General features: G+C 34.2%; 7 protein-coding genes and 2 long non-coding RNA genes across 12 annotated transcripts; 6 read left to right on the forward strand and 3 right to left on the reverse strand.

The window, feature by feature from the left end:
- The first annotated feature begins 10,733 nt into the window (after positions 1–10,733).
- Positions 10,734–14,654, forward strand: LOC129875107 (G-type lectin S-receptor-like serine/threonine-protein kinase At1g11410). Of its 2 annotated transcripts, XM_055950540.1 has the most exons (7): positions 10,745–12,123; positions 12,228–12,356; positions 12,537–12,694; positions 12,852–13,062; positions 13,214–13,451; positions 13,551–13,701; positions 13,962–14,654. In XM_055950540.1, the coding sequence occupies exons 1-7, from the start codon at positions 10,845–10,847 to the stop codon at positions 14,268–14,270; spliced, it is 2,475 nt and encodes an 824-aa protein (XP_055806515.1). In that variant the 5' UTR covers positions 10,745–10,844; the 3' UTR covers positions 14,271–14,654. The 2 variants fall into 2 exon arrangements, with proteins under 2 accessions (XP_055806516.1, XP_055806515.1); XM_055950541.1 differs by lacking the exon at positions 13,962–14,654 and having other exon boundaries at positions 10,734–12,123; positions 13,214–13,455; positions 13,551–13,635.
- Positions 14,655–14,773: 119 nt separating this feature from the next.
- On the reverse strand, positions 14,774–18,497 carry LOC129875108 (G-type lectin S-receptor-like serine/threonine-protein kinase B120). The gene is made up of 7 exons (XM_055950542.1): positions 17,136–18,497; positions 16,942–17,049; positions 16,474–16,682; positions 16,080–16,290; positions 15,758–15,995; positions 15,518–15,665; positions 14,774–15,438 (listed from the first exon to the last, which is right to left on the reverse strand). The coding sequence occupies exons 1-7, from the start codon at positions 17,320–17,322 to the stop codon at positions 15,148–15,150; spliced, it is 1,392 nt and encodes a 463-aa protein (XP_055806517.1). The 5' UTR covers positions 17,323–18,497; the 3' UTR covers positions 14,774–15,147.
- Positions 17,327–18,385, reverse strand: LOC129872685 (G-type lectin S-receptor-like serine/threonine-protein kinase At2g19130). Its single transcript, XM_055947613.1, has one exon. It carries the CDS (start codon positions 18,383–18,385, stop codon positions 17,327–17,329), a length of 1,059 nt encoding a protein of 352 aa, XP_055803588.1.
- A 7,897-nt stretch (positions 18,498–26,394) lies between the features above and the next one.
- Positions 26,395–28,117, reverse strand: LOC129875110 (uncharacterized). Of its 3 annotated transcripts, none has more exons than XR_008763075.1 (4): positions 27,858–28,117; positions 27,564–27,773; positions 27,018–27,472; positions 26,395–26,937 (listed from the first exon to the last, which is right to left on the reverse strand). It is a non-coding gene; the product is annotated as an uncharacterized LOC129875110 (long non-coding RNA). The 3 variants fall into 3 exon arrangements; XR_008763076.1 differs by having other exon boundaries at positions 27,018–27,174; positions 27,245–27,773; XR_008763074.1 differs by having other exon boundaries at positions 27,018–27,773.
- A 5,533-nt stretch (positions 28,118–33,650) lies between these two features.
- Positions 33,651–34,316, forward strand: LOC129874269 (uncharacterized). The gene is made up of 2 exons (XR_008762861.1): positions 33,651–33,883; positions 34,007–34,316. It is a non-coding gene; the product is annotated as an uncharacterized LOC129874269 (long non-coding RNA).
- A 6,511-nt stretch (positions 34,317–40,827) lies between these two features.
- LOC129874268 (calcium-binding protein PBP1-like) lies at positions 40,828–41,238 on the forward strand. Its single transcript, XM_055949530.1, has one exon. It carries the CDS (start codon positions 40,852–40,854, stop codon positions 41,215–41,217), a length of 366 nt encoding a protein of 121 aa, XP_055805505.1. The 5' UTR covers positions 40,828–40,851; the 3' UTR covers positions 41,218–41,238.
- Positions 41,239–47,364: 6,126 nt separating this feature from the next.
- LOC129874974 (thioredoxin-like fold domain-containing protein MRL7 homolog, chloroplastic) lies at positions 47,365–49,968 on the forward strand. Its single transcript, XM_055950384.1, has 6 exons — positions 47,365–47,558; positions 48,138–48,905; positions 49,008–49,092; positions 49,176–49,287; positions 49,374–49,486; positions 49,573–49,968. The coding sequence occupies exons 2-5, from the start codon at positions 48,160–48,162 to the stop codon at positions 49,475–49,477; spliced, it is 1,047 nt and encodes a 348-aa protein (XP_055806359.1). The 5' UTR covers positions 47,365–47,558; positions 48,138–48,159; the 3' UTR covers positions 49,478–49,486; positions 49,573–49,968.
- A 6,022-nt stretch (positions 49,969–55,990) lies between these two features.
- On the forward strand, positions 55,991–57,494 carry LOC129874735 (U-box domain-containing protein 8). Its single transcript, XM_055950077.1, has one exon. It carries the CDS (start codon positions 56,134–56,136, stop codon positions 57,247–57,249), a length of 1,116 nt encoding a protein of 371 aa, XP_055806052.1. The 5' UTR covers positions 55,991–56,133; the 3' UTR covers positions 57,250–57,494.
- Positions 57,495–66,923: 9,429 nt separating this feature from the next.
- Positions 66,924–69,521, forward strand: LOC129874731 (probable NAD(P)H dehydrogenase (quinone) FQR1-like 1). The gene is made up of 4 exons (XM_055950074.1): positions 66,924–67,044; positions 68,174–68,267; positions 68,705–68,967; positions 69,066–69,521. Exons 1-4 carry the CDS (start codon positions 67,022–67,024, stop codon positions 69,295–69,297), a joined length of 612 nt encoding a protein of 203 aa, XP_055806049.1. The 5' UTR covers positions 66,924–67,021; the 3' UTR covers positions 69,298–69,521.
- Positions 69,522–71,668: the final 2,147 nt, after the last annotated feature.

Genomic DNA, 71,668 nt, shown 5'->3' on the forward strand with positions numbered 1-71,668 from the left:
TAGCAATTCACGAAGCAAGTAGAGAATGTGTGTGTTTGAGATCGATAATACAGTTCATCAAAGAAAGATGTGGCCTGAAAAGTGATGTCAAAGTACCCACTGTTATATTCGAACACAATGTCGCGTGCATAGCTCAATTGAAAGGTGGCTTCATAAAAGGAGACAGAACGAAACATATTTCACCAAAATTATTCTTCACATATGATCTACAGAAGAATGGTGATATAGATGTACAACAAGTTCGTTCAAGTGATAATCTTACAGATTTATTCACAAAGGCATTACCAACATCAACTTTTGAGAAATTAAGATATAAGGTTGGAATGCGCCGTCTCCAAAATATCAAATGAAGTTTTCATGAGGGGGAGTAAAATACGCGCTGCACTCTTTTTCCCTTAACCAAGGTTTTTGTCCCACTGGATTTTCCTGGCAAGGTTTTTTAATGAGGCAGCACTCAAAGCGTATTACCAGAAGTTGTGTACTGTTTTTCCTTCACTAAGTTTTTTCCCACTGAATTTTTTCTAGTAAGATTTTAACGAGACACAATATTTATGAATGTTTACAATAAATATGTATATTATTATTTCTTATAAAGTTTTTATAGAGACACATTATACATAGACATCCAAGGGGGAATATTATGTATTGGATGTTGATTTTCAAGTGGACATGTTAGGTATTGAATGTGGATGTCCCTATCCTAGTAACACCCACCCACTTGGACAATTGTAGAAATTGCCTGCAAAATTTGAGTTTTGTGTGCCTATATAAGTTGCGCTCATTTGTGCAACTTCAATAAGAGAAGAACACATATGTACAATACTTTTTTTCTCTCTCTATATATTTTCTTATTCTGTTTTTGTTAAAAAATCTTGAAGTTAGTTAATTTATAACAGTTAGCTTGATTATATAAATAATAGGAGTAATTATTTTGGACTAATTATTTTTGATAATCATGACAAATAAAATGAATCGGAGGGAGTAGTTTGTTAAATGTAAATTCTGCTAAAACAATTTTTACGTTTTGTATGGTTTTTATGTTGCAGTTTCTAAAATTTCATGGGACGTTTCTAATAATTTTGATTAATTTTTCCACCCACGGTTCCTATCAAATCAAGCAGACAAAATTCGTTAAATATTCAATGAAAATCAAAAGTGTCAACTTTAAGGATTAAATTTGTTCAAAGCATACTTTAGGCACTATTTAAAACCTATTTCAAAACGTGAGAGACCATTTTCATCATTTTCTCCTTCAAACAACATAAAATACTGATAATAAAACTTAATTTTTCAAAATATAATTAATATAATAAATTTGATAAATCTCTAATAAATATAACCAGTCATTTTATATCATAGGTAAATATGAGTCAAATTTGTTTTCAAAAAGGAAAAAACCTCAATTATGTCATCGAACTTTGAGAAAAGATTCATTTATGCCATCCGTTAAAACTTTGGCTCATCTATGCCCATTGTCGTTTGAGAAAAGACTCATCTATGTCATTATTTTTAACCCCGATTTTGCAAAACCACCTCAACAACTTTTACCACTTTTCTATTGAAATTTTGAATCAAATATACTTTTTTGCTTCTTTTTCTTCAAGAATACCCAAAACACATGAAGAACACCCAAAATCTAAATTTCCAAATTCTTCAATATTTTATGAAATCACCTCAAATTTCAATAGTAGCATCCATCCGAGCTAGATATCAAAACTCAATATCTTTTAAGCTCGAATTCAACTTAACCCAACAAGACATACTTAAAATTTCTTCAAAATTTTAAAACTTTAACCTCTTTTGATGGTAGAATTTTCTTCACAACTCCAAATCACTTGAAATTTTAAACATAGACATAGTGAACTTTAAAATAGTGTTTTTTGGGTCTACGTTCAAAATTTCAAGTAATTTGGAATTGTGGCGAAAATTCCACCATTAAATGAGGTTAAAATTTTTAAACTTTGAAGAAATTTCAAGTGTGTCTTTTGGATTAGGTTGAAATCAAGCTTAAAAGATATTGAGTTTTGATATCTAGCTCAGAGGGATGCTACTATTGAAATTTGAGGTGATTTCGTAAAAAATTGAAGAAGTTGAAAATTTGGATTTTTGATGTTCTTCATGTGTTCTTGAAGAAAAAAAAGTACATTTGATTCAAAACTCCAATAGAAAAATGTTAAAAATTGTTTAGGTGGCTTTGCAAAATTGGAGTTAAAAAATAATGGCATAGATGAGCCTTTTTTTAAACGACAATGGCATAGATGAGCCAAACTTTTAACGGATGTCATAAATAAATCTTTTATCAAGGTTCAATGACATATTTGAGCATTTTTCCTTTGAAAAATAATCTGATGTTGGGTTAAGGGTCTCTGGGTCATTTACACTTTTGCCCCTCGTGAAGTGAAACTGCGAAGAATGAGATTCACTTAATCAGTTCATTAAATAGGACACGAAAAATATTGTACTAATCTGATTATATTACGTAAAAGAAAGTTGACCAAATACCCCGATATATTCACTTTAATTAATCAGTTCCATTTCATGTGGGTTTCAAATACTTTCTAGAAGAAAAGGAAAAAACTTTCTCAAAGAAATATAACAAAACAAGATCCAGTCTTTTATTTTATTTATTCATTAGTTAAATTACTTGCGCTTCGCGCGATATAAAAACACCAATAAATTTAAAACACAGTATATTTTATAAAACTTTTAGACGAGTTAAAATTTTCAATAAAGATATATTAATTAAATGACAAATATGAATATTTTTTGGAAAAAAAATTGAAGCGGAGACTTTGCTTCTGCTTTTATCTTAGATAGTTAATATGAGTAAAAAAATAATTCACATTAAATAAATATAAAGTAGAAGAATTCAGATTCCAAATGAATAAATTCAAACTTGAAAAGGATCTTCCTTATTCAAGAAATAAATAAAAATTTCAGTAGTAATAAACTAATTGATTTTGAAACTATTAATTTTTACCCAATGACCTAAGAAAATATCAGTCTTATTTTAGAATTTATTCTTTGATATCTATCTTTTACCTTAACCACATTAAAGAAGAATTGAATTTCTTCTAATTTTTGATAACTCTAACTCATTTGATGTCTATATGCATGTGTCAGATGAAGTTTAATATGTAATTATATAAATAATTATTGCATTTTCCCCCGTAAGATAGAAGAATAAATATTTTGTTTTTAAAACCTTTTCTATTCAAATAACAAAAACATGGAACCAAATTAAATATTTCAAAAATTAAAAAAGAAAATGAAATAAGAGGCAATGCCAACATTTGTATCTATTGTGTTTTGTTATGTATTTATTTTCCCTTTTCCCCTTTTATTTCTCTTTTTCCAGTCTTTTTTTCTAGTCAATCTCGTTCTCATGTCTCAAGCCTTTTCCTTTATATAGTAGGAGAGTGATAATACCAATCTTGATATGAGAGCAAGATAATATTCAACTATATACCAACTAACTTTTTACTATAATTTTCTAATTTCATAAATCCTTTTTTATAATTATGTTCTCAATAAGCTATAGCTATGTCATGTCATGTTTGCTCATAATTTGAATGAATTCTTGTATTATGTTTTAGTATATATATTCTAATATATATATAAAAATTAGAAAACCTGTTAGGATTATTTTTGTTCCTCAAGTAATATTTTTGTTTGTACAGGTATATAAAACTTTGTAGAGAGTGGCTCGGCTGCACTAAAAATATATGCTCCAATAGCTATTAATACATGTTAGAGTTACTAATATGCGTCTTTATAAATTTTAGTGCCTGAAGTGTGATTTAGTTTATTTCTTATTATTATGATTCATTCTCCATTAATAATAGGATTGAAAAATATATATTCAAGTACATGTAGAAAAAAATCAGTCAACATCACAATGTTTGTCCGATGAAAGCAAAAAAGCATTCCATTAATCTCTTTATTCTCTTTTAATTATTTTATCATTTCTTTTTCTTGTTAATATTTTAATGTCTTTTATTTTTTAAAAATAAATTCTTTTAAAAGAAATTTCACATAAGTTAATAACTGAAAAAGAAGATCAATACTCGTACAGTTGTACTTTGTAGTATAAATATATAATAAAAAAATTATAGTAATTACTTCTAAATACCTATCATATTCATCCGATTATTATAATTATTAATAATAAGGGAAATCAATTTAATAGATAAAATATAGCTAATGATTGTCATGTGTCTGCACATGAGTCTTAGCCTTTTATTTTTCATGGTTAATGGAAAATTAATCATAATATAATAGAGAATAAATTAAATTAAACTAAATTAAATTTCATCCCTTTAAATTTTATGTGTTTACATATTACTAATCTAAAAATGTATTGAAAATTTAGTGGCACAAGTCGTAAGTCGTTCTTCTCTTATAAAGGGTTGGATGTGTTTATACACAAGTACCCACATCTAATGATATATATTTACTTCTATGTACATATTAAAGTTGAGTGAAAATAAATATTTATTTTGGTATAGAAGATTCAATGCCAAATGATGAAAAGTTAAAAGACATAAAAGTCTACAAATGTTCAGTTATGGCCGATAGTGACTTTCAACTTCATTGTGAATTGTGATTTGACGGAGTGTAAGAATATTCTAATTTTGGAAAATAGTAAAAATAATTAATTTTACAAATGTTATCTGGGTTTTTGTTGGTGCGTTTGGAAGTTTTAAATTGGAAGTTTTACAAATGTACGTATGTTCAATGGTTGAGCAGAGTTGATTTTAATGGTTGAAGTTCAAGTTTTTTTTAAAAAAAAAAAAAAGAAGAAGCCACCTGTTTGTTAGAAACAAACACAAAAACGTTTCCAAGGCATCCCTTAGTGAGTGGACACAACTTTTCGGGAGCCCCTTTTTTTGCATTTTTTTGTAAATTTTAAATTTTAAATGGAGGAGAAGGGTGAAAATATAAATATGTATTCCAACCTTAGAGAGTGCCACGTAGGCGGCGGGCTAAGGATTTTCTTATATATATATAAAGATTTTTTATGTTTTCATTTGTCTTGAAAGACCCATAATATTTTTTGGTGAAAATTTCAAAATACCTTATTTTTCAAGTACACTATATAATACTAGATTAACCCAGTTAAAATCTTTGTCCAATCCATTTTTGACCCGCATAAAATATGAATAGGTTGGATTTTGACTTATTTTGTTTGACCCTCCAAATTCGTTCCAATCTAGCCATTTGACATCACTAATTGAAGCTTGGGATATAATTTTTATAGCTAGTACTATTTAATAGAACTCCAATTCTATTTACTAATAAAATACGATAGCCTGACTAAATTGTACATATAGTATACTTGCTAAGTGAAGAGACTGAAAATATCACACGTTAATATTATTAAACGTAAGAAAATTGAAATTTTGATGGTTTTATATCTATGAATATAAAATTTAGAGAAGATAGGCTTAAAGCAAACTTATTATATACCATGACGGATTTAAAATTTTACCAAAGGAGTTCGAAAAGGTTCAAAAAATAGAGTTTGAAATTTAAACTCAAAATTTCTAGGTGACTTTTAAACTTCCTAAATCACTAAATCAATCTTTACTCTTGTGCTTTGGAGACTCAAATATATATATATATATATAATATAGTAATTTTTTGAGTAGATTCAGATAAACATCCTTGCAGCCTCCTAGATCTGCCCCTGTTAAAACAAATCCTTTTAACTTTTTCATTTATAAATATAGTTCAAGTAGGAGCAGATCAACATGTTGAGTGTGAGTACACACAAATTTAGCAGTTTTTGCTTAAATCTTAAATATATAATTAAAGTATTTACTAATTAAATATATTTAAATATTTGATCGTGAACTCAATTATTATCGTATGTTCATTTAAAGTCGTGGTAAAAATCATAAATTTCAAATCATTAATCCGCCTCTGAGTTCAAGTATATTTAGATAGTAATTGCACAGGAAAAGATCGTTACTCTCTCTGTCCCAATTATATGTGGCATAATTTGTATCTCGAGAGTCAAACTTTTGATTTTGACCGTGAATTTGAATATAGAATCTCTAAGTTTTTAAAAATAAAATTTATATATTCTAAAAAGTACTATAAGTCATAATAATTAATAATTTGAAATATTAAATGTTACACCCGGTAAAATTATTAAAATACCCCTAGACGAAAGAACACTCACACAACACATCATCATTAACTTTTTTCCGGCCAATCCAGGGCCGGAATATCGATCAGGGGAAAAATCATGTGAGAAAGTGATCTCGATTGAATTTTAGGCCAATCGGATCAAAAAATAATTTTTCGGGCAAAAATTTACAATTTCAGAAAATTACGCGACAGGTCCACGTCGCGGACCTGCCCCGCCATAGTTCATTTTATCCTTTATTCATAAAACGCATTCGTTAAATGCGATTTACGTTTTTCTTCATAAAATACATTCGTGAATTGCGATTAATGTGTATTTTTCGTACGTTTTTCAGTTTTAGTGAGGGACATTCTGGTCTCTTCCTCCACCCCTCCTATACTTAATCCATGATTGATATAGGCCATTTTCGACCTTAAAAGGGTTTCTAAATCCATTCCTTAGATTTTTAATGCATTCAAGCAAAAGAAACTGGCTAAGGAGAAGAGAAAGGGTTAGGGTTCAATGATTTCAAGCCAGAATCTTGCCAGTTTGATTGTCCAATCTTCATCCCATGTACTAAACTAAAGCATGGACCTTATTTTTCCACGTGTTTCATGATTGTGATAAGTTGATTTGTGAATAAATTGAGTCCCCATGATTGTGTTTCTTGAGAATTTTTCTTAAACTTAACATATTTTTACATAATATTGCATAATTGATGTTTTCTATCAACTTGTTTCTTGAACAAATGATTTTTGACTATTTCGTTCGTAAACCCTCATGATATTTTGACTAATATTGGATGTCCATGACTAAGGATTGAGTCTAAAGCCTTGAACTTGTGAATGTATAATTGTGATTGGGATGTGAGCATGATGATAGTCTGGATGAAACTAGATAGTTCTTTATATCTTCATAATTGAACCCAACCGAATGGTCTCAACTAAATGTTGTCACAAATGATTGTCTCAACTACTCTTAAATGATTGGTTGAAAGGATTGATTGGAGAGAACTGACGAACTGGTAAGAGTTCATATGAGACTTGTTGATTGGTTGATTGGAATTGATTGTCTTATGAGCATTGAGTCTTGGGAGGAGTATCGAGCACTGAATTGGGTAAGAGTAAATAATAACTCAAACTCAATAACTACGTAGCCAATGTAAGGGAGGATTGAACCGTTAAAGTCGGATATTTTTTTTTATTTTTATTGTCCTGAAAAGATAGGATTTGATTGATTGATTGGATCCTTGACTGGATGATTTGTCCTTTACCCTGGCAAAGTACTGGACGGTTGTGGCAACGTCAACGGACATGTTGTACGGTCACTGGCTTATAAGTGATTATTGTCGGATAAGAAAAACTCTCATATAGGTCTTGATGGTACTCTGATTTGATTGGATTAGATCGAATTGGATTAGATTGGATTGTATATGATTGGTCTCTGTCTAAATCTTACTCTTGCTTTAGACTTATGATATCCTAATTGAGTTCCTTACTCGTGATTGAGTTCCTTGAATTGATGTTATTCTACCTTATGCATGTTTCATTCTGCCATATTACATACTGGTACATTCTACTTACTGACGTCCATTTGGACCTGCATCGTTTAATGATGCAGAGACAGGTTTAAGAGACTATCAACAGGCGCACCGTTGAGGATCTGTTCACACTCAGCTTATTGATGAGTCCTCCCCTAGATTCAGAGGATACCACTTATGTTATTCTTGCATTGAGTTTAGTTTTTTCATTCTGATTTGAGGTAGCCATGGATTTGTCATCGGTACCAATTAGATAGTATGATAGAGGCTTCATAGACTAGATAGTGATGTGTTGACTGAGTACTTTTCTTTCCTTGAATTGTTCTTGTCAGACTATTTTCATGACAGATTGGAGTTTGATTTAATGGCCCATGGCCTTACTTCCATGGGCTAGATTGTTTGATTGGGATTGTCCACCTAATTGTCTTTTTGTTTTAAGACTTCTACTGATTGAATAAATGAACGGATGTGTGATCAGGCCAAGTGGTTCGCTTGAGAGCCACTAATGATTTTTGAGTACCGACCACGTCTAGAATATCTTTTCGGAGTGTGACATTAAATATATATGAAAAAATCACAGTCAAAAAATATATATCTAACTTTCAAAATTCAAAACACGCCACATAAATTAAGACATACACGAGGATATTAAACAACATATTTGTAGTAGTAGACTAGTAAGTAGACTGATAGAGATGTGGCTCAAACAACCGTTACTAGGGCTGTACAGGACAAATCGATAAACCGCACCAAACCGACAAACCGAACCAAACCGGAAAAAAAAACCGACTAGTGGTTTGGTTTGACTTGGTTTGGTGTTTGAAAAAAAAACCCGACCATTATAGGGTTGGTTTGGTTTTAACTAAAAAAAGTCAAACCGAACCCAAACCGACCCGATTATAGATATACTACTTTTAAATTATGTTATACATAAAAATATTTATTAAAATGTAATTTATAAATATTTTTAAATTTTTTTTCATAACTTTTGTTTTCTTTCTTACATTTAGATTTGGACTTGAGTAGCCCATCTAAATAATATACAAAAAAAACTTATCTTATAAAGTTATATTATAAAGTTAAAACTTTAAACAGTGTTTTGCCTCCATCTTATATGTTGATATTTTGTACTAAAACTCTTTTTAAGAAGCACTGCTCTGTGCTTTTTATTAGATACTATGAGAAACCCGAAAAAATCCGGAAAAACCCAAAAAACCCGAGAAACCCGAAAAACCCGAAAAAACCCGAAAAACCCGAGAAAAATTGATATCGAAAAACCCGACTTTTATTGGTTTGGTTTGGTTTATAGATTTAATAACCCGACACAAATAGTTTGATTTGGTTTGTAAAAAATCCGACCAACCCGGTCCATGTACACCCCTAACCGTTACTTCCTAATTTATGCAAGGATTAAATTAGTCGAAAGAGTTGAACTTTCAGTTTTATAAGCTCCACGACGCATAATCACTCATTCAATTCGTGTCTTCATCTCATACTTTAATTAATGACAATTTTGTTAGTTCAGAAAATAATGCTTGTAAAAACGAAGACCACATAAATATTGATACGATTAATATCACAGAAACTGATATAAATACTATCTAATTATGTTTGGTAGGTCAATATAATTATCCTTCATATACGTACTCCTAAGACCTAAGCAACTTGGTCTTTAAGTTTGTCAAAAATGAGTATTTTTTATCTCCCGTCAAATAATTGATAAATTTTAATTATTAATTAAATTTAGAGATAATGGTCAAAATATATTACTATCACTTTTTTTCGAGTTTCATACTGTTACTTGCTAAAAGGGCAGTCCGGTGCACTAAAGCTTCCGCTATGCGCGGGCCTGGTGAAGGGCCCGACCACAAGGGTCTATTGTACGCAGTCTTATCTTACATTTCTGCCAGAGGCTGTTTCCAAGGCTTGCATACTGTTACTTGCTAATTCGTTGTAAATTGAATTCCTAGAAAATGTTTTCTTAAAAAACAAGTGAATTTCTTATTTATTTTCTAGTGTTTAGTATATAAACAAAAAAATATTTTCCTAAAAAATGTTTTCTTAAAAAACAAGTGAATTTCTTACTTATTTTCTAGTGTTTGGTATATAAACAAAAAAATATTATCTCGAGAACATTTATATGTAATCTAGGAAAACAATATTAACCTGGAATGTTACTTATGCAACTTGTTTTTCCTATTTCTATTAGGAAAGTCATTTTCCTAAAGAAAATATTTTAACCAACTAAATATGAAAATTAAAAAATATTTTTCAGAAATTATTTCCATCCGCACCAAACACACTCTAAATGGACACTATTGTGTGGCTACATATGTGGTGGGAAATATATTTCTTCCATTTCTTACTGTGTATTAATCTAAGTAGCACCTGTGATATCACAATTTCTGGAGTCAAATTTCTTAATTTTGATCATGTATTTGAATATAATTTTTAATATATATATATATTCAGAACTACATAAAAAGCATTAAGTAATAAAAATTTAAAATATTAAAAGGCATATGGAAAAATCACAATCAAAAAAAAAATTATTTGACTTTTGAAAGATGTCACATAAATTGAGACGGTGAAAAATGGCTCTAACAACACTCACTTTCACACTAACCTCCTAGTTAATGCAATAATTGAATTAGTCAAAAGATTTGAACTTTCTATTTCACAAGCTTCACGACACATAACCACCGAGTCAATTCACGTCTTGAATCAAATTATAACTACTCTCTTAAGTTCACTTTCTTACTAACTTGTTGGACTTTGTTTGTGTATAATTAATTGCTAACGTGGGAGATTTGTGTCCAAGTGGACATATTGCACGGTTTCAGAATGTTTGAAGTATAATCAAGGGAAAATAATGAGTTTTGATCCCCGTCTTATCACATTATTTTAGTTTTGTTTGTGTATAATTTATTTAATCCGCTCAAATTCACTTCAATGCGCCCATTTGATAATTGATACTCTCTGTACGCAAAGAAAGTCCAACAAGTTAGTACGAAAGTGAACTCTAGAGAGTAGTTATAATTTTGATTTTAAGTATATGGGGTCCCTGTTCACCTAACTATTTGTGGGCAAAATTAATGTCTTTCATTTTAGTTCAGAGTTTAAAGTTTGAAGAACTTAACAGAGAAGATTACCTGTTAGAAAGCATCAGTTATGTGTCAGAAGAAAGAGTTGTTGATAGTATTTGTTTCACTTCTCGTCCCATTTTGCACTTCCATAGATACTATTTCCTTTAACCAATCTCTCAAAGATGGTGATTTATTAATCTCTTCTGGGAAATCCTTTGTTTTGGGTTTCTTTGGGAATTCCCCTGGAAAACGTTACGTTGGAATTTGGTACAACAATGTTCCTGAACTAACTGTTGTTTGGGTTGCCAACAGAGACAACCCCATCAATGGAACATCTGGGATACTCACCATCGACTCAACTGGAAATCTTGTTATACTTGACGCGAAAACACAAACTTCAGCGTGGAGAACAAATGTTTCTTCAGCTAGGAAACGAGCAGACTCGTATACGGCTAAGCTGGAGGATTCAGGGAATTTTGTATTGTTTCAAGACTCAAAAATAGATGTTATTGAATGGCAGAGCTTTGATTTTCCTACCAATACTCTGCTTCCTTCAATGAAATATGGGATAGACAAGAAAACGGGTTTAAACCGGTTCCTAACATCCTGGAAATCACTGAACGATCCAGGCACCGGAGAGTATCGTTATACAATGGAGCTCAATGGGACACCTCAAGTTTTCTTGTACAAAAACTCTAGCAGGATATGGCGGACAGGATCCTGGACCGGTCATGGTTGGAGTGGTGTAGCAGAAATGAGCCCGCGGTTCATCTTCAGCCTCAGTTATGTGGACAATGATACTGAGGTTTCCTTGACATATGGCATACATGACACTTCAATAATCTCAAGAATGGTCCTGAATGAATCCGGGATCGTGAGCCGGTTAACTTGGCAAGAGAGTGAGCAGAAGTGGGTGCAATTCTGGTCTGCCCCTAAGGATCCTTGTGACAGTTATGAACATTGTGGAGCGTTTAGCAACTGCAATCTGTTCAATTTGGCTGAATTTGAATGCAGTTGTCTTCCAGGGTACAAGCCAAAGCTAAGCCGACAATGGTTCTTGAGAGATGGTTCTCATGGATGTTTGAGGAAGAAAAATGAAAAAGTGTGCAACAGTGGTGAAGGGTTTGTCACATTAAGTCATGTGAAGGTCCCCGACACGGGTGCAGCATGGATGAACAAGAACATGGAATTGAAGGAATGTGAAGAGTTGTGTCTGAAGAATTGCTCCTGCACAGCCTATGCAAGTGCTAATATTAGTGCAGGAGGAAGTGGATGCATCACTTGGTATGGTCAGTTGATAGACATAAAGCAATTTACAGATGGGGCCCAAGATTTATATGTCAGAGTCTCTGCATCCGATTTAGGTAAGGAGTTAATATATTGTGAAGAAAATTGCAAGCTGATCATTTTTGGTTAGTAGTAGTACACAGTATCTAACCCTGGAAGTTCTCATTTTTTGTTTGTTCAGCACAATTCTCGAAGAATTCAAAAGGCCATAATAGGAAAAGAATGATAGGGATTCTAGTAGGGTCTGCTGCAGCAATAATTCTTGCACTCTCATCGGCATGTTGTTTGGTGATCAATATAAGGAGAAATTGTAAGGATATTTTTCTTTATCATGCTTTAGATTAATATTTTCAGTATCTGGACAGCAGCAATAGTGGTGAAGTACCTATAGCAACATAGATCTCTCTACTATCTTTCTATATCGCACAGAAAAAACTATGACATAACTGCAAATTCCATTTTATCCTAATCGGTGTTTGCTGATGTACAGATAAGGAGAGAAGTGAAAGTTTAGCATCCTATGAGGGCATGGATGAAAGTAAACATGCAGAAATCTCAATCTTTGATCTAAGTACAATAAGTAATGCCACTGATAAGTTCTCCGATGCTAACAAACTTGGTGAAGGAGGATTTGGAAGCGTATACAAGGTAACAATTCCCAAAAAGGATTGAATTCCTTGCGATAAACATTATCTTTATAGGAGGCTGCAAATAGGCTTAATAATAATTGTTATACCAAGCTGTTCACCCAAAACAAAAAAGAAGAAACTAAGTTTACCAAATAATAATCTGGATTCAATATCAGGGACACTTGACAGATGGACAAGTAATAGCTGTCAAAAGACTTTCAGTAACTTCAGGGCAAGGGACAGAGGAGTTCAAGAATGAAGTCACACTAATTGCAAGACTTCAGCACAGAAATTTGGTGAGGCTTTTAGGATGTTGCGTCCAACGAGGAGAGAAGATGTTAGTTTATGAATATATGCCAAACAAATCCTTGGACAGTTTTATTTTTGGTAAGGAACATCTCCAAGACAGGAATTTCTTTCATGACCTTGGAGTCTTTACATGCTTTTACATGCTTACTGATTATTAATGGTTACTGCTTTAACGCGTGTGTGTGTCCCTAAAAGATTTCTTATGCACAATTTTCAAACTGTGATCCAGATAAAACAAAAGGGTCTATGTTGGATTGGGGAAAACGGTTTGAAATCATCCATGGGATTGCACGAGGAATATTATACCTTCACCAAGACTCTAGATTAAGAATTATTCATAGGGATCTAAAAGCAAGCAATGTTTTACTCGATGCCTCCATGCAACCAAAAATATCAGACTTTGGAATGGCCAGAATATTTGGAGGTGACCAAATTGAAGCAAACACAAATCGAGTTGTTGGAACATAGTAAGTATGTCAGGTTGTGTTTAAACATATATGAGTTATGTTAGATATGTGCATGTGATCTTTAAAATGATAAATCTTGATATTGCTTATCTATTGCAGTGGTTATATGTCACCCGAATATGCAATGGTAGGACACTTCTCAGCAAAGTCTGATGTTTTCAGTTTCGGGGTTTTGTGTTTGGAGATTATCAGTGGCAGAAAGAACAACAGTCATAATGATCAGGAGAAATCCCAACATTTAGTTGGATATGTAAGTACAAACATATATATGCTGTTATAATCGAGAAATCACCTTTATTACCTTACAGTTGTCTTAGACATAAGCCTGTCTGACGGATGGAAGTACTGCAAATAATAATTTTAAAGCAATTCCCTTTTTGGTTCTTCAAGTGCTGAATAGACCGAAGATTTTGTAATTCAGAATTTTGGTTTTTGTTGTTATAATTTCTCTTATAGAGCAGGAATTGCTGGAAAAGTTGATTTTGGTGCATTGTGGTGTTTCTGTTTCAGGTTTGGGATTCTTGGAAGGATGAAAAGGCTTTAGATGTTGTTGATCCATTATTAGGTGGCTCATATGAAGCTTGTGATGTTTTGAGATGCATCCACATTGGGCTTTTGTGTGTACAATCATTTGCAAACGACAGACCGAGTATGTCAGAAGTGGTCTTCATGCTGTGCAACGAAACAAATCTTCCTTTCCCTAAAGAACCTGGCCTTGTATTCAGATCAGAGAATCATAGTTCAGTTAAAGATTCTTCATCAGCAAGTATAGGAGCATCCGTTAACGACATGTCTATCTCAACAGTTCATGGTCGCTAGAGCTTATGCTAACTATCTAACTATTCAATAACTATTTTGAAAGAAATACAGTATTCCTTTTTCTCTGTACTTCTCTTTTCTTTTTGAGTTTCATATTTACAGTTACCAGAGATTCATTGGTGGGTTACACACAACAAATAACATGCTAGTCCATTCTTGATTGAGACTAGTGGGGTTGGGCCCTAATAGCACTGGACCCAAAACTTTGACTTCTGATTCCCCATGGCCCATGTTACTGACTTACAGACTTAAAGATAGGTGGGTGACAAAGGATTGGTAGGAAAGAAGCATAAACACAGAGGGTTTCTACTTCATCTGTGAATTAAATGGTGTCCTTTGTCAGTTGTGTTAGGGAAGTTAATGGAAGCTCATTCACATTCAGAAGTGTTTGATATTTGCCACAGTTCATATTTTCTTTAACAGTCTACTCTTTGTTCATGGAAGCTCTAAAAAGCAACAAAGGCTAATCCTGCTACCACAACAAACAATTTTTTTTAATTGATTTAGAGGATAGTAATTTGGTTGTGGAATTTTGTCAATTAATGAGGTGTTTAACTATTATAAGTGGGTTATGTTTTTCCTCAAAAAAATACAAACATGTAAGTAGTCTTTTGAGAGATTTCAAATTTTGTTTCATAATTAGATCACGAGATAGACATGTATCAAATACAACAATAATATTATGATCATGAGTAAGAGCACTGTTGATTAAATCTTTCTGTGATGAGTATCTGTCAAAGTAAGATCAACCAGTCTATTCAAATCTATTAGAATTTAATGCATTGAATCATAGAAGACCACCTCATACTTTGGGAAGTAATGACAACTAGATACATTTAATCAACAGATAACAGAAATGCATAAAACCATCAGACAACTAACGAACATAAGGTGCTGTAATTGTCACCTCATTGATCGAAGATGATGCTGTTTCTGTAGTAATCAAGTCTGAGTTAGGGGTAATGAAAGGCTGCTTTGGGGAGGGAACCGTTGCTTCAATACTTAGCATGGACAGAATTGTTGACATGGTTGGTCTGTCTGCTGCGTTGAATTGCAAACACAATAGTCCAACTAGAATGCAGCGTAGTGCTTCCTCACTGGGACAAGAATCAACTATTGTTGGATCTACCAGCTCAAACGCCTTACCATCACTCCACAAATCCCAGGCCTGAAGCAGCAGTTCATTTAACAAATAAATTTGATTACTAAATCAAAGATAGATTCATTGTTTGTATCTTAAAACTTACCTGCCGTATCAAATTTGAAGGGGAATCACTATAAGAGACCGTGTTCTTTTTGCCACTAATGACCTCCAATAATATAACACCAAAGCTAAAGACATCAGATTTTACTGAGAAGAGACCAGTTCGAGCATATTCAGGTGACATATAGGCACTGCAAAGGGAAGGGGCAATAATGAGTACGCAAAGTTTTGGTAAATAGTAAGGATGCGAGGGAAAAATCCCTTTTAGTATTTGCTTGCTTACTATGTTCCGACAACTCGAAGAGTCTTAGCTTCATTTTGGTTTCCACTAAATATTCTAGCAGCACCAAAATCTGATATCTTGGGGTTCATATCTTCATCTAAAAGAATGTTGCTGGCTTTCAGATCACGGTGTATTATTCTTAATCTTGAGTCCTGATGAAGATAGAGTATCCCTCTAGCTATTCCAATAATGATTTCATACCGCTTTTTCCAATCAAGCAAAGACTTTCTGCTCTCGTCTAAGTTGTTCATATAAAATTTATCCAGTAAGCAGTATTTAGGAGGAAGAGGTTAACACAACATCAGATAATAAGTTATCTTACCGAATATGAAATAGTCTAGACTTTTGTTTGGCATATATTCGTAGATCAGCATTTTCTCCTCGTCTTCTACACAGCAGCCAAGGAACCTCACAAGATTTCTGTGTTGAAGTTTAGCAATGAGAAGGGCCTCAGTTTTGAATTCATTAATACCTTGCTGTGATTGAGTTGATAGCCTTTTAACAGCTATTTTCTCCCCATCTGGCAATTGACCCTAGAAATTGCAATGCAATTAATCACACCATTAAAACACGAGTATGGAAAAGATTTTAATTAAAACCAGTACGCTACCTGCTCACCTCAAGAAAAACTTCTTCCCATTTTCTTTGGGCGTGAGCAGATTTTAGAATTGCAGTTATTCAGGTTGTCAATATATTTTCTTATGTAGTAACAATACCTTGAAAACAGGCCCAAAACCTCCTTCTCCAAGCTTATTGTCAGGGGAAAAATTGCCTGTCACAGCTTTCAACTCACGCAATTCAAAGACCTTCAGTTCGATGGCACATCTCTTTTCTTGTCCCTTATTACATGAAGTTCCAGGTTTTGACAAGTTAATTGCTGACTCAGAAAGTAACATTGCCCTGAACTTTTTCTTTCCCAAAATCCCTGAAGTAAAGCATTGTATACTGGAAGTTTATAGGTGAGTTTAGAAGAAGCTGAACATGGGCAACTTTAACTTTTATCTAGGCATGATTCGGAGAATATAGTTTTCTTTCCACGACTAATTAAATTCAAAAGGTTACATTTTGATTCACCTCTTTCAGTCATGCCAGGTAGAAGTGAAACTTAAGTTATTCAACCTGCTATAGCATGAATTAGAATCTGACACAGGTTCCAGCAGAAAATTAATGAATCAAGAATGTACCTTTTTCCTTGAGCTTTATTCTCCATAGAAAGTAACAGCATGTACCACAGACAAAAATTGCAGAAGTGATGGATACTGCTAGTGCTACCAGTAGTAGTTTCTTCTTTCCTAAACAATAAGAAAGATCAAGAAAGGAGGAAATAACATATTTTCGGTTGAAAAGGAGCATAAGATGCAGCTTGGAAGCACCTAACCTTTGTTCGAGGTCTCAAAAAGCTTAATGTTGAACTCTACATGACTTGAATTATTAGGTAATCTTGATAGATCGATCAGATCCCCATCCCATAATAAGCACTCTCCACTATTGCTGTAAGCATAAGCATTGCATGAGCAATTGGATGAACATATATATTCACAGCTCTGAGAATTTCCTACTTGCATTGTTTCAGATGACAGGAAGTTTTACATTTTGCATACGGACAAAACCTTTGTTATTGCTGCCACACTGCAGCGGAATTTTTCTCACACACCCACCCGAATAGTTTCTAATATCCCAATCTAATTTAAACTGAGGTTCATAACCTTGTAAACATTCACAAGGTGGATTGGCATTCATGTCAAAAATTCCAAAAGCACCACAGAAATTTATTCGGTCACAATTATCAGTAGGTCCAGACCACACTAACTGCCAACTCTGATGGTCTTTAGACCAGAACCATTGCTTCATCAACCCATTAAATTCTAGGACAATTCTAGATATGCTAGATTCACCAAAGACATTGTAAGTAATATTTTTACTATATTCAGTTGGAATATAACTGAAGTTGAATAAATCCTTAGAATAAATTTGTTGTGCTAGAATAGCAAACGCTCCTTCATTCCAAGGCCCAGATCTCCATTGTTCCTGGAAATTACGTTGAACAACCAACTCACCATTTTGATTCGTACCTAATTGCAAAGAGTAACTTCCTGAAGCTGGATCATTCAGATTCCTCCAAGAAGTAAGTTTCTGGAGTGTGTTCTTGGTCTTATCAAATCCAATCATCGCACCAGGCAGCCACGTATCTGTAGGATAATCAAAGCTCTGCCATTGTCTGTCAATGCCATTTGTCAAAACGAGATTTCCAGAGTCAAAAAGTACTGCCTTATTGGCATATGCTGAAGCTGTGGGTAAATTAGAGTCCCAAACTCTTTGTTTACGTGCATCTAAGAGTTGTAGATTTCCATCAGACAGTTCTAGATGAGAATTATTGAACGGGGGGCGAATGGGGCTGTCCCTATTTGCTATCCAAACGACGGTTTTGGGCTTTATGTTTGTATACCATATACCAATAAAAAGCTTTTCACAATTACCTGGACAGAAAAATCCAAGTTCAAACGTCCCTTGTTTGGATACTAAAGTATCTCCTGCAGAAAAGGAAAAGGACTGGCCAGGCAACAAGGTATCTGAACGAATGTTATTGCAGCTAACTAAATGAAAGTAAGAAAGCAAGAGAACCAACATTATCTTCATTCTCACTACTATGTAAAAACGAAAGAGGAGAATTAAGAAAGTTCCTAGGTGATGGGCAATGATACTTTGGTGTAAGTCTGATAGAAGACTAACAATAATAACCAGTAAATACGACCAAATTAAACTTCACCCTTAATCATATATCCTATTTCAAATCTTTGAAATTTCTAAGAAAGGAAAATATCCAATTGATGAAAAGACATCAAATTGCAATTTTTCCACTAAAAGATAAAACACGTAACTTTGACCAACTAATAATTCCAGGCACTCCCACTGGATGTAATTGCTTCAACAAAAGTTCAAAAGGTGGCCGGTAACGAATTTCTTCTAACCTTGCGAATTGCCAATGAACACTTTTCCCAGTGAATGAAATGGAATATAGTCCTGAATTTTACTGATTCTTAAATTGAAAGATGTCTAGCTACTTCAGTGTTTAAAATTTTTCAAGATTAAACATCAGTGGGATATTGTTAGGATATATACTATTAACCGTGCATTTAGATATTGTATATTATACAATTATGATGGTTAAAAGTCTTAAGTGAGAGATTTTTGGGATATATACTATTAACCATGAAATATATACTGTTAATCATGAGTTTAGATATAGTATTTATTATAGAACAATTGTTTATTCAAATTTAATAAAAGTTTTAATAGATCATATATTCGTTTATGTGTCCATTTACTTATATAGTAGATGATTTAGTGTATAGAGTTTTAGCTTATACGCAGAGGATTAAATCATCGGTTCTTCTAGGTATAAAGTATTTTTTTCACAATCTAAGATGAAAATTATACAAGCCATCGTTATGAATGTAGCACAAGATTATATATAATTTATCTTGATTATGGGAGCGGTGTAGTTTCAACTTCTTGTACTAGTGCATTTTGTATGTATTGAACGGGACTGAGTAGAGATAGTTGTTTTAGACTGACTGACAAAAAAAAACATATTTTCTAAATTCTTAAATATACTTATATTCTCAATCTTGATATAACTATTATGATTTGTATATATTAATTATCGTTTTGTTATTAAAAGGTGAGATTCTGAGATGGGTCAATATGTCTGGTAGATTGGATGGTAATAATATATACTGGTGAAATAATAAGTTAGTTGATGGAATTCATGTCTCGATATAGAGATTGATGATATGCCTTTTTGAGAAGCTTATAAGTTTTCATTGTGTCAAACCTTGCACATGGATTTATGAATCCGACACATGAAATAAGTTAAGCATCGCTCTAAAGAAAATTAATCATTAAATTAAATTCATCAATAATTACATTATTGATTAGTATCTGTAATCTTAACATGGGGAATGACATAAGTGTTTAATGGGGAACTTTGAAATATAAATAGAGGAGTGCAATTACGAATTTCTAGTGAAATGATTTGTAATTTATTATAGTAAGAATAATTCAAATTAATTATTTGAAATTATTTCCATAATAGAAAGCCTCAACAATTAATTTTGTGGTCCCTACCGTACTCATATTTAACTAGAACTCAGAATCCTATTTTCTAAGAGAAAGGAGAAAGCAGCGTGTGTTTTCTTGTTTAAGAAAAGACGGCATGTTTTTCTTCTCCTTTTTGTATTAGGAAGAAATCTCTATAAGTAGAGTTCTTCTAACTTAGAACGAATAAGTTTTCTATACGTGTCACGCCCTGGGAGGATATTCTAGACGTGATCGGCACTCAAAAATCATTATTGGCTCCCAAGCGAACCACTTGACTTGATCACACATCCGTTCATTTATTTAATCAACGGAAGACTTAAGATAAAGAGATAATTAGGTGGACAATTCCAATCAACAATCTAGCTCAAGGAAGAAAGGTCATGAGCCGACAAATCAAACTCCAATCTATGTCGTTAAATAGTCTGACAAGAACAATTCAAGAAAATAAAATATTCAATCGACCCATCACTATCTAGTCTATGAAGCCTCTATCACTACTATCTAATTAGTGCCAATGACAGGTTCATGGCTACCTCAAATCAGAATGAAAAGACTAAACTCAACGCATGAATAACATAAGTGGTATCCTCCGAATGTAGGGGAGGACTCATCAATAACTAAGTGTGAACAGATCCTCAATGGTGCACCTATTGATGATCTCTTAAACCTGTCTTTGCATAATGAAACGATGCAGGTCCAAATAGACGTCAGTACGTGGAATGTACGAGTATGTAATATGGCAGAATGAAATATACATCAAGGTAGAATAATATCAGTTCAGATATCTCAAATCAGAAGATAAGAGAGACTCAATCAAAGTGTCATAAGTCTAAAGTAAGAATACGGTTAGAATACTTCCAATGCAAACATGTTTTTCGGGAAGCAAATTTTCCAGCTGATACATTATCTAAGTACAACCATACACTTGATAATACACAACACTTCTACAACCTTCAACAACTTCCACAAGAAACCAAGGGCTACATAAAGCTAGACAAGATAGGAATGGCAAGCTTCAGGAGAAGAAGATTAAAAAGGATAAAACAACCTTCTTGAATATTTTTTTTTATCTCTAATTTTCCTAACTTGGCTACGATTGGTGTTGCTGCAACTTTCCTTGGACTTACTTGGTACGACATGTCTAAAAAGAGCAAAGATGAAAAGAATTTCCCCAACCCATGCGAGATAGAAGGTTCGTATACTTGTTCTTGAATAGGACTAGTGTAGGCTACTTTCTTGTATTCTCATGGAAGGGGAGAGTCTCCCTCATTTATGCTTTCTTAGTTGATTTATACCGAGAGGAGTCCTCTCACAGGTTTAATGCTTTCTAGTTATAGTTAGTCTCTTTTTTGTATCGGGGATGAGTTAGCCGACCTTAATAGGTTAGCCGACTTATGAACCACCATAGGATCGGAGGTAAGGTTTATGTCCCCCTCCTTGTATTTTATTTTGATTATTTATGTTAAGGCTTGGGGGTGCTGCTCAACCCCTGACTGTGCACGAGAGGTGGGAGCCTCGTGTAGGGTCTGTTCCCATAAAAAAAAAAAAAAGAATACGGTTTAGACAGAGACCAATCATATACAATCCAATCCAATCAAATCATTTACAATTCGATCCAATCCAATCATATATAATTCGATCTAGTCCAATCATATACAATTCGATCCAATCCAATCATATATAATTCGATCCAATCCAATCATATACAATCCGATCTAATCCAATCATATACAATCCGATCCAATCCAATCATATACAAACCAATTCAATCCAATCATATACAATCCGATTCAATCCATTCATATACAATCCAATTCAATCCAATCACATACCATCCAATTCAATCATATATAATTCGATCCAATCCAATCATATACAATCCGATTCAATCCAATCATATACCATCCAATCCAATTCAAGCATATGCAATCTGATTCAATCCAATCACATACCATCTAATCCAATCTAATCACATATAATCCAATCATGTACAATTCAATTCAATCCAATCATTCATAATTCGATCCAATCTAATCGTATTTAATCCGATCCAATCCAATTCATATACAATTTGATCCAATCCAATTCATATACAATTTGATCCAATCCAATTCATATACAATTTGATCCAATCCAATCATATACAATCCGATCCAATCCAATCATATACAATCAACTCAACAATAAAGTCAAAGGACTTAACTCAATAGATATGCAAATTAGAATTTAGCAATATTTTACAATTTGACTCAAGCATCTACAATCACAATCAAACCAATCATATCATGCATAATCCACTCAATTTGGGAGTTTCTCTAACTGAAAAACATCACTTATGAGCTAATGATGTACAACAAGACGATGTTGTTGCCACGTCCATCCATACTTTTCCAGGGTATAAACGAATCAACCAATCATGGATCCAATAATCAATCAAGTCCTATCATTTTAGGATAATAAAATAGGGAAACATCGAACTTTAACGGTCCAATCCCTTCCTACATTGGCTACGTAGTTCATGGGATTCAAGTATGGACTATACTCATACCCAATTCGGTGCTCAATACTCCTCTCAAGACTCAATATGCATATATTTATCAAGTGAGTAAAATACTCAAAATACTCATTTAGTCTCTTTTGGACGTAGTTCAAATCAACTCATTTAGTCTCATTGGACTTTTTTCAAAACTCAATCAATCTGGTCTCATTAGACCTTCTTTCAAAACTCAATTAATCTGGTCTCATTGGACCTTCTTTCAAAACTCAATCAATTTCAATCATCATTTCATTCAATTAGGCAATCCTTTCAAGACTCATTCATGACTCATCAGGACTTTAAGTCAACTATCATTATCATTAAACTCTTTTTTTAAAATTTGATACAATCTCAACTCAATGAATCCAATAAATATTAGATGCATTTAAAACATAATTTTCACTCCTCAACTCAATTCAAAATAGATGTTTTAATATAAAAATGCTCAACTCGTTTATATTCACAATACTCATGCTCAAAATAATAATTAAGAGATTTCTCAAACTCAAATCATGTTTAAACTCTTTCTAAATCAAAGATGAAAATAATCATTCTTTAAACTCAAAATGGTGCATAAATAATTTATGCAAAAACGTTCGCAAATCATTTTTTTTAAAACTCCTTCTCAAACAATCATTCATACTCAAAATCCTCATATGACTCCAATCAAATCAAATTATGCAAATCATATCATGTAGTCACATTAGACTCCAATCCACTCCATCTCAAAACATCATCATCAACATTACATCTTCATTAATCATTTTACTAAAGAAAATAAATATCATTTTTATCATCATCAAACATCTTGCTCCAAAATCTTCATTTAACTCTATGTTCAATTTCATCAAACTCATTAAAATATGCATCATCTCACTTTGAAAGCAATATTTACATGAAAACCATCAATCTCAACCTCAAGACAAATTATGACAAAAATGAAATCTCATCTTGGATTCATGTGAATAAATACATGAATCCATACTCTCAACAAAATTCAACTCAAGAACATCATTAATACATATGAATTTATATACAAAAAATCAATAGAAATTATAGATAAACCAAGATCTCAACTCATGAAACCTCAAAACTCAACTCAACTCGAATCAATGAAGATGTAGGGAACGTGGATGAAATCAATCCAACGTTGTGAGTAGCCTTACATACCTGGAATGAAGATTATCTCACCAAAAACCAAAGCCGTGGCTTGAAGATCTTGAACCCTAACTCTTCTTCTCCTTTCTAGTCTCTTCTCTCAAATCTCCTAAGGTGAAGGAGAGGAAAACCTCCTTGGATATTATGAGGGAACTGATTTTCAGTCCCAAAACGGCTAGGGTTATACTTGGGATAGGTGGGGGAAAAGTCCAAAATGCCCATTCCAAAAAGATATGCAAACTTGCAGAAGTTGAAGCAAAATTGGGCAAGTCCGCGCCAGGTCCGCGCCAGGTCCGCGTCGCGAACTTTTCACATACCTCTCTGGTTGAAAAAAACAAAATCCGGAAAAAGTGGCCAAGTCCGCGACAAGTCCGCATCGCGGACGTGTCGCACACCTCTTTGGTCAACTGCCCCCTAACTTTTTACTTCTAACTCCAAAAAATACAATCTTGGTGGAGTTGAAAATAAGACTCAAAGACCTTTAATTTGATAGGTCATAGGCCACTTAATTCATTATATTCTAGGAGATATGGTCGTTTGAAGTTGACCCTTATACTAACTCATACGAAAACTTAGCCGATAGAAATTCTTTGGAATCGGCTTGGTATTAGAGATCCCTTATGACCCTAAAACACATCTAATACACTTCAAATACTTAGGAATTGATCCTAACTCATGTATACAATTAGAAGTCATTCAGTTCGATTCTATGCGCATATGAAGAATGGTTCGAGTCTTCACGAAAAAAAAAATTGGGGTGTTACAATACGATACTTGCCCACCCAAGAATTGAGAGATTTCAATTGTGAACTTGGGATCACTGTAGAAGACCGCAGAACTGCAGTCTAACTTGTGGATTCGCTTGAAGGTATCTGCTCATGCTTCAAGAGGTATTTATCGAATTTTAGCAAGTTTATGTGTTCTAGCATAATTGTATTTGTTCTAGCATAAACTTATGTGTAATCTATTATTCATGTAAGCAGAATGATTCTAGCATGCTTCCGCTGTGCTTATAGTTTTCCAACATCTACCTCGTGGAAGTGGAGAGGCAGTTTCTGAAGGACCCTCGGCACAAATATATTGGATCTCAAAATTTCATTTTCCTGCTTATTTCAATGTGATCAATCAATTTAATTGGAAATAGAGTTATACCGATTCTTTGTAATGTTCATAAGGTACATCATAATGAGAGCTAAATATGTTTAGTTGACTATCAATCTATTGCAGTCATCTTCCTTTCCACATACATGCATCAAACCAATTATGTTTCACGAAATTACTATGTCAGTGCTGACAAAGTGGAAAAGGGAAAAAAAAGAAACACAGCAACTGTAGATGAAATTTTACAATGAGAAAAACATTGAGGGACCAGTTCCTTCAATGTGACAATCTGGATAACTGATTATTGGAGTTTGACTTTCCGAATACATCCATTGACGCTCTCACAAAGGAGACGTGTTTTTCCTTTTAATTAAAAGAAAACAAAGTTGTTTCAAAGTTCAACCGCTTATTTTGAAAGGGAGCCGTACTATCCCCCTGTGTGAACGGTGTACAGGAATGAGGACAATAATGGGGATAAAATTTCAGTTACACTCAATAAGAAAACAAGAAGAAAGTTCCTAATTATGTTGATGGGAAAGCAAGAACCCCAGCAATTCTCAAATTATTTCTTGACTTGTGGCCTGTGGGTACTATGTATTGTATCTTGACTTGTGGCCTGTGGGTACTATGTATTGTATTGTGATATGGCACGTCTTTTTAAGATACACGTGCCTCACACGTTAGCAATTAAATATACCACAAACAAAATTTAGTGAATTGGTATGGACAGTGAAAGATCGTGACAATTTATCCTAGTCTAAACATAAATTGTTTTTAGATTAGATGATCACATATTAGAGTGATAAAATGGATAAAATTTAAGCTATCCGTTTGATTAATCAAATTTTAAATGGATTGGTTATTCAATCATTTAAAAATGGGTCAAAGATGAATCAATCCATATTATTTATCATCAAATATGAATAACCTATGGGTATCGCCAATTTCATTCTCATTAAAGTATGTAAGGATATACGAACCTCTAAAAAGTACACTTATTAAATGTGTGTTTATATGAAAAAAATTAAAATATTTTTCAATTTATTCATGTTTGATTGGCTTAAATATTTTGAAAAATATTTTCTTTCAGACCAAACACACTTTAAAAGAAGAAAAGAATAAGAAAAAAATCTTATAATCTGAAATACTTATTTCTTTACATTATAAGAAGCAATAAATAATATGAATACCCCTATTATCCATAGGGTTTACCCATTTTTATCCATATCAAATATGGGTTAGGTCAAATAGTTTATTCATTTTTCACCTGACTCATTTTCGACCAATCCATATTCTTGGACCCGCTCATTTGCCATCCCTAATCACATACTTCAACACGATTCTTCTAGATAGAGGCGGGGCTACGGTGGTGCCAGGGTGTCCAATTAGACACCATGCGTCGACACTTTATATTGGTATATATAGTATTTTGGACACCCTTAAAAAATAAAAGAAAGCCTGCAATGCAGTGGCTTGGGCGGTCATGAAACAACAAAGCGCCCAGGTTCAATTCTTGGTTGAAGTTGCTATCTAAGTTCGAGTCCCACTAAGTGGGTTTCTGTGATTTTCCTATTTTTATTTCAAATTAAGCTTTAATTTCGTTAAATATTGCTTAGTTTGATCATTTCTTTTGGTACATTAAATCATCCATTTTCTTTTTAAAAAAAAAGTTATTATCCAAAGTTTGGACACCCTTCATGAAATTTCTGGCTAGGCCACTGCTTCTGGGAAATTCTTGTTATACTCGTTCTGGAAAACAAATATTTCTTAATTCAGCTATGCAAGGAGCAGATTCGTACACCGCTAAGCTGTGGGATTCAGAGTATTTTGTGGTGTTTCAACGACACTTAATACAGTCCTGTACTAATCTCAAGGCTTGTTCTTTTATAATTTATTGCATTCAATCATAGAAGATGGAATTAGTGACAACTTGATACATTTGGTCAACAGACAATAGAAATACATAAACACATCATCAGTCATCAGCTGACTAACGACCAACCGGTGCTGTAATAGTCACCTCATTGATAGAAGATGGTGTTGTTTCTGTAGTACTCGAGTCAGAGTTGGGAGGTAATCAATGGCTGCTTCGGGGAGGGAACCATTGCTTCATTGCTTAGCATGAACAGAACGGATGACATGGTTGGTCTGTCCCCTGCATTCACTTGCAAACACAATAGTCCTACTTGAATACAGAGTAGTGCTACCTCACTGGGACAAGAATCAACTATTGTTGGATCTATCAGCTCGAAGGCCTTGCCATCGTTCCCCACAGCTCCCAGGCCTGAAGCAGCAGTTCATTGAAATGAATAAATTTGATTCTTAATCAAAGAAAGATTCAAATGTTCGCATTTTACAACTTACCTGTCGTATCAAATTTGGAGGGGAATCATTATTATAATTATAAGAGACTCTGTTCTTTCTTCCACTAATGACCTCCGATAATATGATATCAAAGCTAAAGACATCAGATTTTACTATGAAGAGACCAGCTAGAGCATATTCAGGTGACATATGGCCACTGCATAAAAAAGGAGCTATAATGAGTAGGCAAAGTATTTGTAAGTAGTGAGAACATGATGGGAAAAGACCTATCGGTATTTTCTTGCTTCTATGTGCCAACTATTCGAAGAGTATTTGCTTCATCTTGGTTTCCGCTAAATATTCTTGTTGCACCAAAATCTGAATGTTGCTGGCTTTCAGATCACGGTGGATTACTCTTAATCTCGAGTCCTGATGCAGATGGAGTATCCCTCAAGCTATACCAATAATGATTTCATGCCGCTTTTTCCAATCAAGCAATGATCTCCTGCTCTCGTCTAAGTTGTACATATCAAATTTATCCAGTAAGCACACATTAGACAGGAGGAAAGGGTTTACACAAAAACAGATAGTAATAAGTTATCATACAGAATATGAAATAGTCTAGACTTTTGTTTGGCATATATTCATATATTAACATTTTCTCCTCATCTTTTACACAGCAGCCAAGGAACCTAACAAGATTTCTGTGTTGGAGTTTTGCAATGAGAAGGCTTCAGTTTTGAATTCACTTATGCCTTTCCTTGATTGAGTTGATAGCCTTTTCACAGCTATTTGCTGCCCATCTGGCAATTGACCCTAGAAATTTCAAACTACTAATCATCACACCTTCAAAACACAAGTACAGCTAGCAAAGATATTAACTAAAATCAGGATACATACTATCTGGCTAGTTCCAGAGTAATTTCTTTCCATTTTCTTTTGGTGTGAGCTCATATTTGTGTTGCAGACTTGCAGGTATTCAGGTTGTCAATATAATTTCTCATGTAATTACAATACCTTAAAAACAGGTCCAAAACCTCCGTCTCCAAGCTTATTATCAGGGGAAAAATTATCACAATGATTAACAATCTTCTCAATAAAATCAATTCATAAATAAGAAAATATAGTGCTAAAACTTTGGAATGTAAAGAAAGAGTAAACAAAAGTTGCAGGCTGATCATTCTACATTATGATTACTTAGGAAAAACATATATAGTAGAAAACTTGGTTGACTGAAATGTCAACTATATTGTCCACATATAATAAAAACCAAGTAGACAACAGAGAATGCTAATTTTTTTTAATTTTTTCAAGAATTCCGCTACTGACCATTCTGGAAGGAGACATCCAATTAAAAAGTGTTGGTGAAATTACAAGATTACAAATTACAATTGAAAAATAAAATGAAGAAAATAAATTCTCTTTTTGGCTGAGGAGTGGATATCTCGCTCTCTTTAACGAGATTCAAGCCCACTGCAGCAAATCTTTTCACCGGTCCACCAGTAGTCCTCTTGACTTGTCCCCTCCAGGATACAACAGCCTTATCACAAAATATAACTCAACAAACTCTGGACAAGAGTTGAGTTTAAAGCTCCACAAAAAAGAACACCTCAACTCTCTTTTTTGACAAACTTAATACACTCAATGTTTTATTTCATTTCAAAACAAAGAAGACCTCTCTGTTTATAGGAGAGGAAATCATTCAAAGATGAAAAAATAATTGAATGTCATCATTATCATTTAGTGCACCATTATAATTTAGTGCACCACTTATTAGTGATCATTATCATCATTATGATTTAGTGCACCATTATTATTTAGTGCACCACTTATTAAAGATAATTAGGTTAAAAAATACATAATGGAATGAATAATTTTGCACTAACTAAAGATGATAATGAAAGACATTTTTATGCACTAAAGAAAAATAGAATAAAGATGACATTAAATGTCACCAATGAACAATTGCTAAAATTGCAATTTAATAAAATATTAAAATGTCACACTAACAAAAAGCTTCCTGCATGAAAAAACTACTACACAACTTCCATCATGTGTTATAGCTCGAACTGTAGAAGTCTCATACTCCTGTGTGTAATGAAGTTGTTCTTCGTTTGTTTTCCACCTGCGCTCAACTTTTCTTTTGCTTTCTTCCTGCTCCTTTTCTCTCAACTTGGAATTTGATGAAAGGTAATTTCCTAATTTATAGCAGTGAGTAATAACTTTTCTAATGTAATTTGAAATTATCAAGATGAATTTGGCCTGATTCTAATTAAGAAAATCATTGAATGTGATTTTTCAAATTCCTTGCCTTTTGAGAGTAATAACAACTGACTGCATCATCCCTAACCTCCTCCCTTTAATTCGTTCCCCATTAGTATTGGTTTGGTAGATGAATGGTTTTGTAAACTGATGGAATCAAAAGTAATCATTATTCATGGAATCTAAAACAAAAAACAATTAAAGCTGCTTAATTAAGATAATTAAACCCACAATTGATGGAACAGAAGTAATTACTTAATTATTTAATGGGGGTAATTTTATTGTTAGGAGAGGATAAATTGGTCATTTAATATTTAAAAAGGGTATTTTCGTAATTCAACTTTTAACTTTGGATGTTCCCACTTGTAGTATAGTATGATATGATGATGATGATCTAGAAGAACTAGGTTCGTTTACTGGCATCCCACATATGTTCATTGTTAAGAAAATGTCAAGCTCAAAAGCTAGTCCATGAAATGAGGATTGTCAAGACCATATAAGAAGACAAGAGCCTAACCCTCAGGGCCCCAACCAATGTAGGCCACATTAACATTCATAAAGCGCTGGCATAGCAATTGGAATCTTTTCTTTTAAAGAAGTACCTTTTTTTCTTGAGCTTTCTTCTCCAGAGAAAGTAACAACATGCAGCACAGACAAATATTGCTGAAGTGATGGATGCTAGCGCTACATACAATGACTTTTTATTCTCTGAGCAATAAGATAGATGGGGAGAGGAGAAAAAGAACATAATGTCAGTTTAAAATAAGCACAATTAGAACTTGAAGCAGTTTAGAAGCACCTAACCTTTGTTTGAACGCTCAAAAACTTTTATGTTTAACTCTGCTTGACGTGAATTATTAGGTAATCTTCTCGGATTGATCAGATCATCATTCCATAATAAGCACACTCCACTATTGCAGTAAGATTAAGCATTGTATGAGAAATTGGATGAACATATATAGTCACAGATCTCATCATTCCCCACTTGCATTGATTCAAGGAGTTTTACATTTTACATACGGACAAAACCTTTGTTATTGCTGCCACACTGCAGCGGGGTTTTTCTCACACACCCACCAGAATAGTCATTAATATCCAAACTAATTTAAACTTCGGTTCAAAACCTTGTAAACATTCACAGGGTGGATTGGCATTTATGTCACAAATTTCAAAAGCACCACTTAAATCCGTTCTGTCACAAATATCAGCAGGTACAGACCATACTAACTGCCAATTCTGGTGGTCTTTAGACCAGAACCATTGGTTCATAAACCCGCTGTCATCAACGACAATTCGAGAAATGACAGATTCACCAAAGACATTGTAAGTAATAAATTCAATTTGTTCAGTTGGATTATAACTGAAGCCATGTATCTGTAGGATAATCAAAGCTCTTCCACTGTATTTCAATGCCATTTGTCAAAATGGGATTTCCAGAATCAAGAAGTGCTTCCCTATTAACATCTGCTGCAGCTGTGGATAAATTAGAGTCCCAAACTCTTAGTTTACGGCATCCAAGAGTCCTAGATTTCCATCAGACAGCAGCTCTTATTGAACGGAGGGCGAATGGGGTTGTACCAATATGCTATCCAAACCACGGATATGTTTGAATACCATATACCGATAAAAAGCTTTTCACAATGACCTGGACAGAAGAAACTGTTGAGAATGAACATATTAATTAGTGTTAGTTAGGATTAGTTAGTTAGATTAAGTTATTAGATTTGACAGTTGTCAAACAGTTGTACATCATCAGAAATTAGTTAGTTAGTTGGTTTTCTATATAAACTAGTCTAAGCTTGTATTTTGTTGCTTAATTTTTTTTCCTTTCAAAGAAATAGAAGTTTTCTCTCTTCTCTCAAGTTCTGTTCTTCAGTTTCTGTTTTCTTCTTCTTCAAGCTTCAACGGAAGCTTAGTTCAGGTCATCAATGGAGTTTCGATTCCAAGTTTTTTTCATGGTATCAGAGCAAGGTTGCTCCATTTGTTAGTTTTCTGCTCATTTACTTGTTTTCCCCAATTTCGAATTTCATTCTTCAATTCAAATTTTCTTTGCTGTCCTATTCATTGATTGTTGGTGAGTTCTCCCTCATTCTCATTCACAATATGGCACGAGAGAAAGAGACCATAGATCTGACTGATCCATTGTACATGCACCACTCTGAGAGTGCTGGTTCTGAAATTACTCCAGGCATTTTTGATGGATCTGGCTACAGGTCATGGCGACGTGGTATGCTGCGAGCTTTATCTTTGAAGAACAAGATGGGATTCGTCAATGGCAAGTGCAAAAGGCCAGATTCAAATGATCCCCTTCTCAACCAATGGGAACGATGCGACAACATGGTTACCTCCTGGATATTGCATTCACTCACAAAAGACATTGTTGATAGCTTGCAATATGTTAACGATGCTGTTGAACTTTGGCAAGAGCTAAAAGACATGTATGATCAAACTAACGGTGCTAAATTGTATCAAGTTCAAAAGGAGATGTTACAACCCGTATTTTTCGCATTTGGACATGTTGGGAATAATGGTAACAAGTCAAGGGCAAGGTTATGTTTGATCTTGTTGGATACAAGATTCTTATGACTAAATTTTGGATGTGGAAATACTAGAAAAGGTTAAAGAAAAAATTGAAAATTTTGGAAATTAGTTTTGTGAACTACTAAATAAGACTTATAGTTTTTGGGCTAAAAAAAAAGATAATAATAAGAGGAGTTGAGGCCCAAAACAAAGGATGGCCCAAACCCATGGAAACTTAATTCTAGGTAATAAATTAATTAAGAGGGTCCATCATCTATATATCTTCTATCTACTAGAAACTTCAAGAGAAGACTTAAAGTCATCAAAAGAGAGAAAGAGAGCTAAGTCATCTTCCAAGAGAAGAAGAGACCGAAGCTAGGGGAAAAAAAGAGAAAAAAATTCCTAGTTCTTCAACTTTGATCCAAAAATCTTGTCTTCTTGAATTCTTGTCAAGTTTGAGGCCCTCTTCAATGTGGCATAATTAATTAAGCGAGAAAACTACATTTGTGGCAAGTCGAAAATTGAAAAAAGGTAAGCATTCTATCTTTTTATGTTATGGAAGAAGTCTATGTGTTGTAGCTAGTGGAATTAAGTGGAAATCATGTAATTATGATGTATGTGGGTGTGTGACCATGTGGGTGTGCAAGTGGGTGGGTGTGGCCATGTGGTGTGATGGTTGGGAGAAGAGGAATTGAACTTTATTTAGCTTGTTAGTTGTGTCGTTATGACGGTTATGGTGTAATTAAAAGTTGAACGATTCGAGACGGCCTTGAAATTGGTTATAAGTTGTTATAGGAAATTATGTGATTTTAGTATAGTTTTATGAAATCATGAAAGTGGAATTTTAATATGGGAATTATTGTTATTCTTAATGAATTTGGAAGAAGACAATCCGATTTGGTAGTTTCGTCGCGTTTGTAGAAGTTTTGGGTGGATTATGATTTGGTGGAAATTTTTGGTATATTATATGGAATAATGTTAATTTCTTTTGAATTATATTTAAGTGGTCTTGAATTAGTGAATGGACATGAAAATGTTGATATTAGTGGCAAGGTGTGAAGTTGGAGTAGAAATTATCGCTTCATGTAACAAAAAAAAAGAAGAGAAAGAAGAAAGAAGAAGAAGAAAGAATATTAATGTATTTTTGTAGTGGTTATTGATGTTGTCGGTATTGTTGTGGTTGTTGTTGTTGATATTTCGGGCGAGTTAGATTCTCGGGGATGTTGAATTTATAAAGGAGGTGCTGCCCAAATTTTTGTAGACTAGTAAGGACTAGAAATTGAACTCTTAAAGGCTTATAACTTACAATTGGCAATTGTGACCATTTGTAGAGTTGGAGAAACCGGGAGTTGAGTTGGAGTGAGCGTAAGAAGCGGATAAGGTATGTAAAGCTCTTCCTTTTCTTCTTTTGGCATATTCTAAGTGTAATAGATTGTAATTTGAGTCTCGAGAAAAATTCTGCTCATAGGAATCCGAGCTTGAATTTCCTATAAATCCATTCAGTGAAATTGAATTTAAAAACTCTTATATGTTGGACAAAAAAACATGCAAACATCCATAGCCTGTACTTATGAGACCGGATCATCCTGCAACCTCCGAAACTCGTCTAGTTTGTCTTACTTAGTTTATTCTGGTATAATATAAGGGGATAATTTTTGCCTGTGATTTTTCCTATTAAAGAATAATGTCATAATCATCTCCTTATGTTCTAATACCCATTTTGGGACTGTAAATATAATTTCAGAAATGCTTGATATATATATATATATATTGCATTAGTTTCTCACTACTCCGCTCGTACATATCACTGTGACTTCGTTCGCCGAAACCCGGGCCGGCTTTGCAATCATGCATCCTATAACATATTCGGTAGTATGATGTGTTACAGGTCCCAAGACCTCGCCATAGGGCCGGGTACCATTTATGGTGTTATGATGCGATATGACATATGATATGTTCTGATGATATGACATGTTGTGATGATATAATGTGTACGGAGTTTGTACGGAGATTTGAAACCTTCCGGAGTATGATGTGTTGTGGTACCAGCGTCAGGGTGGTTACCACGTTCCCGAGCCTTATGCATGATTTTTATTTGCATTATGTACATATATTTTCAGTACAGATTTTGATATCCTGGTTTGGTAGGTGCTCTTGGTACCTTTCCTTTCAGTTACGATCTATACTCTTTATGTTTGTGCTTTACATACTCAGTACAAAGTTCGTACTGACCCCCTTTCTTCGGGGGGCTGCGTTTATGCCCGCAGGTACAGACGTTCAGGATCCCTCAACATAGGCTACACACCTTCTGCTACTACAGAGTGCTCCTTTGACTTAGAACCTGCATTTCGGTATATGGCTTTCCTGTGTACATGCTTTTGTATATTTGACCGTTTGGGTACGGCGAGGCCCTGTCCCGTCATATACTTCCATTATGTTCTGTAGAGACCTATATACATAGGTGTAGGTCATGGGTCGTGTATGTTCGTTCGTGTATGATTTGTGTCTTAATACGGCCCCTTTTGTTATAACGATCAAAACGGCCCATATGTTTGTATATATGTACGTATTCGGTGACGCGCCCTTCTTCGCCCCTTTTTGGTTTGATATGTTATTTTCTGCATGCGCGGCTACTGAAATTAAGGATAGCCTACTATTCTAATTGAGACAAAAATTAAATTAAAATTATTTTGTAATATGACGATTTGGTATGTAAGCTCGTTTGGGTGTCCTAATAGGGCACCAATCGCGGCCCATGGGGCTGGATCGTGACAGGAGATTAGTGACTTAACTTAGTGATCCATAGATATCACTACTTACTACACTAAGATGAAGCGGCTATGGGAAGAACTTGGCACATTAGATAATAATAATCAATGTAATTGTGTATGCATTTTTTGTGCCAAAATTGCTATGCACAAAGCTGAACAAAATAGGAGGATCGTTTAATTTTTGATGGGACTGAATGAAGTGTACACAGTGGTGCATGGAAGTATACTGATGATGAATCCTCTTCCTACAATTGCACAAGGTTTGCCCATTTTGATTCAGGAAGAATAGCAACGGGAGGTGAGGCCACGCAACCATATAACCACAGATAGTTCAACTTTGAATGCACATGAAAGTTCTCAGTTTAAACAAACTACAACCAGTATAACAATAATGCCACACTAGGATCAGGAAACAAGTCCAATCAAAAGTTCCATAGAGGTAGTTCTTCAGACATTCGAGTGTTTTGTGACTACTGTAAAAAGCCATGACACAGTAAGAACAAATGTTACAGGCTCCATGGCTTTCCACAAAATTTCAAGTTCACAAAAGGTAAAAATGCATCTGCTACAGCTGTACATGGAGGACTTGGTGAAGTGTTGGATGATCATCCTGATGACCTTGGTATCCAAAGAACTGATAGTAGTTTCACCCTGACCAAAGAACAACAAACTCAACTACTGCAACTGCTTGGAAGTTTCCAAAGTGGATCACCATCTGAAGCTGCAGCTAACATCACTAGTGGAGCTGCAAATTTTGCATGTATTCTTGCTTGTTGCACTCATAGTAAAATTATGGCAGATCTTTCATACAAATGTTGTCATTTACCTACTGCTTTTTGGATCCTAGACTAGGAAGCATCTAACTACATGTCATATAACAAGAATTTTTTTACCAATACTTCTCTGGCAAGCATAAATTGCTCCACTTTATCCAATGTCTTCCTCTCCCTCCAACACAATTGATCCAAAAATATTGTTCCATCATTTTTTAAGCTCGATTCAGTATATTCGTGGGAGGATTCATGACTGACAAATAATGAATGGGAATGCTTTGGAGTACATGTTTTATTTGAATAGCTCTTCCTCCATAGGATAGTAATTTTTCTTTCTATGCCTGAATTTTTGAACCAATCTTTTGTAAAATCTATTGATAATATGCTTTCTGCCTCCTTTTATAGAATATTGGGCATCCCAAGTAAGTGAAAAGGAATTCCTTTCTTAGGATTCCTGTTGCTACCTCAGCTATCATTGCTTCACCTCCTGCTACAGAATGATGCATATAAATAGCACTCTTCTCCTTGTTTATTTTCTATCCAGAAATATCTTCATATCCCTTCAAAGTATCTGTAATCATCTACATTATACTCACTTCTGCCTTGCACATTATAATTATATCATCTGCAAATGCTAAATCATTCACTTTGAGACTACCTCTTGGCATTCTAAACCTCTTAAAGTCTTTCTTCTTCGTAAGAGCATTTAGAGATCTAGACATAACTTCAGCTGCCAATATAAACAGGATACGTGAGAGAGGATCACTCTGTTTAAGTTCTTTAGAAGATTTAAAGAATCTCTTTGGTTATCCATTTAGTATAATCGAGTATCAGTTGTTACTGATTAGTCTGAACACCATATCAATAATCCTTTCCCCAAAACCTATTCTTCTTAATACCTTAGTCATGAATATCCATTCTACCCTGTCATAAGTTTTCATCATATCCAATTTTATAACTAGATTTGGTGGCTTTCCTCTCTTTCTAATTTCAGCAATGATTTCTTGCACTAATAGTACATTCTCTGCTATACTTCTTTCTTGCACAAATCTTGCTTGTTCTGGAGAAATAATGTCACGCCCCGGGAGGGTATGCTAGATGTAACCGGCACCCGAAGGCCATTTCTGACCTCCGAGCGAACCACCTGGTCCATTCACATATTCATTCAATCGCGTTTCTTAGCAGAAATTCAATTAATGAAATACTATTCGAAACATAAGGGCCGAAGGCCAAACATTTACAATTCAACAAGACAATAAAATAAGACTCCTCAAGATAACAGCTCGACCTCCCCACACTCTAGTCTATGAAGCCTCTATTCAAGTCTAAAAGGTGCCAATGACAAGTCCATGGCTACCAACCATCTAAATAAAAGAAGGGACAACAAAACTGTACAAGAAGGCTCAATATCCTCTGGGAACTAGGAGGACTCACCAACTAGCTGGGAGTGTAAGTGGATCTTTAACGGAGCGCCGGTTGATGATCTCTGGCACCTATTGCTGCATCATAAAACGATGCAGGCCAAATGGCGTCAGTACATGGAATGTACGAGTATGTAAAATAGCCGAAGGAAAACAACATCAAGAAAGCATCAATATCAACTCAGGATCTTAACTCATATTTATATACATAACAACTCACTCAAATGTCCTAAGTCCAACGAGAATAGTTTAGACAGGACTAACTCATAAGCCACTTAACTCAACTGACTCGGAGCACTATTAAGACCTAAATGAGAATTTCTCTTATTCGACAACCATCACATATGAGCCGGTGATAGTACAACAATCAGACGTTGTTGCCACGTTCGTCCATACCTTGTCAGGGCATGAACGCCTCCCTAATCATGGATACCATCGATTAGTCAAGTCCTATCATTTTAGGATAATAAAAATAGGAAACATCCGACTTTAACGGTTCGATCCCACGGAAAGCATCCAACTTCGGTGTAGTTTCTGGGTTTCGAGTATGGACTATACTCTCACCCACTTCAGTGCTTGATACTCCTCCCATGACTCCATGCTCATAAAACTCCTCTAATCATCTCAAACAAGCCCTCACGGCTAGTTTCATGTGGTACATTGCCACCTCATCAACTCGGTTCTCATTTCAACTCAATTAAGTCATAATGGTAAGTCTCATTTAGGACCTTGTCCACTCGTCAATTTCATCCCCAATTCAACTCAATCAAGCCTCATTTAGATAAGCATTCATGACATCTCCTCAAGACTCATCACAACTCTATGACCTTAACTCCACAATTCAAGTAGAATAACACATTTAAGAAAATTGACTTAAACAACATAATCACATGGCTAAAGAGATCAACAAGATGAAACAACAAGTCATCTCCCTCAACTCATACTAACATGAAGGATTTTAGGGACTTATTAGCTCAACAACATCAACACATATAGCATCAAATAAATAGGAGAGAAAGTTCATACAAACAAAAACAATACCAAGAAACTCTATTCTCATGAACATCTAACCTCAAAGCAAGAGTAAGGCACATGGGTGAACTCAACCCGTGTTTTAGATAGCCTTACATACCTTAGTGAAGACTTGAAGAAAACCTTGATGTTGGGTCTTCAATGGAGAACTCAAATCTTGAAGCTCTTAGAACTTTTCTTGTTGGAAATGGGGAAGAAGAAGAAGAGAGAGAGAGAAAAGCTAGGGCTTTTTTAGAGAGAGGGTGAGGCTGTAAAATGTGTTCCCAAAGGACCAAGGGTAACATATATATAATTTGGGGTAAGCTCCCAAATTGCCCCTTCTCAAAAGTTCTGAAAATAGGCTAAAAACGCACCTGGCGCGATAGTGGCGCGTCGCGCCCTTGCAGTGCCAGGCCAATTACGCCTAAAACCTACACACCTCGCAGTGGCATGCCGCGTTAGAGACCAAACTATTGAGGCATTTTTCTGGCGCGATAGTGGCGCGTCGCGCCCTTACAGTGCCAAGGCCATTGCTTTGAGTTCTGGGAATTTAGCCTGAAAAACCCTGCACAACTTTTAATGGCGCATCGCGTCAGGGGCCAAACTACTGAGGCATGTTTCTGGCGCGATAGTGGCGCATCGCGCCACTACGGAGCCAAGCCCAGATTTCCAGTAGTTGAACCCCAGGCCTGAAAATCTCTGTTGTGCTCGCTCATTTTAGGATTGCCATACCTTTCGACTCCGGACTCCAAAAGTTACATTCTTGGTGGCGTTGGAAAGAAGACTCAACGACCTTTAATTTGATGGGTCATGGGCCACCGAGATTATCGTCTTTCAAAAGATAGGGTCGTTAGAAGTCGACCCTTTATGCGAACTCCTACCCAAACCTAGCCACGACGAATCTTTTGGATTTAATTTGATCCTAGGGGTCCTTCATGACCCCACCTCACCTCTAACGCTGCTCAAATTCTCAAAGACTCATCTCAACTCATGCATACGCTCCTCAATACTCGAGTTCGACCCTACTCGTATACAAGAAAGATTTGAATTATAGGGAAAAGTTTTGAGGGGTGTTATAAATAATCTTAGGTAACACAGTCTTAAGTCGTTCATGAATAATTCTTGAAAAGATTTTATTTACAAAATTAGTTAAAGAGATAGGTTTAAGATTTGAGAAAGTATTCACATTATCTTTCTTAGGAATGAGCACTAAATTAGTATGGTTTATAAACCTCAGCAGCTCTGCCCCTCCAAAGAAAGCCCTGACCGTACTGTAAATGTCCTCTCTAGTGATGTCCCATGTTTGCTGATAAAAGGCTCCTGTCATTCCAACTGGCCCTCCTACACTATCATTATTTAGTCTCATGACTGTCTCTTTGACTTCATCTACTAAAGGCATTTCCTGACGTTGCTCTTTTTCTTCCTCACTAATCATGACTTGTAGTTCATTCAGCATTTCAAATTCATCCCTATCTGCTTGTTTTGCAAATTGCTTTATGTAGAACTCTTTAGCCGCCTTTGCAATGTCTTCTTGATCCTCTAACCATTCCCCATCATCATTCTGGATTTTGTTCACTCTAAGTCTGTTTCTTCTCCCCTTGACTATTGTATGGAAGAATTATGTGTTTCTCTCTCCGTCCTTGAACCATTCCATCCCTGCTTTCTGTTTTCAGAATTCCTCCTTCCTAGAAAGTTGTTTGTTTAGCTCCGCTTGATTTTTGTGAAGCTTTTCCCCGTGCTTCTGATGGGTCTATCTCAAATTGAGTTTCGTGAACTTTAATGACTTCCTCCAAAGTGGTTATCTCTTGAAATATATTCTAAAAAGTATCTTTACTCCATTTGGCCAAGTTTCTTTATTTTTTTTTTGCTTATGATGGAATAAGATAAAAGGACCCCCTTCAAAATCTACTTTCCAGTGTTGCTTTACCACATCCTTAAAAGAACTTTCTCTTAACCAAAAATTAAGAAATTTAAACGGTCTCAGTATTATCTCCTCAGTGGTTTTGAAGGTAATTAGAAGAGGTTTATGATCAGATCCGCTTCTCACTAAGTGCTCCACCTCTAGTACTGGGAAGAGATCTTGTAATTTGTCATTGTCCATCACCCTATCTAGCCTTTTAAAAATGCACTCTGCATATGTTCTACCATTCCACCAAGTGTATTTACCTCCTTTAAATCTCTTATCTTCCAGATTACACACATTAATACAATGATTGAAGTTCCTGACCTCCCTTTCGAATACTGGTAAATCCCCTAGCTTCTCCTCTTCATTGCTTATTACATTGAAATCTCCCCCTGTCAGCCAAGAGGAACCTAGTTAAAGCCTAGTTTGGTTGTTGATAATTTACAATGAGAAAAACTTTGACTGACCAATTCCTCCAATTCCCCACTCTGATTTTGTGAGAATTGAACTGAGTTTCCAAATAAACAAAGTAACGGTCCACCTTGGGTATCATCAAACTTACTAAACAAAACAATAAAACATTTAATATAACGGCCTGTTTGGACATGATTTTTTTTTCTCTTCAAAACATATCATGCCTACTTTTATTGTTGTGTGTGTTTAGTACATGAAAATTATTTTTGAGGGTTCATTATCAGGTGTTCGATTATTAAAATAGAAATCTCACGAAAAATCAACTTTCCTTACTTATGGACAAAGCTAACAATGTTAATTTTTCACTTCATATTATTTCTTCAAATAACATAAATATATTATTTTTAATTTGAATATGTAAAATTTAACCAAAACACTCTCCAATTTGCTAATATTATATATCATTTATATATTTTTGTTGAAAAAACACTTACTCCAGAATTAATTATTTTAGTAAAAATAAAATAAAATTGAAAGATGACTTCCTTAGCACCAACCGCACATCATTGGTTTCCATGAAAAATCCATTGTAAGGCATTTTGACGAATGAAAAGACTGACTAGGTCCAAAATAGAATTTCCAACAAGCAAGTCAAGTTCTAAGAAAATAGTAGACAAATTCCCTCGTCTGACTAGTCTAGAAATGGGACATAAAAAACTTCCTTAATAAGAAATTACCTTAATACTATAAATATCCACACGACTTTATTTGTGTCATTAACAAGCAGCAGCTTCTAGCAATATTTGCGATTGAACTAAAATGGAAGCAGGAAAAACAAAGATGGTACATTTAGAGTTTCAAGATTTACTGCCAATTATGGCAAGAAAGCTAGGCGGAGAGGGACTGATCAACGAGCTATGCAAAGGTTATCGGATGTTAATGGATGGTGACAAGGGAGTGATCACAATTGATAGCCTAAAGAAGAACTCTGAGCTGATGGGGTTGCAAGATTTTAGTGAAGAAGAGTTGAAGAACATGATTAGAGAAGGAGACATGGATGGTGATGGAGCTCTTGATCAGATTGAATTTTGCATTTTGATGTTTAGATTGAGTCCTGACTTGTTACATGTGGCTCAACAATTGTTAAATAAAGCTGATAAACATCAAAAAAATGTCCACCTTTAGTGATACTGCACTACTTCCTGTATCTTTATTTTACTCATCTTGAAATGCTAATATAATTCAAATATAATGTAAGCTTTTCTTCTTATAACTGTGGCGTTCGAGTTAGTTTGTGTACATTAATTCAATTAAATTTCATAGGATGTTATTTTCTATCAGCACATATATTGAGTAACTCTATCCAACAAATTTAGACAAATAAAAAAAAATTGCATACAATAATTTTAGTACCTCGGAATTCTCAACACTCTTTATTAACCTAGTGGACAAATTTGTTCTGCAACATGAAGTCGAACTTAAGTCCCTTATCTGATGGTGACAGTCCATGAGGGATTAATCAATTCGACTCCAAAGTTCATGTACATGTGAATCAATTACTAATTCAAAGAGAAAAAAAAAACCGTGATGAAGTATGCACTATGAACCAAGCTCACCAACATTAAACAATTAAACAGATTATATTATGTATATTGAAATATGGAAAAATGTGATAAACTCGGATTACACATATTAAAGTCACTCGAACGACTTATAGAGTAATTATCAAAAAAATCATCAAATTAAGTTAGCTAACAATAAAATTAAATTGCTTAACTTTCACTAAATATCCAAAAATATCTTTTAGGCCAAATAAAAGCTTGGCTGACAATCATCCTATTCTATTAAACAATTTTTTGAAAATGTTTTTAACCTAAGTTTGTGTTATGGTATTCATTTGGATAAAATTTAGATATTTATTATTACGGAGTTTCTGATAACTCCATTAAAGGAGCTTGAAGAACACGAAATTAGTAGAGAAGAAAATGAGAGAAAGATGAGAGATGTATAAGAGAGAAAGTAGTTACATGATTAGAATATCATAGCTCATCATTTACATGTGTGCAGAGAAGTATTTATAAGCTGTGATGAATGACTCCTCTTTAACTAACTCTAACTACCTTCTAACAAACTTAGTTAGCTTCTCTAATCATGATAGCTTGATTAACCATATTCCTTGATTAACACTCTCCCTCAAGCTCATGGTTTAAACAAATCCATGACACCAAAGTTACTGAGCAGTAGTTGATGTTGTGCCTTACCAAGGCTCTTTGTGAGTAGGTCAGCTTGTTGATTTTTGGTATAAGTAAACTCTGTCCTCAACATTCCTTGACAAATTCGTTCTCTTACAAAATGACAATCTATGTCTATATGCTTAGTCCTTTCATGGAAGATAGGATTGGCAGCAATTTGAATTGCAGCTTGTTGTCACACACCATTCTAACTGAAACCTCAATATGAACTCCAAGCTCTTTGAATAAGCCTATCAACCAGGTGATCTCTGCTGCGCAATTAGCCATACTTCTAAATTCTGCCTCTACTAAGCTTCTTGAAACTGTCTCTTGTTTCTTTGACCTCAAAGAGATCAATGCACCACCAAACTTAATCAAATATCCAGTGACAGACCTTTTGGTTTCTATACAAGCTCTCCAATCTGAGTCACAATAGGCTAGCAGTTGATTTGTGTCTTTAGTTGGCATCAGCAGTCCAAGGCCTAGAGCTTTTTTGATGTATCTCCTCACTCTAAGTGTTGCTTCCATGTGTGATTGCTTAGGACAGTGCATATATTGACTTAACACTTGTACTGAGAAGGCAAGATCAGGTTTAGTCATAGTAAGATAGAGGAGTCTTCCTACTAATCTTTGATATCTATTAGGATCCTCAATATGGGATCCTTAGGTTCTCCTTTATTAGAAATACATTCATTATATTTCACAGAAGTTAACTTCTGATTTTGTTCTAGTGGTGTACCTGCAGGCTTATCTACCCCTAGGCAGACTCAGCTATCAACTCCAGTGCATATTTCCTTTGGGACATATGTATGCCTTGACTGGATCTAGCAACTTCAATTCCTAAGAAGAATTTGAGCTCACCTAGGTCCTTCATCTTAAATTATTTCTGTAGATCTTTCCTTGTGGTGTCTCTAAGATTTTGATTGCTGTCAGTGATTAAAAGATCATCTACATAGACTAGTACAATGAGAATAGCATCATCAACATGTCTAGTGAATAAAGAATAATCATAATGACTCTGAAGGAATCCCAGTTGTACTAAGGATTTAGTTAGTTTCAAGTTTCATTGTTTAGGAGCCTGCTTGAGACCATACAATGACTTGTGGAGTTTACAAAGAATAATCATAATGACTCTGAAGGAATCCTAGTTGTACTAAGGATTCAGTTAGTTTCAATTTCCATTATCTAAGAGCCTGCTTGAGACCATACAATGACTTGTGGAGTTTTCAAACTTTACCAAGCTCCTCTTCTCTAGCAAAACCAGAAAGAATGGTCATGTACACTTCTTCCAAAAGATCACCATTGAGAAAGGCATTGTGAACACCCATTTGATGGATGCACCAACCTTTAGATGCAGAAAGAGCAATAATAGATCTAATAGTAACCATCTTTGAAACAGGACTAAAAGTCTCACCATAGTCCAAGCCTTCTTGCTGACTGAAACCTTTTGCCACAAGCCTAGAATTAAATCTTTCCACCTCTCCTAAAGCCTTATATTTCACCTTGTACACCCACTTACAACTAATAGATTTCTTACCGGGAGGTAAATCTACCACACTCCATGTATTGTTGTCCTATAAGGCAGCAATTTCCAATTCCATAGCCTGAACCCACGTAGGATTAAGAGTTGCATCCTTATATGAGATAGGTTCAGTAATAGCTGAATAAACAGCTAGAGCAAGACCATAAGATGGAGACAAATGGGCATAGAAAAGATGATCTGAGATAGGAAAAGAACAAGAGTTGCTCTAGGATTTAGTGACAAAGTCCTAAAGACAAATAGGAGGTTTACTTAGCCTAGTAGACTTCCTGGAAGGAACAGTAGGATCATTTTTCCAAGGAACAACAAGAATTGCAGGAGAAAGAGACTGAGCAGCTGATGGAGAAGGATCATCTAATGGACTTGAGGAGGTAGGTGCAAAAGAGAAAGATGGAGGAAATGGACTATGAGGTAGAGTAGTGAATGAAGGGGGACTAGAAGGTGAGTTAGAAGTAGCTTCATAATGTGGAAGCACCATGGTAAGAACACGAAATATAGGATTAGAAGAGATTTGTAGATCTTTGAAAGGAAACACTTCATCTTTAAACACAATATTTCTATTGACAAACATGAATTTGGAATACAAATCATATAGAATATAGCCTTTTGAGTAAGAGAATAACACATCATGACTGTAGGAATAGCTCTAAGAGATAACTTGTCAAGAATCTTTGATTGTGCAGCATAACATAAGCACCCAAAAATCCTGATGTGAGAGAGGGAAGGAGGGTGTGAGTATAACATTTCAAAAGGAGTTTTATAATGAAGAAGTTTAGAGGGAAGTCTATTTAGAAGATACATAGCAGTAGAGACACACTTACCCCAAAACTTTAATGGAATAGAAGCTTGAAACCTGAGTGCATGTCTAAGATGGTTCTATGCTTTCTTTCAGCTATACCATTTTGCTGAGGTGTATATATACAAGAACTTTGATAAAAAATTCCAAGAGAGGACATAAGAGATTGAAATGCAGTACTAAAAAATTCACTACCATTATCAGTTCTGAAGATCTTAACATTGGTAAAAAACAAATTGTGAACTTGCATGAAAACTTGTCTCAATACCACTATAGCATCACATTTAGAAAAAATAAGAAATATCCAAGTAAACCTTGAGAAATCATCTACAATAGTCACAAATTACTTCATTCCAGAATGAGTAGGAATCCTGTAGGTCCCCAGATATAAAAATGAACCAATTCAAACACAGTTTTAGAAGTATAAGAGCTGACAAGGAAAGGTAGCTTAGTTTGTTTAGCTAAGGGACAAACAGTACAAGGAGCATGCATTGTAGTATCTACAACATTAAGGCCAGATGACCTCTTTATTATATCTAAAGGTGCATGTCCTAATCTCTTATACCATATGCAGATAGATGCAGTCTAAGTTGGTAATTCAACAAGACTAGTAGCTGAGTAAGCTGAGCGAGCAGGAGCTAAGTTGGTTGGACTTTTCTTGAGGATGTAGAGACCTTGATCTTCTCTACCAATCCCCCTGATCTGTATTGAAGAAATCCTGAAAAATACAAAAGTCAGAAAAGAAAGTTGTCATGCAATAAAGCTCTTTGGTAAGCTTTGCTACAAATAATCACTTAAAGTCTGGAATAAATAGCACATTTATAATAGTTTGATCACCAAGGACTTGAATGTTGCCAATATGTGATACTGGTACTACATTACCAGTAGGCAAATGAATTTGTTCTCTTAGAGTTTGCCAATATGTGACCCTATCTAACATATCAAGTCTAGTTGTTATATGATCAGTGGCACCAGTATCAATAATCTAATCTTTATCAACATATTTAGAGGATAAGGTAGATAAAGTACTACCTACAGTAGCTGCTTTGGCTGAATGCTCTTCTGCATTTTTACTTCCTTTAGACAGCATCTGCATGATCTAATGATACTGATCTTGTGTAAAGAAAACTGCTGGAGCTGGTGGATTCAGACTTATAGTAGCATTACCACTATGTGCAGGCTGAGTAACGTCAACTTGATTTGCATAGGAACTAGTGTTGGTGTTTCCACCTTTCTTTTTTGACTTCCAGCCAACAGGATAACCCTTAACTTTGAAGCACTATTCCTTAGTGTGTCCTCTATAACCACACACTTTACACACAAGCAGAGGTTTTTGTGGTTTCTATGGCTTATACTGAGTATCATAATGTCCCCTTGCTGGATTACCATCACCTCCTAATTGATGTCCAAAAATACCTCCACTATGAGCAGTAGCACCTCCTCCTTTCTAACTAAAAAAAGTTATGCTTTCAACAACTATAGAAAGAGAATTGTCTTGACTATTATGTACCAAATTCCTTTGACTCTCATGGCCTATGATAAAGGAGAAGGCTTTGTTTAGGTTAGGAGTAGGAGTTTGTAACAGGATTTGACCTCTAGCAGCTGAATATGACTCATTCAATTCCATTAGAAGCTGAAGCAGTATTTGATACTCATAGTGTTCCTTGAATTTTCTAGATTCATCACCTGAGCACACTAGAAAAGGCATAATAGAATCAAATTCATTCCACAAACTTTTAAGAGTAGTGTAGTAGTCTGTAACAGACATAGTTCCTTTACTAACACTGTGAATATCTTTGTGAAGTTGAAATACATGTGCGGCATTAATTTTGTCAAATCTCTCCTTCAGATCACATCAAACTTGGTAAGCATCACCACCATATACTATACTACTAAGTAAACCTGGTCGTACAAGATTCATAATCCAGGATAAAAGTATAGCATTACAGTTCTCCCAAATATCAAAGAACTCAGGTGCGAATTGAGATTTTGGAGATCTACCATCAACAAAACCTAGTTTACTTTTACCTAAGAGGCCAATACACATGGATCTACTCCAAATTGCATAATTGTCTGAACCAGTAAGTTGTAGAGAAATTAAGGAGCTACCTGGAGTGTCATTAGATTGTAGATATAGCGGATGGTTACGGTCTATAACTGAAACTGTATAGGTGGTTGTTCCAGTAGTTGTATATGTTGTATTTGAGTTTGGATTGCTAGTTTCCAACGATCCAGATTCAACTCCAGTTGTGTTTGCCATTGCTTCCATCTTTGAACCTTGATCTTCTAATTGGATGTTTATTCATGATTCAGCTACTGCTCTGCTCTGAATCTAAGCACTCTTAGCACAACAGAACTCGAATTTCACAGTGTTTATCTAGCCTAAGATACAACAAGGCTCTGATACCATAATAACTCCATTAAAGGAGCTTGAAGAACACGAAATTAGTAGAGAAGAAAATGAGAGAAGTTGAGAGATGTATTAGAGAGAAAGTAGTTACATGATTAGAATATCATAGCTCATCATTTACATGTGTACAGAAGAGTATTTATAAGCTGTGGTGAACGATTCCTCTTTAACTAACTCTAATTACCTTCTAACAAACTTAGTTAGTTTCTCTAACCATAATCGCTTGCTTAACCATATTCCTTAGTTAACAGTTTCAAATTTTACATAGTAGGATTTTGTCAGTTCTCAAAGACATGACATGGCCAGTGGGGTATGTATTTCATCGTTATATTTGGGTCAGGAAGATTTGTTATTGTTTGGTTTAAAATTCTAAACTTCCTTTCTTTTTCTTTCGAAAGTCTAAAAAGTGGCTAAAAAAATATTGGCTCTTCTTTCAAGTAAATTATTTGCTCTCCTCTCCCATCCCTCAAAATAAAGCTATTTGTTATAGGATTAGAACAAGTAGCGACTGGACAAACGATTATTCAAATTAAGCTTCTTCATTCTAAGGTAGTCCTTTGTTTATCTAAGCTTGTATATTTTAGAACGTAACAAAGTACTTTGCGAAATATTAATTATTTATACAAACTTTGATTCTATGATTCATTGAGATTTAGCTGTTTCTTTGTTGTAGACATGAAGTTATAAACATAATTAATGTACTGTTTGATTGTAGTGTTAGTGTATGGATGGTCTCATTACCTATGCACACCACATGTTTGATTATTTGCTTATTAGACTTTCAAGTTTCAACATCTATGCTTCAAAATATGTAGCCTTTAAACATAGCCAGAAACAGGATTTTAAGCCCGTCCATGTGGAGTATCACCGTCTACACTAGTTCTTCGTGTCCGTGGATGTTGACGTAGTTTGATACATTTTTGTTAAATGGAACTTAAACGGAGCTAGTACTGTGCTCAACAATTCAACATCAATGTTATGGATTCTACATTTGACTACACTTTGAATGTAATGCTAGTCATTCTTCTTTTTCTGTTATCTTTTAGTAATTAGCATGTACATAAGACTGTGGTGTGGATGTTAAGATGTTTGATAAAATTTGCTCTTATTTTTGATTGGTCCTCCCAGCAAAGTATTTAAGCAAGGGAAGATGGTCGTCCATTCTGCATTAAATCTTAACTTTTGTGCACTTTCATCACTCTCTGCACTCAAAGCAAGGCAACAGTGTAGTTCTTGCTCTTTTCCTAACTTCCTATTGCCGCCTCCTTTGAAACGTCTGACTTGCTTTGCCACTTCAAGAAAGTCTGAAGAGGAACATGTGTCTGATCCTAAGCATAACTCTGCTTCAAGGCCTAGGAAAGCTACAAGGTCCCGGGAAAGTAAAGTTACTCATAATGAAGACAAAGATTCTGCCAAGATCTTCCCAACAACAATCCCTAAAAAGCCAAGGCGTGGTCGCAGGAGCGAAGCAGCTGCAGTTGAGGATTTTGTTCGTGATTCACTAGAAAAGACTTTTGTCTCTATCCGGGAGCAGAACTCTGAAATGATGAAAGATGCCGACAATATCCTCAAAGATAGGGTTGATGATGACACTGATTCTGATGAAAGTAGTGATGATGAAGGTGACAGCAGTGGGGATATGAAAGAAAAGAAAATGATTGTTGAGGAGGAGGATCCAAATTGGCCTGTAGATGCAGATGTTGGATGGGGAATTAGAGCATCAGAGTATTTTGACAAGCATCCAATAAAAAATGTTATAGGAGAAGATGGAGTTGAGATCGATTGGGAGGGGGAGACTGATGATTGTTGGGTGAAGGAAATCAATTGTCTTGAGTGGGAGAGCTTCGCTTTTCATCCCAGTCCCCTCATTGTTCTTGTTTTTGAGAGATATAATCGGCAAGTGAATCTTGTTTCATTTACAAATTGAAGTCCTCGAGGATATTCTATAAGCAATATGCAAGTCTTTTATGTTCTCTGAGACAATTTGTAATTGCACAGGGCTAGTGACAACTGGAAAGCTCTTAAGGAGCTAGAGAAAGCAGCCAAGGTGTATTGGAGTGCCAAAGAGCGCTTGCCTCCTCGGGTTTGTGAAACATAATCACTAATCCTTACATTGTCCATTAGTAAACCCTCTTATCTTATCTTTCCCCTAATTACTTGGTGTAGACTGTGAAGATTGACATTAATATTGAAAGGGATCTAGCCTACGCGCTTAAAGTTAAAGAAAGTCCACAGATATTGTTCTTACAAGGAAACAGGATACTGTACAGGGAAAAAGGTACTTCTTGTATATTGCCTCACTAGTTTGATAAATTAATTGTAATCTTTTCAGCTAAATTCATTGTTATGTATAAATCTGTGCAGACATTCGTACGGCTGATGAATTGGTTCAAATGATAGCATATTTTTACTACAATGCAAAAAAACCTTCATGCATTAATGATGCAGCTTTATCTCAACAGTCTTAGTCAACGGAGGTACTGATGCTGACTGGTTAAGGCTTTCATTAGAAGCTCATAGATTAATGTCATTAAAAATATTTTAACTTCAACGCATATCTCAGATTAAGTTGGCAGAAGGATAGTCAAAGAGGCAATGGAGCATGGATCGATCCCCATGTAACTGGAATCAACAGTGGTTGTTTTGTTCACTGGAAAACTTGAGTATATAATTGCAGACAGAACCTTAGAAGAATGACTGGTTGAAACGAGATGATGGTACTTTCCGCTTGATGCCTCCAGCTGCTGATGTAATTAACAAGTGGAAGGTTGATATTCTATAAAGAGCTTAAACTAATGTATGCAAGCATACTATATAGAAGACAATAGTTGGAAGAGAACTCTCAGTTGCCATAATCTTACTTTAGTTTTATTTGCTTGTTTACATGTCATACTAGCCTAAAATGTCTATAAAGTACTTTATAATTAATTAGAAAAGTTCATGCATCTTCTGCTACTTACATGTACTTTTCTTGACCTTGCTAGCTACAACTAAATTGGAGTTTATCTTTTTCAGAGAAGACGTTTGTCACGTTAGGTATGGAACTTTTTTCCATTAATGCTAACCTAGATAGATATGAATGGATAATGTATTGGTACCTTGCTTTCTTCCATCTTAAGATAGGAAAGTTCAGATCAGATAAACAAGACACAGTATGTTCCTTGGATGGGTTAACTATGTCTGCTTTTATTTGTTTTAGGTTATATTGAGATACTAAAGTGCTTTCTTTTCAAAAGTTTTGAATATCACATTATCAGGAATATGCCCTGATTAAAGAAATGTTAAATCACTCAACATCAAACCTAACTAGGACCATTTGTAGATAATACAGTTTAACAAAGCCTGAATTCTGAATAGACTCAACTAACAAACTTTTTCCTAATTAATCTCTTAAATATTCGGTGATTTTTTTAGAGGAATTTTCACATATAGTCACTCAAATATACCTTAATTATGTTTCATACTATAGTTTACTAATTAAAATTTGTAACTATAGTTATAACAGAGTTTGTATAATTCATGCAGCGTTAGTATACGTTTGTATAATTCGCTATACAATTTACAGTTTTTGTATAGTGTTTGTATATTTCACTAGACAATTCATACACAGCGTTTGTATAATTCCCTATACAATTTGTAGTGTGTGTATATTTTGCTATACAATTCGATTCGCGCACGGCATTTGTATAAATCGCGCGAATTATACAAAACTCAAACTATATTCGCGCACAACGTTTGTATAATAATGCACAACATTTGTATAATCGTGCAAATTATACAAAAATCAAACTGTAATTACAGCTAGATGTTTGTCGTGAGCCGTAATTAATTCAAACTATAGCTATGTTAGCTAATTAACTAGTATATATTTGTTTATCCACATAATTTTCTGTCATGCCCCGGGAGGGTACCCTAGGCGTAGCCAGCACTCGAAGGCCATTTCTGACCTCCGAGCGAACCACCTGGTCTAGTCACACCTTCATTCAATCGTATTCTCTTAGCGAAAAACTCAAATAATGAAATACTGATCATACATACATATATATATATATATATGGGGGCCGAAGGCCAAACATTTACAACCCAATAAGACAATAAAATAAGACTCCTCAAAATAATAGTTCGACCTCCCCACACTCCAGTCTATGAAGCCTCTATCAAAGCCTAAGAGGTGCCCATGACAAGTCCATGGCTACCAACAATCAAAATAAGAGAAACGACAACAGACTATACAAGAAAGCTCAACATCCCCCGGAAACTAGGAGGACTCACCAACTAGCTGGGAGCGTATGTGGATCTTCAACGGAGCGCCGGTTGATGACCGCTAGTACCTGTATCTGCATCATGAAACGATGCAGGCCAAATGGCGTCAGTACATGGAATGTACGAGTATGTAAAATGGCCGACTGCAACGAACATTAAGGAAAAATTTATCAACTCGGAAGCTCAACTCTAGAGGAATACCAACTCAATCAAATGTCCTAAGTCTAAACAATAATATGATTTAGACGGGACCAATCACGTACAATTCAACTCAATCTAATTCAGAGTACTATCAAGACCTATTTAGGAGTTTCTCTTATTCGACAACCATCACTTATGAGCAAGTGAAAGTACAACAAACCGACGTTGTTGCTGCATCCGTTCATACTTTGCCAAGGTATGAACGAATCAACAAATCATGGATCCAATCCAACCAGGTCCTATAATGTCAGCACAAATCTCTCAGGGAAGCATCCGGCTTTAACGGTTCCATCCCCCCTACGTTTGGCGATGCAGTTATTGGGTTTGACTATGGACTATACTCTTGCCCAATTCGGTGCTCGATACTCCTCCCAAGACTCAATGCTCATAAAACTCCATCCAATCAACTCAATCAAATCACATCAACAAGTCTTATTACAACCTTGTCAACTCATCAACTCTATCACACTCGTATCTCTTCTAATTATACTATCCGATCAATCTCAATCATATCTTCAAAAGAAATTTAAATGCACATATATAGCAACATCTAGATATAATCAATCATTTCCTCCATCCATATGAGAAATCTTTGAGACTCATCACAATTTCAAGACTTTAAATTTACATTTTTATAATAAGCAATATTTTTAAGAAAATAGCATCCTTTATCAAAATCTACGTAGTCAAGAAGATCAATAGAACTTATTTAACAACCCATTTTCATCAACTCATACTCACATAGAGGCTCATTTTGGGAACTTCTTAACTCAACAACATCAATACATATAGAATCAAATAAATAGGGGATAAAACTCATTTAAACTTAGACCATGCCAAGAAACTCCATTTTCATGAACATCTAACCTCAAAGCAAGAATAGGGCACATGGGTGGACTCAACCCATGTTTTGGATAGCCTTACATACCTTAGTGAAGACTTGAAGAAACCCTTGTGGTTGGGTCTTCAATGGAAACTCAAACCTTGAACCTCTTGGAACTCTTCTTGTTGGGGAAGGATTTGGAGAGGAAGAAGAAGAGAAGGAGAGAGAGAGAGAGAGAAGAGGTTTCTAGGGCTTTTAGAGAGAGAGTGGGGGCTGAAGAAATGATCCCAAAATAGTCTAGGGTGATACATATATAATTTGGGGCAATTCCCAAATTGCCCCTTCTCAAAAGTTCTGAAAAATAGGCAAAAATGCACCTGGCGCGATAGTGGCGCATCGCGCCATTGCAGCGCCAGGCTGAAACACGCCTAAAACCTGCACACCTCGTAGTGGCGCGCCACGCCAGAGACCAAACTATCGAGGCATGTTTCTGGCGCGATAGTGGCGCGTCGCGCCCTTACAGCGCCAAGGCCAAATTTTCTGGGTTCTGGAAATTTGGCCTGAAAAATCCTGCACAACTTTTAGTGGCGCGTAAGGACCAAACTACTGAGGCATGTTTCTGGCGCGATAGTGGCACGTCGCGCCCTTACAGCGTCAAGGCCATTTCCCCAGCAGTTGCAGCCTAGGCCAAAAATGAAATTCCTGCCGTGCTAGTTCATCTTAGGATTGTCATATCTTTTGACTCGGAACTCCAAAATTTACGTTCTTGGCGGCGTTGGAAAGAAGACTCGACGACCCTTAATTTGATAGGTCGTGGGCCACTTAGATTGACGCCCTTTAAAAGATAGGGCCTTCAAAAGTCGACCCTTATACGAACTCATCCTAAACTTAGCCACGACGGATCTTTTGGGCTTAGCTCGGTCCTAGGGGTCCTTGGTGACCCCACATTAGAGAAGTGATGTAGAGTTTTTGGATAAATCAAAGAAAAACATATGTATAAAAATTATGTATACTATATTAGAGATTTTTGTTTTCATTCTTTTTCATTATTTTTATTACATTGTAATATTTTTTTTATTCTCTATCGATTCATAAATTATTTTCTCTTTATTTACGATGTATCATTTCTCCTCCGTAGAATGTGGCTTACGAGCAATTTCGATATTCGGCAAGTTAAAATATATATATTACTTAATTATGGTGTAGTAATAAAAATGTAAGTTAAGATATGTATTCTTTAGGTTAATGTAAATATTAAATGCGGATAAATTTTTATTGTATATTAACTATTAAAAAAATATGGTATTACCGAATACCGTACCGAACCAAAGTTTGATTTACCGATTATCGAATTACTGAACCGGAGTTTGAAAGTTCGGTATTTGGTATATACTTTGAATTACCGATTACCGAATTACCGAATCCGAACTTTGAAAATACCGAACCGAATATCAAACGCGCACCCCTATGTCCAGACACTGAGCTATTCCCAAAGTTTTCTGATATTATTGTATCCTATTATGTTCAGATTTTCTTATGCGTGATCGTTAATTTCTTGTTGAAGCTGAAATAATTTTTCTCTGTTTGCTTGATCATACCTGTCTTCCAATTCATCCTAGAGTTCCTTAGCGTTATTGACATATTGTAGACTATCGCTCAAGTCCTTTGATAAAGAGTTCAATAACCAACAAGTTATCATGTCGTCACATCGTTCCTATTGTGTGAGTTCAGGAGAATTCTCAGCTGGTTTGGGGATTTTTCCATTTATGAAGCCAATTTTATTTTTCATTGAAAGAGCTCGAAGTACACCTCGCTTTCAAGATCTGTATCCGGATTCGTCAAAAACGATCGAAATTATCGAAGTCCCTGCATTTTCTGATGGATGGATGTAAAATGCATTGTTCGAGGCATGATTTTCTGGTGTCTGATTTGTAGCAGTTGAATCTATAACCATTGTTGAAGGAATGAAATAGTGATGGAGGAATCGGATAGATCTAAGTTGAACTTAGATGAACTTCAATACTGAAAATCTATGATAGAATCTGAAAATTTCGAAGATTCCAGATGAGTGATTGTGAGAATGAACCTTCACGGCTCTGAAACTATGTTAGAATGCTGAGATTAATTGAGATTCAACCTAAAACTCCATTGAAGGAGCTCAGAGAAGATGAACTTGAAAATATCTAAGAAGAAGTTTGAGAGAAGAATAAATTGAAAAATGAAAATTGTGATTGATTTCACTGCACTACTGCATATATATATATATATACATATAAGTAACAAATTCACATCATCTAGAAGATTGCTAACTAACCAGCTAATTCTTAAGTAACTCCAATCTTTAATTTACAAAACTGCCATTCAGCATTATCTAAACTTAAGTTTAGATAAGCTAACTTAATCTCAACAAACTTCATACCAAATTAAAATATCACAATTAAATTAAAACGAATAGAGTACGATAAACGAGTTGACTCGAACACCAATCTGATTAAGAAAAAGTTTCATGCGCTTCCAAATAACATATTGTATGATGGGACAAACAAACCATTTAATTGATGAATAATTTTATAACACTTATCAACTTGGGATGATAGGAATATACTATAAAACGATCCAGACATTTGGCAAGTATGAGAGGTTGTCACGAAGGCTTTAATTTTGTCATAACAGAAAAATTACAATTTAAAAACGGTCCCATTTACCCACCAATGTCATTCTCAATTTTCTTAATTCCAATATCCATTCATTTGTTTATTCTTGTCGTTTTCTTTTATGCGTACCATAGCCATCTTAAAAGGCGTATGTACCCTTCTACATATTTGGAAAATATATGCTTGCAAAGTATTAATAATTTATCCTATTATATATATTCCGTAGAGGTCTGAAAAAGATGGAAGGCATGAAATCTTACTATTATTTCATAGTGATAGAAAAATTACTTCGTATATTTTTATGAACACCTTTTAGTTATACTAAAATTTGGTCCAAAGATTTTAGGTGTTAAATCAGATTAATCAAGTTAATTAATTTGGGACATATCTCTTTCTCATCGGAGGATCACGAAATTCACGTGGTCAAGAAACATCAACTCTTTATATTGACGTGTTTTTGTGTTATTGGACTTTTAAATGCTTTATATTTTAATTGTATACTTTTATGTAAGTTGACTTGTAACAGTTCCACCTCTAGGGGTAAATCAGTAAAAATTGATATAGTTTTCGTAACGGTTACACTTTCTCGTGACTACAGGAGCGATATATTAATCAGGGGACCGTTAAGGTACTACCCTACTAAATTTCACTTCCAAAAATACCCCTTCTCATCGAACGGGGATTTTTTCGTAATTTGATAATTAATGAAACAATTTAGGAAACTGAATTAAGGATAAGATTCAATTTCCCTATTTTAGAGAAAAAGTGACCGACAAATCTTTTTGAATCAATTTAGCTGAGAGTCCCAAACGGCAAATATCAAACTTGTCATTATCCAGCAAATTACAATATGTTTTCCTAATTATTATTTTCAGCTACCCATTTTGAGTTAAGTGTTTTACGATTATTTAAGATATTACGTGGATTAATATATTACAAATGTCATTTTCAAGGAGAATAATGTCATTTCACACAGTGATGCATGTCACAAGGTGAGCTCCTCCACCTCACAAGTGTACACCCTTTCCTTGACCTAAACCTCATAAACCCTCTCTTAGCTCCACACACACACACACACACTTCCATATTTATATATAGATAGATAGATACATATAGAAAGAGAAAGAGAGAATCTAGAGAGAGAAAACAGAAACCCCATTTCTCAGAAAGAACAAAAATAGAAATGGCAACTTCAACCCAGTTCCCCGACGATTTTCGGTGCCCGATTTCCCTTGAGATTATGTCCGACCCGGTTATTCTCTCTTCGGGTCACACCTTTGACCGCTCTTCAATCCAACGATGGGTCGACTCCGGCCACCGGACTTGCCCGATTACCAAGCTACCCATTTCCGACCCGGTTGCTCTCATCCCTAATCATGCCCTTCGTAGTCTCATTTCCAATTATACCCTCGTCTCTTTCCCGAAACCACTATCTTACCCTGATCCACAATCCCTTATTCAAACCCTTGTTGCTTCTTCTTCTTCCAATTTGGATTCTAAGCTCAACTCGCTTGACCAACTCAGTAGGCTTTCCAAGCGTGACTCAGCGATCCGAAGGAAACTCACCGAGTCAGGCGCTGTTTCTGCTGTTCTCAATTGCGTTAACTCGGATGATGAATCGGGTGGTTTGCAGGAGAAAGCGCTTCATTTGTTGTTGAATTTGAGCTTGGATGATGATAACAAAGTGGGGTTGGTGGCAGAAGGGGTTGTGGGGAAAGTAGTCTCGGCGTTACGGAGAGGTGCTGGAGACTCGAGGGCAGTCGCCGCCACTGTTTTGACGAGTTTAGCGGTGGTGGAAGTGAATAAGGCAACAATTGGGGCTTACCCAGATGCAATTCTGGGGTTAATTTCGTTGCTTTGGGGTGGAAATGGTAGAGAGAGAAAGGAAGCTGCCACCGCTCTCTACACGCTGTGTTCTTTTCCTGATAATCGGGTTCGAGCAGTGGAAAATCGAGCTGTTCCAATCCTGATTCAGAATGCTAATTCGGGACTAGAAAGAGCTGTTGAGGTATTGGGATTGTTAGCAAAATGTAAAGAGGGTCGTCAAGAAATGATTAAATTTGGTGGGTTATTGGATGTTTTGATAAAATTCTTGAAAAATGGATCTTCAAGAGCTGTGCAATATGCTCTTTTGACTATCAGTTTGTTGTGTAACTACAGTGAAAGGATGCGTGTGTTGGCTGTAAGAGAAGGGGTGTTTGAGATTTCTATTGGCTTATTGGAAGATGATAATGAGAAAGTTAGAAGGAATGCTAATAGCTTGATTCAGGTTTTACAAGGGAAAAGATTAAGTCTTTGATTGGTTAATAAGGAAAGGATGTGAATTTGGAAAGTGTTGATTTTGAATGAATTATGGAAGCTTTGGAGGGTGAAGAAGGTGAGTTGGGCTTCCTCAAAATTATTTTTGTTGAATAGTTTTTCTTTGTACAAAAAGATTAGAATTTTAGGGCAAAAAATGTGCATCTCTCTCTTTCTCTGTCGATTTCTCTTTTGTTTTTTTGGTTTTATATTTTTTTAAAAAAAATCCATGGTTCTCTCACTGCCCATCTCTCTGTCTCTTCTATTCTCTCCTCATGAGTTCTGTTGATATAAAAAAATTAAAAATCCAATCTTGCGGATAAATGCTTATATAAAGACTTTTTACAGTTTTACCTTACAGTAGTAAGAATGAACAATGAGAACCTTTATAGATGCTTATAAACAGTATACAAATGCAATAGTGTCCAAGATATTATGTAGTGCTGGTAAAGACTACAAAGTAATTAGGCATGATATTGAGAAAGGGTGATGAATAAAGAATGCAGTATGTCCACATTGATACACTTACTAAAATATTTCATTTGCTCTGCTTTTTATGCATGGAAGGGGGGGAAGCACATGATTGATTTGATCTTGATTTTTGGATTTCCAAATTACATATTAAGACTGAGACTGTCCCACCTCTACTGCTACTTCATCAATTTTGATCTAATTGGATTGTAATCTGCTAATGGCTTAACAAGCCAAAACATTTAATTCTCCAACTAGTAGCTTAAAGGAACCATTTGACTTCGTTATGGTTGGTTTGTATTGAAATCATTTTGTTTTTGTTTAAATTTGTTCTAGGTGGTGAATTCAGAATTATGAATTTATGAATTCTAGATTGAGATAAGACAGCTTATACATATCATTATGTGAAAAATTCAATACAAATATAGGATTTGGTGTCAAAACCAATACTCTTAGCTGTGCCCTTGTTAAGCATTAAGGACGAACTTGTTGTGTGCAAAAGTTGTGTGAATTGTAAATGTAGTTAGTTGTGTTGCAGCAACGTAACTAATTCTCACATGTTTTGTGTGCTGTTGGTATACAATTTGGGGAACTGGATATTTGACAACTCTAGACGTAATAAAATTTGGGTAATGAGCTTATGAGAATGCATAATATTATAAACATAAAAGGGGGGTCCCAGGTGTTGAATGGGACCAATAGTTTTGTTATCCATTTTGCTTACATTCATTATGGATTGGATGAACCTCCCATACATACCTATCTTTATTTAATGAAATTTATTAGGTAAAGAAGAATCTTCTTTCGGGATTTGAATATAACAAAGTTAAAAAATCTTAGGTGACCATATCCCCGCACGCTTACCAATTAGAGATTCCTCTTACCTCTTGAATTAAATACACGACAATTTCAACGCGCTCTTTTGGTTGACAATCTTTCACTACCTTCCCCAAACAATTCACATTAAACTGAATTAATAAATGTGATTTACACATTTTATATATAAATTTTTTAAATTGTTATTATTTATTGATAAAGACGGTTCTTCTTCTTTTCATTTTAACTTTGCATTCAATTGTGAAGCTTTTGTTCAATTTTTCTATGTGGACCATTTCAATTCAGCGAGAGTTGCATATAGATTCCTTTCTGATCTTTCCTAAGAAGGTGCCAAGTCTATATGTTTCTTTCTTCTTTTCTCTCGCCACTCGTCATCATATTCTTCTTAAAATAAATAAATTAAGAAACTAGTAGGTAACATCCGTGTAAAAGCATTTAGTTACACCATTTGCCTTTCAAATGGGCTGATCTTTAATTTTTTTTGTCTTTAAAATTCAAACTTACGTCTACCACGATATAATTTGTGATATATTATGATGCGGAGATATGAACTTATGCCCGGCAAAAAAATCAATGGTGCAAATGATCCGTTTAAGGGGGGGGGGGGGGGGACCACTATCATGGGCCTGGACTTCATACTGTGGGCTTGACAAGTTTGCAGGCCTGTGAACCAGTCCATCAGCAGAACTTGAGATAAACATTTGTTCCACGTGGAGAGTCATTTGACACTAGTATGTATTATTTATACACATATTACTATCTCTAAATTATAATTAATTAATACATTTACTCATATTATTTTCTCACTTAATAATGATAAAATAAGATAATTTGGGATAAATTTCGAGTACAAGTACAATATTACCTATTTATTGTCCCTAGTTATGGGAAACAGAAATCATTCCAACGTTACGAGTGTGATGATCATCATTAAATTAGATGCTAGGGAAATTAATGACCACTAAAATAATGAGAACATCTGTGGGAAATACTTTCTCTTATTTTAATTTATATGACTGTTTTTAACTTGATATAAAATTTAAAAGAATAAAGTAGACTTTAAATCTTATGATCTTATATTTGAGATATGTAGAATGAATCAAAATATTATTTAATTTTATAACTTTATCATGTTATGTAGAAAATTGAAATTAATTTTTCTTATAAAAATAGATTAAAATAGGATAAGACAAACGAATTGAAACGGTGTAATACTAATAAGCTAGCAAAAGTGATCGAGTCATGTTTGGTGGACCCTACTTTCTGCCAAAAAATTTGACTTAGATGATGAGCATAATCAAATGAACAAAGAGTGTGGCTATATTATAGAAAAAGTTGTGCTTATATAATAAGGTAGTAAAGTAGTAGTAACAAGGTGTAGTGGTTGATTCAAAAGGAGGAGGAAGGTGACATGATGTTACTCTCGTAAAAGCCAACATTCAACCAAAAGGTAGGACGAATGCCATCATTGTCTTCAACTACTTCATATGTGCTTCTCCAATATCATATACTCTAATTAATTACATAGACATTCTTGTGCTATACTACTATATATTTTAGTCTTCCGTGGCGGAGTCACGATTTTTGGTAAGGAGTGTCAATTAAAAGGTTGCAGTCAAAAAATACAATTATGGGGCTAGCAGGGCTAGAATACATGACCTCAAAAAACTTTTGCAACACCTTAATAACAAGTTAGGATTTTCAGCACTTGTATATATATTTATTAACTTAGAATTTGACCTATATATACAATGTAATTTTTCGATATTTTCACTGTAATAAATTTACTTCAGAAACAAGCAATGGTATTACAGACCAAATGATTTTAACCTCATGCCTCCACGACATCCTTCAACCACAATACTACTACCCATGCTATGGTTTATCAAAACACGGATTTGAAGATCTGATAGAATTCAATATTTTGGAATTGAACATTGCAAGCTTAAAAGACAAGTATGGGTAGAGTTAGATATAGTAACTCCTTACTCAAATTTATAACGTCTAAATTCAAAATCTTCTAACATAGTTGTATTTCTAGCTATGAATTGACATATAAGATCATTAATATTTTGGACTAAAAGTTATAGTTGTAATTCTAAATATGATGAATTGATAATCGTAATTGTGACTAAAGCCTTGAAATTCAACAATATTGTTAATTGAAATGACAACATATATAATGAAGATTAAGGCGTAAGGGCCGACCAAAAAGAAAGAGACGTGTCCATATATAATATAGTAGAAGACTTAATAATCCCGATCGAATATAATGATTGATTAGCCATGATGAATGTTTATTAATTGCATATTATATTGTCATATATCATGAAAAAGCAGAACAAAAAGATCATGAAAACTTAGAGAAATAGGATGAAGTAAACTAAGCAAAGATGATCACTCTTCAAATAGAGTTGTTTTACTCGACGACCCGATCTCCTTCAATTGAGAATAGAGATTTCAAAATGAGCCCAAATATAAATAATTCATTTAGAATTTTATGGGTTGGACTAAATATAATTTAAATTGGATCAATTAACCATTTAAGCTTTAACCCATTTTAAAAAGATCTTTAATTAAACCCAATTTAATCTCCAATTCAACTCATTTGAATGCTCTTTATTTGCATTGAGTGGATCATCTTAAATATATGTTTATTTGGTTGCTATTATGTTTGGTGACTTTCCACTCCAAAATCAAAAGCTTATTTTTTTTATTTTCTTGAGTTAGAATTCAAATAATAGTTACAAAAAATAAATAGCAATAAGTTAAAATTCTTGAGATTGAGCGGGTGATGAATCAATCCAATTTTTAACCCATTTTTTATTTAAAACCCAATGTATTTTATCCTAAAGTAAATTTAAACGGATCATATGATGAAATTCGAAATCTAATTTAACCATTTCAATACCTTTAATTTCAGCACAACCCACCATTTGACACCCTAATTGAGTGTGCTCTGTCCATGACCAAATTCATTCAGATTTGTTCATAGCTTTGAGTGTCGTACTGTAGCTGGATCAGCTATGAAGTACTACATGTGGATTTTGAACGACACACAAATCTCTTATTCACTTGACTACCTAGCTAACATGCACTATTAAAATAATTTTTGTTATAAAATATAATTTGGTCTGCATCAGAAGTGGCGGGATGATGATGAGTATATCAATTAATAAATACGGGAAAAAAAAGGTTAGAGTAGTTAAATATTTATGAAAAGCTATAATTTATAAGTGCGTTTTTTAATTTGATTTCAGTTAATACTTATGTCCTCTAATTTTGAATGTGCACAAGTAAGTATGTACGTTCAAATGAAAAATCAGGTGAGATGCACGCATCCTACATGGCAAATCGCGTGAGAATTATCATGTAGGACATGTGTGTATACTTGTTCAACTTTATAATTCTTTAAATGCTTACTTATACACGCTCAAAATTAAAGAACATAAATATCAATTAAGACCAAGTTAAAGAGCAAGTGTATATATTATGTCTTCATATAAAGTATGACAATGTAGAATAGTACACGACAGAATTTCAGTTTATCATTCAGTTAAATAAAAATTTACACCCCCACCCCCCTAATTGGATACTCCAATGTGCCTTTATCTTTTTTTTTTCTTTTAAAAAAGATATTTTATTACTTTATCTTCGAAAATAGTTTATATTCTCTGTTATACCTTTCGAACAAATTTGGCTTCGCAGTTAGACATTTGTTCAAATATACAACAGAGTCGAGGGTTATAGGAAAAAAAATATGAAAAAATTATCTAAATATACTCTTATTTTATCATAATCTCTAAAATTTCCTATTATTTAAAAAAAATTCAAAAATTTCCTCTCGCTGATACATTCCTATCCCCCTCTTGGATATGTCCCTCCCTCTCGAATACAACTCTCCCCTGTATCCGGATGTCTTATCCCCTCTCTGATACATCTCTATCCCCTCGAATACATCTCTCCCCTCTCGGATACATCCCTCCCCTATGTATACGGATGTCTACTAATGTATCCGGAAGTCCAGTGATGTATTTGAAATTCATAAATTTTAAGGATTTTTTGTATTTTAGAAAAGAATAGAAAACTAATATAATTAACTCTTAACACCATGCGATTTAGGTAAATTACAAGCAAAAAAATATATAGGGGTAAATTCAGCCCACTTCTGAAAGTATAAGGATAACTTTATTAAGTTTTAACTGTGTTTAGTCAATTAGTCTAACTAAATTCATGTTTTTAAATTCTTAACCATGTACCATAAATTGGATCTTTCTGGTTGTAGTAATTGAAAATGACCCATGCATTGATACGTGGTACAACTAAATTCAACAAAACAGATTTTGCGAAAAAAATATACGTGGAAATCAACTTATGATTTATAAGTCATCGTCAAAATTTGGTAAGTTAAAGTCTTTTCCCATTTGAGATTTAATTAGGAGTTCATAATTTTAAATTATCCTACAAAAGAACAACAGAATTGTCAATGTCATGCATGTTATGTTTTTCAAAATTGTTCTCCAATTCATTGCTAGATTTGTGATGATGATTTGTAGACTTTCTCCTCTAACTTCTTTCTTAATTTACACACTTCACAAGAAATATCTGGATATATATTTATGACATACGTTAAATTCGATAGCCGTGTTGTTATACGGAAAATGATAATGGAAAATTTAGCAAATACAGAGAAGGATGCATATAACAAAAGCCATAAACGAGTTTTTATACACCAGTTAATTACATGACGCATAAACAAGACAATCTTATGTTAATTCGTAAAACCAAACGTTCAGCAGTAAGGTAGATAAAGGTGGATCTAAGATTTTTATTTAAGGGGTTCGATTTTTTTAGATTTTTATTTAATTGGTTCAACTTTTTAAGATTTTTATTTGATAGATTAAATACTTTTAGATTTTTATTACTAAACTTATTATACTTTTGAAATCATGTCATATATATATATATATATGTTTACGTTTAACAATTAATTTTTAAAATTTATAAAAAGTGATTATTGTATCTTACCGGTGTTAATTTTTGGGTGGAAATAAGTTACGTGCCAATTTATAGGCTTTTTAACTCTCAATCCTTAAAAGAAAAAATTGCATTGCTTTAAAATCAATGCAATATAAAACTATTTTCACTACTCCTTGTTATTCATTTTTGAGATAAAGGGAGTAATTATCTTTTAATGCACCATACTTTGAGAATAAAGAATTTAGATTACTATAATACTCGATATATTAACTTCTGCTTAATGCTTAATGAATTGAATAGGTTATTTATAAAGTTGCTTAGTACGCAGAGGAGGAAGGACAGACCCCGTACTCCTTCCGTTTCAATTTGCTAATATTTTTTTTAGTTCATTTTAATAAGAAAAGTTGTAATTTTTTAATTTTAATTTTTTACACGACATATTTAAACTTACAAAATTAAATAGTATTTTTATTATATTATACATATTTTTAGTTTAAGATAGTTAAATTCGAAAATGATCTTTTGTATTTTTAAAATTGATTCGAATCAAAATCAAACAATTAAATTAAAATAGATGAAGTATTTCTTAGATAGTGAGACGTCAGTAATATGTCATTTGAACAAAATGGACATCAGGGTGATGCATGATATAATACTAGTAGAAGTGGTCTGAAGTGGTCGTCAATCCTAGCAGACCCTTGTTGATAAACTTGCATGCATGTTTACGTCTCTCCTCTTTTTAGAAATTCATTTAGGACTTCTCTACAATTAATTCACTTATAAAATTAGGAATAAGAAAAAGTCATCAGATATGAGTAATCATATCGTCACTCATACGCAGATGATTATTTTAACTTTGAGAATTATTTTTTTTACTTTGGAGAATTTATTGTTTGTCTTTATTTAAAGAATTGTTTCTTTACAAAATTTAAACACCGCTAGAAGTAGTTCCGTACAAGTTACAGCTTCTGAAATCTGATTGGTTCAACCGCGTGACAAAATCAATTTATGAAACGCAACAAGTCCAACTCCTTTAAGTTTGGACGGATTATTAATGCGTCTATTTATCAGTTCAGTCTAACTAATTTTAATCCACTAAAATTTAAATTGATATCTAGTCTAAATTAATTCTGAAAAATTTTATTATATATAGTACTAATAAGGAAAAATAATATTAAATTTATTAAGTACTAAAAATTTATTTTAAAATATAAATAAAGCAATTAATTGGATACCCCTAGACCTTAACTATAACTAATGAAAATGTAGACTATCGACTTAATCAGGGAATTCAATTTAAAAATTAAATTTGCTTGTACAAAACTAGGTTCATTTAGATAGAACACTTGATCGGGTTAATTAAACAATTATCTTCGAATTAACACATGAACAGTTGAAGACAAATAATTAATAATAATAATAATAATAATTAAACTTCCCAAAGGTCGCCTCCAATGTGTCCAGTCTGAATTAGGACGCCTTTGAACATGTTAAACTGATCAAAAATATTTGTTTATATACGTCAATTCTGATATTCTCCTTATATTCTAGAATATGTCAAATTGTAAATTAACTTGAGGTTTGACCACTTCTTAAGTTTTAATACGTGTGTATTACATATATATATTCCTTTTGATAAACCCTCACCCCAGATCAGAACCCTTAGGCCTAATCCAATTCTAATGAGCTCTAAAATATATTTTTTTGAGTATAATTTCAGTTATTTGTTAAATATTTGATAGAGACCGAACATGTTTATATTTTGACAAACTTAAAAGAATAAAAGTAAATTTAAGAGATTTTTTTTATAAAAAAAAACAAGTAATTTCTTCTCTAGCTGATTGAGATTGATCACCTTTTGATTTACCATTTGTAGAAGACAAAAAAATTAGAAATTTGCATATAATTAATTTAAATCATGTATATAATTAATGGTTTGATCTTTTCAAAATTACACGCTGTCAATATGTATTATTCCTTCAACCTCAATTAAAAGCATCAAAAGGGTATTAAATAAAGTATTTTTTTCTTTTCTTTTTTTTGGGGGGGTGGGGGAGGGGGGCGGGTCCATAGAATAATTTTAAAAAGGCTATGACCACTTAGAAAATATTGATCCAGATTTATTTACCAGCATATGTGCTGGCATGCTACATTTTAAAAATGAAAAAATTAATACCATGGCATTAATTCTCTGAAATCTCTTCAATCTAATGCAACTCTGTTTTTTTCTTTCTTTTTTTCAAGAATGTAACTGTTAATCTTCAGTCATAAAAGGTGAATTATGTCTCATTAATATAATGCACTAATTAGTTCTGAAACATTGAACAAAATATTATGTCTCCGTTCAGAAATTAATAATGTTACTATATATTCGATGAATCAAATATTTACCAGTTAAAAAAAATCACGCATAACTTGTGAATGGTATGAAATGGGAGGAGTGTATTTAAGCTTAGTTCATCAAGTTGATGGGTGTTTTTAATCCTGTCAATAGTTCAGGAACGAAATCAATAATCCGCGCCAAATTCGGAAGGTATTGATACGTTTCTCCTTATTTTTTAAGTCTTTTCAATATTTTAGCAACAAAATCTATGCATTTTATTTCAGAAATACTACGAAAATTTTGAGTTGACATTGACAACTAAATGTGCCTCTCATTGTACTCCAAACTATAAACAATGTTATTCGGATCAAAAAAGCATTTTCTTTAATTCAAAAACTCAGCTAAGGTCTTGCAAGCTAAAAACTTAAATGAGCACTAAACATAAACGAGAAAATATATTCTAGCATCTAAATAATTATTGGATCTAACATTTTGTATGAACAATACAAACAATATTTTTTTTGTCTAATCACACTATTAAAAGTCATTCCATATGAAATAACTATCCACAAATTCGTATAGTTAGTAACCTGAAATAGATAATAAGTAAATTCTTACAAATTATCTATTTATAGTATGAAATTTATTTATCTACTTTATTAGCTAGTAATCCGAACATTTTAGTAATAGTATTTATTTTACACATATCCTTTTTTGTAAAGAATGAAATGTAAATAAAATAGCAAAATGCAACAATACCAGCTGTGCACAAAGCTGTATTTAATTTCCGTTACTTTTTCGTTTGCACTTCTCTTTCTTTTCCCCCTTAATAATAATGAAGAATAAGAAATTGAACTATAATATCAAAATAAAGAAATAATAATAATTAAAAAAAAGTATAATTATTACGATAATGATGATGAGCGTGACATCAACAACTTATTAACAAATCAAAACAAAATGACGTAATTACCCCCCTTATTAATCCACATAAACCTGAGAAGGGCTCTAATAAACCAAAATTGAAAATGGTCAACTCGACCCACTATATAAGCAGCAATGGCCTCCCCACTCTCTTCCACCACCATTCTCTTTCTCTTTATTTTCTATTCCAACAACTCATTCATTCATTCATTCACTCACCTACTACTTCCCCCCTTCAATGGCTACCAAAGTCTACATTGTGTAAGCAATCTATCTTTTATTACATTTGTATCTTCTTGTTTTTCTGCATGTTCTGTATTATTTTTGAGTTTGGGATTCTCTGTTTTTGATATTTAGAGTGGAATGAATTGTGGGTATGATTTATTTTTTGTTAATTTCATCTGGGCTGACAGATTCTTGATTCTTGTTTTGGTCCTTCATTTTCCCCATGTCTGTGTGCTGGTAAAGTCTCTGTCTTTATGTTCTATTCTTATTATATTTATGGGAATTTGATCTAAGGCTTTGCCAGATTTGTTTTCCAATGATCAATTGATGAATAACCTTGTTGAATAGATTGTGTGGGAAGAGTAAGACTACCATTTGTTTCCAGTGTGTTTTGTCTTGATCTAAGGTAGGAAATTTGTAGTTTATTGGAAGATTGTTATTGAAATGATATAGCCAATTAATTGTTGCAGGAGTTGTTGGTTAGGTATTCTTTTTTTAGTCTTTTTATAAAATGACACTCTTGAAATTAAAAAAATATATATGATGTGACCCTATCACTTTTACAAGTGTTTGTTGTCTTGATCTAAGGTAGGAAAATCTTTGCTTACTAGTAGGTTTTTATGAAAACGATTTACCAACTAATTCACTGGGGTTTGGTTAGTTACTCTATTGCTAGTCTTTATTAGATGACATTCTTGAAATTGAAAAATATCAAATTGAAGCTCCAAGATGGAGTTGTTGATATTATCTTTGGTACTAAATGATTTTGCTGATTAGAATCAACTATCATATAAATTTATGGCCTGAACTCCATACACTTTTCAAGATTTCTATTGGTAAAGAAGTTCTCCTACAAATTTCCAGAACGTCTCATTGGATGATTTATGATTATTGAGTGCTAATTTCTGGCTTGTGCAATCTTTTGTTCCTGTTTTATCTCTAGAAGACTTCTGTGAAGTTGGATTCCAGTGTTATTTAACTGAATTTCTTGCAACTATACCAATCTGATCTGTGATTCTTATTTTATTTGAAGTCAACTATCGTACATCTCATATGCATATCTAAAGCTGTGAAGTTTGTCTCCAAAAGTAGGGATGGTTCGTTTGATCTATTTGATTTTCATGTTTGGGGCTTCTAAAGCTAATGGTGGAATAAATTTATGCAGTTACTACTCCATGTATGGACATGTTGAGAAGCTAGCCCAAGAGATTAAGAAAGGAGCCGCATCAGTTGAAGGCGTAGAAGCCAAACTATGGCAGGTCTGTTAACATTTCATTTTAAGATGTTATTTATGTGAGTGAGTTAGAGAATTGAAGAAATTATGTGATTTAGACTTTGCAAACTGAATGTCTCCTAAAGTGTTTACAGTTATCATTGACAGTGTGGAATCTGTAGAGTCGTAGTCCTTTCCTTAAAATCCTGCTGAGAAATTATTGTCTTGACATTTGATGTAGTTATTCCGGGTTTGACTACTAATTGTTTAGTGTGGAGTCAATGTAGTTAGACAAAGAAAACCATATAGTTGAATTGTCTTTTCGCAATTCACTTGTGACTTAACTTTTCCTTGATTTCTTGATTTCCTACGATTAATTCCATATTCTGAACAGTGCCCCTTTAGAGGGTTTGGAGTTTAAAGGAGAAAAACTAATGAATGTACATCACTTCTGTGTTTTTTATTGATTTTTGAATGGCACAGGTACCAGAAACTCTTTCAGAAGAGATTCTTGGAAAGATGGGTGGGCCAGCAAAAGGCGATGCACCAATTATCACACCCAATGACCTTGCTGATGCTGACGGCTTTGTGTTTGGATTCCCAACAAGATTTGGGATGATGGCTGCTCAGTTCAAGGCATTTCTTGATGCCACTGGTGGTCTTTGGAGAACTCAGCAGCTTGCAGGCAAGCCAGCAGGGCTTTTCTACAGCACTGGCTCTCAAGGAGGTGGCCAAGAGACTACCGCGTTAGTCCCTTCTCCTCAAAAGACTTTCACATTTTGAGCTTGAATTCTGATTTGAAGATTTTATCTGAAACTTTTACCTAAGCTGAATAAATCTGCAGGTTGACAGCAATTACTCAGCTTGTTCACCATGGAATGATCTTTGTTCCAATCGGTTACACATTTGGTGCTGGCATGTTTGAGATGGAGAAGATTAAAGGTGGGAGTCCTTATGGTGCAGGAACTTATGCTGGAGATGGCTCTAGACAGCCAACAGAGCTAGAACTGGAGCAAGCTTTCCACCAGGGAAAATACATTGCCACCATCACAAAGAAGCTCAAAGGCTCTGCTTGATTGTTTCACTACAACTCATGTGCTATTGGATTCTGCAGTCCATTTTTTTTCCTGTGTCTAGTATACTTTTGTTTTAAGTTGCATTCCTACTGAACTAAACAATAAGTGATTATTTCCTATTATATCAGCATATCTATTGGGTCATTGGTCAGTGTCAGTCACAGTTTACAGAGGTTGGTTTACATGTTCTATGAATCATACTTAATATTTTTCTCATTTCATAACATATGGCTACAGCAACAACCCCTTCAACCCCCCCCCCCCCAACCAAAGTACAGAAACTAAGTAAAGATTCAGAACAAAAAGGAAAAAGGTGTAGGGGAGTAAAAGAATTCTTGGAGGCAATGCTACTCTATGTATTCGATGTCCAAAGGTCATTTAATAAGAAGATTTTAGTGGTCCAATCCCTATAAGTTGGCCAAACTACAGATTTGTGTTATGAAACATATGTTGCTACCTTGTTTGCTTAAAAAGCAACAGTTAGCATTAATATTGAATACTCATTCATCCCAAAATAAGCGTCATTTAAGCTCTTTTCACGTCCATTAAAAAATAGAAGCTATCATTTACCAAGTTGCCCCTATTTATTAGATGTTTCTTGAGATTTTGAGCACTATTGAAAAGAAGTTTTTTTTTAATACAAGAATATTAATATATTTTTTGCTAAAATGACACTTATTTTAGGACGGAGGGAGCAGTAAACAACACAACCATTTTAACAAGCATAAAGAGAGCAATAAGTCAGCTTAAAATTGAGTGCCAATCCAGAGAATATATCCATGATAGAAGTGGTCCTTATGATCTCAGCTAAAAATAAGAAATCCCAAGTGAGATGCTAGCAATTTCTATCTCGTCATTCACTTTTTTTATCTCTTATCTTGTTCATTTCCCTTTGTCTCTGTTGGACACATTATTTTCAGCATGACTTGTAGAAGGACTTCAATAAAACAACCATTTCAATAATTGAAGGGGGCAACTTGCAGGCTTTTAAATGTTAAGGCATTTTGCTTAGTATAAGTTATTCTATCTATTTTGGTGTCCCCTCTTCTAGAAGATTAAGAGAGGCTGATTTACACACTTTAATGGAAAGTTTATATCAGATCAGATAGGAGTTAGAAATTAGAGTCTCACTGTCATCAATCAACAATGAGATAGTTCACACACTTCAGAGTGACATATACAAAATGAAAACTTCATTCTCAATTCTATGATATAATTGTTATGAAAATCTTTTATTTGCTTTCTACAATGAAAGTTTGATCCAGTTCTAATATACTTTATATTAAACTAGCTTATATGTTTAGCAGTACTCTTATGCAACGCTATTTATTTTGTATCTCTCAAGTTAGGAAGATTGGGAGGGATTGGGTTTCATCAATTTGGAAGTCTAAAATTAAAGAATCTTTGTTTTCTTAAATTGATGTATTTTAAATAGTTGTTAGTTTGAGCGATTAATTAAAAAATATATAAAAATAATAATTAGAAATCCTATTTCGTTAGGAGGAAATTTCAAAAATAGCGAAGACTAGAAATATAATTAGGCAAAATAGCTTTAGTTTGTTTAATTTCGATTCATAGCTACATATTAGAAGGGGAGAGAGGCGAGCGAGATTAGGAGAGGGAGGAGAGAAGCAAGTGAGAGGACGGGGGAGGCGGGGAGAGAGAGAGAGAGAGGAGAAAGGTGAATTGTGTTTTTATATCTGTTGGATACGTATATACGTAACTAGTATATATGTATCAATGATTGTATTAGTATGTCTGGTGAATAATTGTATATATGTATTTGTATCACTAGTATATATATGTATCAATGATTGTATTAGTATGTCTGGTGAATAATTGTATATATGTATTTGTATCGATGATTATAATTGTATTAACGAATACAATTTGTATCAATGAATAAATTTTATTAGCGAATACAATTGTATCAATATTGTATCAAGTTCAACATTTCAATTTATATAATTAATTGTTATCATTTGTATCAATATTGCATTAATGAATACAATGTATATCCGACTGTAATTTGTTAGAATACAATTTATATCAATGAATAAATTGTATTAACTAATACAATTTTATCAATGTTGTATCAAGTTCCACATTTATATTCATATAATTGATTGTTATCATTTGTATCAATGTTGTATTAGCAAATGCATGTGTATTTGTATTTTGTATCACTAAAAATAATCTGTATAATTGACACTTATCATTTGTATTTGTATAAATGATTGTTATCATTTGTATTTGTATAAATGATTGTTATCATTTGTATTTATATAATTGATTGTTAGCATTTGTATTTATATAATTAATTGATATCATTTGTATTTATATTGAAAGAGAGGAGGCAGAGAGGACGAGA

Source organism: Solanum dulcamara, chromosome 11, assembly GCF_947179165.1.
Source record: "Solanum dulcamara chromosome 11, daSolDulc1.2, whole genome shotgun sequence".
NCBI classification, from domain to species: Eukaryota; Viridiplantae; Streptophyta; class Magnoliopsida; order Solanales; family Solanaceae; genus Solanum; species Solanum dulcamara.

Bases quoted from the DNA above. Each gene is read 5' to 3' on its own strand.
- LOC129875107 (XM_055950540.1), top strand. From the start codon at position 10,845: ATGTGTCAGAAGAAAGAGTTGTTGATAGTATTTGTTTCACTTCTCGTC. The intron at 12,357-12,536 runs GTAAGGATATTT...GCTGATGTACAG, and splicing joins GATCAATATAAGGAGAAATT to ATAAGGAGAGAAGTGAAAGT. The intron at 13,063-13,213 runs GTAAGGAACATC...ACTGTGATCCAG, and splicing joins CTTGGACAGTTTTATTTTTG to ATAAAACAAAAGGGTCTATG.
- LOC129875108 (XM_055950542.1), bottom strand. From the start codon at position 17,322: ATGCAAGTAGGAAATTCTCAGAGCTGTGAATATATATGTTCATCCAAT. The intron at 17,050-17,135 runs GTTAGGTGCTTC...CTTATTGTTTAG, and splicing joins TTTTGAGACCTCGAACAAAG to GAAAGAAGAAACTACTACTG. The intron at 15,439-15,517 runs GTAAGTTTTAAG...CTGCTGCTTCAG, and splicing joins CTTCAAATTTGATACGGCAG to GCCTGGGATTTGTGGAGTGA.
- LOC129872685 (XM_055947613.1), bottom strand. From the start codon at position 18,385: ATGTTGGTTCTCTTGCTTTCTTACTTTCATTTAGTTAGCTGCAATAAC.
- LOC129874268 (XM_055949530.1), top strand. From the start codon at position 40,852: ATGGAAGCAGGAAAAACAAAGATGGTACATTTAGAGTTTCAAGATTTA.
- LOC129874974 (XM_055950384.1), top strand. From the start codon at position 48,160: ATGGTCGTCCATTCTGCATTAAATCTTAACTTTTGTGCACTTTCATCA. The intron at 49,093-49,175 runs GTTTGTGAAACA...TACTTGGTGTAG, and splicing joins AAGAGCGCTTGCCTCCTCGG to ACTGTGAAGATTGACATTAA. The intron at 49,288-49,373 runs GTACTTCTTGTA...AAATCTGTGCAG, and splicing joins GATACTGTACAGGGAAAAAG to ACATTCGTACGGCTGATGAA.
- LOC129874735 (XM_055950077.1), top strand. From the start codon at position 56,134: ATGGCAACTTCAACCCAGTTCCCCGACGATTTTCGGTGCCCGATTTCC.
- LOC129874731 (XM_055950074.1), top strand. From the start codon at position 67,022: ATGGCTACCAAAGTCTACATTGT. The intron at 67,045-68,173 runs GTAAGCAATCTA...AAATTTATGCAG, and splicing joins GCTACCAAAGTCTACATTGT to TTACTACTCCATGTATGGAC. The intron at 68,968-69,065 runs GTTAGTCCCTTC...ATAAATCTGCAG, and splicing joins GGTGGCCAAGAGACTACCGC to GTTGACAGCAATTACTCAGC.